Source organism: Macrotis lagotis, chromosome 1 (assembly GCF_037893015.1).
Source record: "Macrotis lagotis isolate mMagLag1 chromosome 1, bilby.v1.9.chrom.fasta, whole genome shotgun sequence".
In the NCBI taxonomy this organism is placed as follows: Eukaryota; Metazoa; Chordata; class Mammalia; order Peramelemorphia; family Peramelidae; genus Macrotis; species Macrotis lagotis.
Window position 1 is genome coordinate 865,933,700 of NC_133658.1, and position 57,279 is coordinate 865,990,978.

General features: G+C 41.2%; 1 long non-coding RNA gene across 1 annotated transcript; it reads left to right on the forward strand.

The window, feature by feature from the left end:
• Positions 1-1,307: 1,307 nt before the first annotated feature.
• Positions 1,308-56,727, forward strand: LOC141508959 (uncharacterized). Its single transcript, XR_012474552.1, has 3 exons — positions 1,308-1,682; positions 49,784-49,880; positions 56,414-56,727. It is a non-coding gene; the product is annotated as an uncharacterized LOC141508959 (long non-coding RNA).
• The last annotated feature ends 552 nt before the right edge of the window (positions 56,728-57,279 follow it).

Here is a 57,279-nt window from a genome sequence, read left to right on the forward strand (position 1 = left end):
TCTTGGAGGCTCTGGAGTACCCTTCATTTTACAGATGAGGAAACTGAGGCTCAGCAGACCAAGCTGCCCAGTTAAGTGTCCCTAACACAGAAGGATCTTTGAACTCTCATCTCCTGTAAGGCTCACACAGCCAGGAAATCCACTCTTCCATAACCCTCTCTCCCTCCTCTCTGCCCTTAACTGAACCCCGCCACCAATCCCTCAGACCCCTACAGAAAATACGAAGCCACCTACATAGCTGGCAAAGACTACCCTAGGCCCCTCCCTCCAGGAACATCAGTAAGCCCCTTTTTTGCACCCCCTATTCCAACACGGTTGTGCCAAGGGGTCATCCCCCCCACACACACACACACCTTGCTCATTCTGGGCTTGTTTCCCCTCCCAGCTCCTCCAACCCTAGCCATTCCAAAGTCCCACCGTCTCTCATTCATACAAAGCCCTTTATGGAGACAGATCGCAGCAGAGGGAGAGACAAATTAAGAGGTGTAATAGGCAAGAGGGAAAGTATCTGCTTTCAGCTTCAATTTAAAATGAAATGCAGTGTTGACGAGACAGATACTGCAGGGAGCTGCTGCTCCAGACTGTCAGAGATGCAGGAAAAGGAGGAAGCCTGTCCAGGTGACAAATCTCCTTCCTCCAGGAAGGCTCCTCTGATGCAGTAAAGGACAAGGAGGTCTTCCCTCCCCCCCACTCCCCTAAAATCAGAAGTTAGCAGACTGACCCTGCCCCGGCACAGCTGAGCTTGGCACAAGGATTCCATGAATATACCTGTCTCATCTTCCCGGTGGCACATGCTGGAGAGAGGTCTGTGGCTTTCTCCCATTCCTGGCCTTGACAGTCAGTGTCCTAGCAACATATTTTATGCAGACTAGGAAGCCTGTGTTGAGATTGTCACAAGGTCTGGTGAAGGGGCAGGGACCAGGGACCGGGAAAGGATGCTCTGAGGAAGATCAGTCTAAGAAACTGAAGAGTTTAAATAGGTTGGGGGGGGAGGGGGGTTTTAAAAGAAGGAAATGCTATTTGAAGCTGGGTCTTTTATCTGTTTCTCAGAGCAAGGCAAAAATTACAGGTCTACTCAGTGGTGTGTTGGATAAAAAGGTCATATCCACAGCTTTAGCCCCAGATTTGCAGTCTCGTCCTTGGTCCATCCACCCAACACTGGATCCTTCCAGGCCTCTGTAGGAGCTCGATATCCTGCATTAGCCATCCTCTGCCAAGAAGCAACACGGACTGCAAAGCCTGCCTCTCCAGCCCGGCAGGCACAATGTGTGATCAAGGGGTACCAGAATCCAAGTCTTCAGGCCATATCAGAGATAAGGAGCAACGAGGAGTCTCTATAATTGGCCCAAAGTTGAAAGTTCTCCCTGTGTCAGCTGACCCTTCTATAATTAACTGCTAGAACAGCCCTCAGCCGGGAAGTGCTAAGTATTCAGCCCCTTGGATCCGGGAACCTGAGCCACCAAGAGCTCTCTTAGGGGACATGAAATGTCTCCTGACAGTGGCCTGGAACTGTGGAGTAAATAAACAGAAGGGGAGAGAAACAGCCAGACAAACCTATAGAAACTGGTCTGATCCTGGATCATCATAACAACTCCCAGAGCAACTGAACACTTGAGCTTGCTAATACAAAAAGCAAGGTTTTTAGAGAGGTTAGAAATCTCGAGGTTTGGACTCAGAATCAGGTAAGACCTGGGTTTAAGTCTCTCACAAAGAGAGCAGAGTCTGGTGGGAGGGAGGATGACACGACCAGGTCTGTCTTATCTCCCAGTGCTATATGACCAGGCAAGGCCTGCGTCTGTCTCCCATGCCTTTTTCTCAACAGTCAGTGTCCTAGTGACATATTAGATATGAACAAGGAAGAAGTGGGCTGAGGAAGGGGGAAGGGGACCAGGGACCAGGAAAGATTGCCCCTAGGCAAGGTTGGGCTTAAGGTCAGAGTATCACAAGTTTAAAGCTAGAAGGGATCTTTGAGGCTAACCCCTCACTTTATGGATGAGGAAACTGAGGCATAGAGGTGAGTGAGTCACAAATAAGTGACTTACCCAGGACCACACCATTAGCAAGTGTCTGGATCAAGATTCAAACCCTGGGTCTTGGGGGGGGGGGGGGGGGGGAACGAGGTTGCAAGACAATGGGATTAAGTGATTTTCCCAGGGTCACACAGGTAATTACTAAATGTAGGGTCCTCCTGACCCCAAGGCTGTTGCTCTATCTACTGCACCACCTAGCTGCCCCTAAACCCTGGTCTTTCTGACTCTTAACTCCATCCTTCTCCCCATGATACCACCTCAATTTCTCATCTTTAAAATAAAAATAATAATACCAAGAACACCTCTACCTCCTAGGAATTCAGTGAGGCTCCAAGGAAATTGTATGCATGCCTGCATACAGAGATTATTTCATAGGAAGGGTGATGAACTTGGATACGTGAACCTACATAGGCAAGTCTCTTAACCTCTGTTTGTCTCAGTTTCCTCACTTAGATAATTTACCAAAAGAGAATCCCATATCAGAGAAATCCCATATCATAGGTTTGAACTCAATCCATCTCCTTTGATCTTGAGATGATATAGGCTAAGAAAAAGAAGAAATTTTAGAGGTCATCTGGTCCTGCCTCCTGCAACCCTCTCTTTCTGAGGATGAGGAAGCTTGGATTCATGTAGGTTTAAGTGATTTCTGCAAAGTCACAATTCCTTATTTAACTGATAAATAGTAGAGCATATTTTCCAACCTAGAACTCTTGGCTCCAAATACAATGTTTTCTCCAATCAACTAAGTTACCTCAGGTGGAGCTGAGAATGGAGGCTAGGAAGGGGCTCCTGTTTTTCCCCTGTCACAATTGTAGGCCATGCTATAATCTTATCACTGTTATTAGCCCCATTTAAACATATAATGCACTCAGTGGTCTAACAGAGAGCCAAGAAACAATAATGCAGTTTCCTAATAGCAGCAAGACAGATGTGACCCTGAGACTGGGGAAGACACTGATTGCTGTGTGGGCCAGCTCCCAGTTTGGGCAAATTAGATTAGTCCCATGATAAAAGGCTGTGGGACTTTCCAAAACTCATCTCTGTGGATTGTTTGGTCAAAGTCAATATCGTCAATGATCGGCAATGGCTGATTAAAGGGTCAAAGAGTTCTGAATTCCTTCCCCATCTCTTTCAAAAGGAAATTACCGATATTGAGCTCCAATCCTTTAATGCCAATGAATTCTGACATGAACCCAAACTCAAGGATGACTGACTCCAATGGTGCTTGATATATGGTCAAAGAAGATAAGTCCTGCTTCCTTCCTGCTAAAGGGAGATGCACAACTCTCCTAGACTTGGAAGAAAGATTTGTGGAGAAGGAGAAATCTCAGACATGACCACATTTGATTAGGGGTTCCTAACCTCTGGAAAGATAACCACCATGCACTATATCTGACATTATGCTAAGCAGTGGAATTACAAAGACTAAAATGGAATATTTCTATCCTCCAAGAGGAAGGCAGGGGGATACCATAGATAGATAGATAGATAGATAGATAGATAGATAGATAGATAGATAGATAGATAGAGATAGAGATAGATAGAGATTGATAGAAAACATATACAAGGGGATAGCTAGGTGGCACAATGGATAGCATATTGACCCTAGAAGCAAGAGGACCTGAGTGCAAATCCTACCCTAGATACTTACTGTGTGACCCTGAGCAAGTGACTTAACCCCATTTGCCTCCAAAAAATATATATACAAGGCAATTAAAAGGCAATTTTAGCGAGTCAATAGCAACTAGTAAGATCAGGAAAGCCCTCATGTAGAAGGGAGCAGCTAAGCTGAGCCTTGAAGAAATCAAGGGATTTAGGGGCGGCTAGGTGGCGTAGTGGATAAAGCACCGGCCTTGGAGTCAGGAGTACCTGGGTTCAAATCCTGCCTCAGACACTTAATAATTACCTAGCTGTGTGGCCTTGGGCAAGCCACTTAACCCCATTTGCCTTGGAAAAAAAAAACCTAAAAAAAAATCAAGGGATTCTGAGAAATAGTTAGGAAGAAGGAGTAGACCCTAGACATGGGGAATATACAACCTGGGCAAAGGTGTGAACATGGGTCTTTTATGCACCAGAATCTATATAATCAACAGCAATTATAATAACTAGAAGGACGTTCATATACATACATATATATACATATATATATATATATATATATATGTGCTATTTCCCCCATTTTTCAGATGAGGAGACTGAGGTATAGAGAAGTTAAGTGATTTGCACAAGGTTATGCAACTATTAAATATCTGAGGCAGGATTCAAACTCAGGTCCTTCTGTGTCAAATCCAATGGCTCTAACCATTGTGCAATACTACCTCTTATTGTAGTAAGTCTCAGTCTCCAAATTCATTAACTGGGCAAAACAAGAAATAGGAGTGGGCAGAATAAACAGCTTTCTAGGACACAACGCACAAGACAGCAAAATAAGGGACCTATTTAAATCTTTTAATGTGCTGGTTTTTAGTCCTAGAAAATCTGGCTGTCGTTGGTCCTCGGTATTAATGAAAACTCAAGTCACACAGCATTATAGAAGTTTAAATTATAAGCTGCAAATGTCTGGTGAATAACAAGGCACATGACGGTAGAATCTTCAAACACAGAGGTGGGGTCAAAAGCATATAAATACTTAATCTCCACTCTGCCCTTGGATTCTTAAAAATCACAAAATCATCTCTCTCAAAGCTAAATGGGTATGGAGTGCTAAAGCAAAGAACATGACTGAGATGCCAATATACTGGTTGAGAATTAACCACCAAACATCAGAGTGGGAGGGAACATAGAATATAATGTTGGGAGAGGTTGGCTAGAACAGAGAATATCAGCTGGGGGAACTCTTAGAACCCAGAATGTCAGAGCTGAGAGGACCCTTACAACAGAGAATGTCAGAGCCAGGAGGGCCCTTAGAACATGGGGCCCTTAGAACACAGGATGTCAGAGCTGGGAGGGCCCTTAGAACAAAAAATATTAGAGCTAGGACTTCTGTACCAGAATATTAGAGCATGGAATGGTCTATAAGGAAACTATATAGAACATGAAAATGCAAAGAGCTAATAGGAATCTTGGAAATCTCGTTTTTCACATTTTTTCACATAAACTGAGGCCCCAACAAGAACCAGAGTTGACTCAGCTGGTTCACATGGTTACCTTCACTCTAGCCAACCCAAGCTTCAGCCTTGGGCTGCCTTAAGTTGTAATCATGAACACCCAAAAAGTAGGAGATGTAAAACCCTGCAGAGAGAATCTTCCTTTTAAATCACTCATTCACATCAAAATACTTAATATTCTGGAGTAGAATGGAATAAATAAATGATGTCAGGGTAATGTTTTAAAGATGTCATTTGCTTCTAGCCCTTTGGAGTTTCATGTGGTCTTTTGAGTACATATTTTTATGAGGCTTTAAGCTTTTTATTTCATGTATTTGGTTGGGTTTTTTTTTATTATGGTACATAAACTGGTTGAATTTTCACATGCTTAGAAAGACTACCATATTATTATTTATGAAGAGAGGTCTCTGGAGTTTGGTCTAAGAGTGGAGTTCCTCCCAGCTTCTGGAATTCAATGCATCTTTGTGTGTAATATATGTGCATTTGTTTGTGTGTGTGATTTTAAAAAAGTTATTCTTAACAAATACTAAATAAAGTGAGTTTTTCAATATCCATGCCAAAACAGAAAAAGAAAATTGTACATGAAATTGCAGATCTCCATAATGGACAGTTGGCTTTTCTTTTAAAGTAAATAAGTTAAACCTGTAGCTTTCAAAGCTGTCTTTTTTGTCTGTGCTGCTTTCTGGCTTTCTTTTCTGTGCTTTAATATATATACATATATATATACATATTTATATACATACATATAGATCTACAAATATACATATATATGCCTCAATTATTTTCTCTCTTCCTTCTTTCTTCCTCCCTTCATCCCTCTTTCCCTTCCTTCCTTTCTCTCTCCCTTCTTTCCTTTCTTCCTCCTTCCTTCTACCTTTTCTTTCTTTTTTCTTTCTTCCTCCCTTCATCCCTCTTTCCCTTCCTTCCTTTCTCTCTCCCTTCTTTCCTTTCTTCCTTTTTCTCATTCATTCATCCATTCTTTTCTTTCCTTCCTTTCTCCTTTCATTCTTTTCTTCCTTCATTTCTTTCTTTCTTTTTTCTCTCTCTCATTCTTCCTTTCTTTTTCTTTCTTTCTTTCTCTCCCTTATCCCAATTCCTACAAATCACTTAACCTCTGTTTGCCTCATTATTCTTTACTATGAAATGGGGATACCTCTTTCCCAGGACTGTTATGGGGAGTCAATGAGATCATATTTGTAAAAAGTGCTTTGCACAGTGACTGTATAGTACATGTTCTAAAAATACTTATTTCCCTATTCACCTCTCAAAACTCAACTACACAACCAAACAAAATAAATTCAGTTATTAGCTATATACAAAAATGTATGAATTATTCTGTGTTTTGAGTTCACATCTTTCTCTATGTTTCCTCACTGGTCCTCTGGAATCATGGTTGGTCATCATGCTTCTCAGACTTCCTACATTTTCAGAGTTGTTTGGTAGGGTCTAGATTCTTCCCCTAATTCTGCTGATTTCACTTAGCATCAATCTATACAACTCTTTTCGGGTTTCTCTGAAATTGTTCCTATTGTCACTTCCAGCACAGTGGTATTCTGTGACATTTCTATATCATCATAGCTTGGACATTATGTCACCAGTTGAGGGGAGCCCTCTTAGTCTTCAATTCTTTGCTACTATAAAACAAACTGTTTGAAATCATTTTCTATAAGGTTCTGCTCCATTTTCATCACTTCCATGAAACCTTCTCTGAATTTCTTCTTTCTCTAGAACTTTGAGCTGGTTTATTCATTTGGCATAATTTTCTTTTCCCCTGTTTTTGCCTTATGTCTGGAGGTGGTCTGGTATAGTGACAAGAGACCTGCAAGGAAGCCCTGTCTTGGACACAAACCAGAACTGACTCTCAGCAAGTTGTTTCATCTCTTGGCACCCCACACAACTAAACATGTCAATAGCAGGAAAGGTCTTCATTTGTATTGATAGAGATAATAACCTCACTGGAAATTTTCTATGCCAATGAAATTATAGATTTGGTTCCTCATTAACCCCCAAATCTTAAGAATTTTATAAATTATTAAAGGATAGGTACCATAATTATTTTAAGCAATATATAATGAAAGGAGAGAGATGGGAGAGAGAGAGAGAGAGAGAGAGAGAGAGAGAGAGAGAGAGAGAGAGAGAGAGAAACAATACAGCAGCCTAGGGGAGCCTGAGTTGGTCTCGGGTCATGCCTTGGACACTTCCTAGCTATGACAATGAATAAGTCATTCAAGTTTTCAGTGCCACAACATCAGGGAGGTGATTCCATGACAAGCACATGAATTGGATTTGTGTGAGTGGGAGCTGTGCCAAGTCACCAGTCTTACTTTCTCCTCCACAGTCATCTGGATCCAGGGAGAACTGAATTAGGATGACCAGAAATGGCCCTGAATGTGAGGCAATCAGGTTTAAGTGATTTGCCTAAGGTCACACAGCTACTTAGTGTCTATATTTGAGGCTGGATTTGAACTCCAGTCCTTCTGACTACAAGGACAGTGCTCAATCCATCACACCACCTAAGAGGATTGTAATGAAGCTGCAAATCACATGTGTGTATAAATATCTATACATGTAAACATGCATGTGCACATATATGTGTGCATGTGCACATACATTTATGCATGTGCATATACAGTATGTGTATGTTTTGTGTGAAATTTCTGTACATTTGTGTATTTATCAAAGAAGGGCATTTATTTTTCAGGCCGACAAATAAGAACAGAAAGAACCACAGTATCACTGTTCATCCCCTATGTTCTCTCTCCTCTTTCCATCCCCTTCACTCTCTCTTTCTGTCTGTATATATATTTTTATGTCTTTATCTTACCTCCTATTCCTAACTTCCTTATTATTATCAAGGATGTTACCATCGTCCTGGACACAACTGCAATGTCATCTTGGCCTCCTCACTCTCCCCTCTCTCCCATAGATAATTGGTGGCCAGATTCTGTCCAAGGCTGCAAATTTCCATTTCAGTATCACTGTTCAGTCAACTATGTTCAGAGGAATAATAGCATCACAAGTTTAGATCTGAAAAGAATTTTCTAGATCATCACATCCACCTCCCTCCATCCTCACTTTAGTGATAAGGAAATTCAGGCTAATGGAGGGGAGATGAGTTGTCTAGGGTTATATAGCTAGTAAGTGTCTAAGGAAGTATTCTCTCAAACAGTCCCAGCTCTCTATTCACCGAAACAAAGAGCAAGAATGGCAACCGGGGAGGCTAAGTGGCACAGTAGATAGATCACTGGCCCTGGAGTCAGGAGTACCTGAGTTCAAATCTGACCTCAGACACTTCACAATTACCTAGTTGTGTGGACTTGCAAAAACCTTAAAAAAAAAAAAGTGGCAACCAATCCTGAAGTCATCTTACAAAGGGAGCCTATGTATTTAATCCAAGAACAGGAGGGAAAAGGTATGAACTTGGCTACTCCCTCTTAGGAAAACCCAGAGAGAACCTTTGCCTACGCCCCATAGGCTGAACAGATGGGAAGAGACAGAGAAAGGCCTTTTTAAGCTTTTAAGCTCCACAGAGTGGGTGACTTATTGGCTCAGGGGCCAGTTCTCTTTTCATGCACACACACAGAATTTTTACTGCACCAACAAAATAGTAGTAGTTTAATTTATAAGTTTTATAGCTATGCTCTTACTTGAACTTCCCAATTCTATTAGATAGGTAAGCTGGTAAGGTAAATGTTTTATATTATATCTTATCAAGTCATGTCATACCATAACTAGGTTATATTATGCCATGCTATATCATATTATATCATGTTATGTTATATGTGCTATATTATTATACTTGAATATAATTATATTTGTTATTATATTTGACAAATGAGGTAAGAAAACTTACCTGAGATCACGCAGTAAATTACCAAGTCATCCTTGAACCCAGATCACCTAATGCCCTTTCCAAGGTGCCCCACAAAAAAAACAAAACTAGTTCTCTGGTTGTATTTCTTGAATGATTTATTCAAGTTGTTTTAGATTCAGAGGCCTCAAAAAAACCCATTTAGCTTTTTAATGGAACAAAATATGCAAGCAAGAAGAAGCAGTTTCATTCTGGCTGTTGATAAATGAGATAGAAAGTCTTGCAGAATCTTGCAGTTAGAAGAACTCTCTATAATAGATCATCGAGTTTATCCTCATTTCTCAAGGCAAGATGGTATCCAAAGCATGAGAGAGAACTGTGTAGCCATGAATTTCTTAAAGCTTTTTTCCAAAAGGGAAATTTCAGGACCTTTTCTAATGTCTTTAAATACCAGGAAATTCCTGTCTGGGTACATTTAATCACTGCCATTAAATATCTGAAGAATTATCAGGGGAAAAATCAGGAGCTGTGTCTTTCTTGACCCCAGAGGGCAGAGCTGGAGTACGTGGAAGTGCCAGGGAGACCTAGGCATGTGGGGACACCATAATGTACAGACCACTGGACCTGAACTCAGGAAGATGTGACTTTAAATTCAGCTTCAGACACTATGTGACCCTAGTCATGTCACTTCTCCTCTATCTGCCTCAATTTCCCTAACTACAAAATAGAGATAATAATACTCATTCCAGGATTGTTGGGATACCATTTGCCAGCAAATTGCCTGGCAAAATAGTCTTGGTGGTAGTGTAGTGGTTCTTAGTTTTCAAAGAGGACCAATGACATCATGAGGTGATGTCTTGACTGCAGCCTCAGTCTCTCTTCCAGGATCATCCAAGTCCAATGGCAAGACAAAAGTCAAAATGATTGGTGATGACCTGGGACAGCCCCAGGGAGGGATGTCTGACCAAGATCTAAGCACTCCACAGTGCCTTGCTTCAGCCACCTTCATGACCATTGTAACAAATTGTTCCCATCCACCCATTCCACTGGGGGAAGTCTTCACACGCTTGGGGTAGACACCCCTCTAACTCAGTGACAGATCTGAGGCCTGTCCCAGTTATCTGCAGCCTGGTTTAGCATGTCTACTGAGATGGTTTTACCGGGATGTGGCCGCAGTGCATGCTACAACTTCTTGGGGTCACAGGTGAGAGTTGGGTGACACAAAGATGGATGAGTAGCCCGTTTCATTTCATTCCTTCCCTCATAAGGAAGAACCACTCTACCATCAGAACTATCCAACAATGGAATAGACTGCCACAGTAGATGAAGAGCTCTTTATCACTAAAGGTGTCTGAGCAGAGACTAGATAATCACTGGTATAAGACTTTATGGAGACAATTCACAAAGGGAATATGGATTGAAAGATCTCAAAGGGCTGTTCCCACTCTGAAATGTAATTATGTTGTGATACATAATTGGGCCAGAAGGGACCTCAGAGCTCATCTAGGTCAGCTCTTCATTTTATAATGAGGAACTAAGATCTAGAGGGGTTAAGGGACTGGCCATAAATCACATAATGTGTGATCTAGGATTTGAACCCAAATCTAACATGCTTTCCCTGCCTCCATCCTTGGCCACATCCACAGTGATAGTGTCTAACTAAAATCTCTCTCGTTACCTACTTGGAAATCTTCAGTGGTGCTGAATAAAATACAGGATAAAATACAAATTCTAAAGCCTGTTTCCAACCTACCTTTCCCAACTTGGTTTCTTACTGTTCCCCTTCATGCACAATCCAATATAACACAACCAACTTTTATTAAGAGCCTAGAGGGTATAAAAATAAGTCAAAGAAAAACAGTCTTTGTCCTTGAGGAATTTACAATTTAAACCCCCCCCCCAAAAAAAAGGAGGAGGCAAAGGGTACTTCCTCTTCAAAGAAGCATGATGATAGTGGAATTAAAACTAAGGAATGAAATTAATTGGTGAGAAATAACCGGCTGACCTTCTGGGTCCTCTTTAGAGGAAGACTGGGAAAAGTTGGAAGGAAAAGGATAAATGATGATACTGATGAGGTGTGAGTACCAGTACTAAAGTAGTCTCCATGGTGATGAGTTTCCTGGGGATGAAGCTAACCTCAGGTGGGAAGTGGAAGGTGGGTCAGGAGGGTGATGATAGGGGAATTAGAACCAAACAGTGCATCTGGAGGTGCTCATTCTAGCCAGCTGGACCACCAGCTATTCCCCAATTCAGACCTCTGAATCAAGGTCATTTTCTATTCAATCAAGTAGTCATTCAACAGGAAGTCTTAAGTATCTTCTATGAGATGAACACGGCTAATAGTTGCTAAAGAATGAAAGAATGAAACAATCTCTTCTCTCAAAGAGCTTGCAGTCTAATGGGAGACAATAAATATATTTTCTGATCTATTTTTATCTGACTAATCATCTATTTTTATCTAACTAATTATCTACCTACTTAACTGTTTTATCTATCTAGCAAACTTTCTATATGTATCTTGGCATGATCCTGGCTATCTTCTGAATAATCCCTAGGTGGCACCGAGAATAAAGCACTGACCCTAGAGTCAGAAGGAGCTGAGTTCAAATTGGACCCAGTCATTAGCTGTGGGACCCTGTGGAAGTCACTTTACCCTATTTGCCTCAGCTTTCTCATCTGTAAAATGAGATGAAAGAAAGGGAAAAACCACTCCAGTGTCTCTGCCAAAAGAAGCCCAAATGGAGTTACAAAGAGTAGGGCACAACTGAACAGCATTAAAAGTGTTTATCTGTCTCCCTTGGCACTGTCCTGGTTATCTTCTGAATGCTCTCCAGATTACCTAGCTATCATCCGCCACCTATGTGCAAATAGAATAAAACTAAAGCTAACAAGGAAATGTGTAAAAATTGTTGTTGCTGTTTTATCCTTTGTTCTCGAATACCATGACCACTGCATGGATTGGATTTGAGTGGGGGGACTGGGCTAAGGTGCCGGCCTCACTTTCTCCTCCAGAGCCATCTGGGTCCAGTGGCAGATAGGAATCAGGTTGACTGGTAGTTGAGGAGATCAGGAAAAACTTCACACAGAAGATCGTCCTTGAGCTATGTCTTAAAGGGAGAGTTGGACTCTAGGAAGCACAGCTAAGTAGGGCAGGCATTCCAGGCATGAAGGATCAACAATGCAAAAGCCCAGAGATGGGAGATTGGGTTGGGGGGAATACTGTGTATGGGGGAAAATAAGACCAATTTATTTGAATCTCAGAGTAGGGGAGGAAGGACATTTAAGTCTGAAAAGATAGGTTAAAGACCAGGTTTAAAGTTTAAACAGAGGGACAGCTAGATGGCACAGTGGATAGAGTACCAGCCCTGGAGTCAGGACGATTTGAATTCAAATCTAGCCTCAGGCACTTGATACTAACTGTGTGACCTTGAATAAGTCACTTGACTCTGATTGCCTCCCATCCTGGGCCATCTCTAGTCATCCTGATTCATATCTGGTCACTCAACCCAAATGTCTCTGGAGGAGAAAGTGAGGCTGGTGCCTTAGCACAGCCCCCCTCACACAAACCCAATATATACATATCATCTCCCTGATGTCATGGTCTTTGAGAATGATGGACAAACATCAGACAGGACCTACTATGTCCCAGGCACTGTGCAATGCAAGCTATCATTTTCATTATTAGTTATGATCTATCCTAGTCACCCTCCTCCAGACATTCTCTAGCTTAGAAGCATCCTTCTTAACATGTGAGGTCCAAAAGTGGACACAAGTGTCCTGGTGTGGTTAGTGAACTATCACCTACTTAATTGTGGGTCCTACACTGTTTTGAATTACTTCGAGGCAACAATGAAGAAGGAAAAAACAGTCATCCTCTAGTTCTTTAAGATGGGAGGTAATCCCAGTTCTTGGGAGTGATGCCACCCAAACCAGGTACTGTCTGTGAAATGTCATTGGATTACAAACACATGGAATGTATAATCTATAATCAGATTGTTTGCCCTCTTGAGAAATGCCTTGCAAAACAACAGCAAAAAGCTAAATAGAGGAATTTCTAGTTTATATTAAAGGTAACAGTGGAGTTAATTGAGTAGGAGAGTCACATTTTTAAAAAAAAAGAAAAATCACCATAACTCTTATGAAGGGGCAAGGCTGAAGTGGAAACTTAAGGAAAGGAGTCCACTTAAAAGTAATTAAACTGAATTATTCAGAAATGAAAGTGAGAGGTCACAAGGGTCTGAACCATGACTGTGTGAGTAGAGAGAAGGGGATAATGGTGAGAAATGTCACAGAGGTAGAAGTGAGGAAAATTGGCAGGAGATAGGAGAGGGAGAGAGCCCAGGATGATGCTGAGATCATGAACCTGAGAACTTGAAAAATGGTGGTGCCTTTGTCAGAAATAGTGAATTTTGGCAGAAAGCTTGGTTTTTGGAAAAGATAATAAATTCTATTTTGGACATATTAAGATTGATATGTCTCTGGGTCATCTAGTTAATTGCAGAACAGCAATAAACTCTAGTGATTTCCCAATATTGCTTGGCATTTCAAACTTTTCATAGCATTACTTTCTAGATCTTTGTAGTGGAGGAGGACTATGGGTATGTAATGCTGTATATATTGTTAAATTTCTTTTAACAATAAATGTTAAATGTTGCTAAGTTTTGCTGAGCTAATTTATTTTTTTGTTCTAAGAAACTGCACTCTGGGAGGAAGAGAAGAGAGTGAATCATATATTGGGAAATGTAAGTGATATAAAAATTAAAGATAGCAATAAAAAATTATTCTTAATAAAATTCTTCCCAGACTGGTTCCTTCCTATCCTTGCAGTCCTCTGAAAACATTGCTTCTCTCTATATACATTCATTACGGTGGCCCCACTGCTCACTCTCCATCTCCTGTCTTGCCCAGGCTGTCCCCCATGCCTGGAATGTTCTTCCTACTTATGTTCATTTTTCAGAATCCCTGGCTTCCTTCACTACTCTTCTCAAATGCCACTTTCTATATTAAGGGTTATTCATCTTTTCTTTTGCATCATGGCACCCCCTTTTTGGCAGTTTGGTGGAACCTATGGACCTCTTCTCAGAAAACTGTTTTTAAATGCATATAGTATAGGGGCTATGACAGAAACAAATTATATAAAAATACAGTTATCAAATTTAAAAAATAATTTCATGGACCCAGGTTAACAACTTCTGCATATAATAATAAAATCATCATCATCATCATCATCATCATCATCATCTAACTTTCCTACCAGATACTGTACTGAACTCTTTACAATTAGTATCTCATTTGATCTTCACAACAAACTTTTCAGGAAGGTTATTATATATTATATCCTTATTTTACATGAAGAAACTGAGGTAGAGATGAAATTGACTTGCCTAAGGTTGTGCAGCAAATAAATGTCTGAGACTGAATTTGAACTCAGATCTTCCTGACTCCAGGCCCTATTCTAACTTCTGTACCATTTTCCTCACATGTTAAAAAAGAACTTAGACTAGATGTCTTCACTGGTCCCTTCTAGTCTAAACTCTAGTCCTATAACCTTTCTAGGTCTCAGCTGCTTCATCTCTAAAATGGTCAGTTAGCAGGGCCTTCTCCTTCTCTGAAGAGAAGACACCTTCTTCCAATCTACTCTGCATGTAGCTTCTATATAGCAAGTTATTTATATACATAAGAATGTAAGCTCCTTGCAGCAGGTACTACTTTTGCTAAGTCTTTGAATTCATAGTGCCCAGCACATGCTAAGCTCTTAATAAATACTTGGGGAGTGATTGATCTTAAAGTGAGTTGCTATCATTTAAATTCAGTGGAAAATATAGGGGTATGGAAGTGAGGAGAATATTTCTTGCATTTCTTTCCAGCTAACCATACCAGTGAAAATAAATAAATGAGAATATTTCAAGTGGTCTGTGATGGAAGAAAAGGAAATATTCTTGCTGGGTAATATTCTCATTTCCCCACTAAAGTCCTCCTCTGATGTCTCATCATAGTTCATCAAATGACCCTGAGTTCCCAAAGGTAGGCTGGTGGACGATATACTCTGGCAGGTCCAATTCAGCTGGAAAGATTCCCAGGCACAGCCAAAGACAGCCTGTGTGGCCATCCTCAGAGATCTGGCCTCACCGATTGCCAGGATGCTTGTCAGCAGAAGACTGGTTCCTAGAGAATAGATGATTTTTTTGGATAATGCAACTTAGGAAACAGTATTCCAAAGTGGGGAGGGGAGTGCAACCTATATCAGTGGGTGTTGTATATACCCCTAAAACCCACAATCCTGAAGCACTAGCATCATTCTATCACTATGTCTAATTGTTCCTTATTCTATTACTCTTTTTATCATTTCCATTCCTCTAAAACTTGCCTGCAGTAAGAAGTATCTAAATTAAAAGAGAAGAGATTATAATTATAAATTGTTAGCTCTTAAAAGGGAGGTCCCATTTTCCAGACTTGTCTTTGTATCTTCAGCACTTAGGACAGAATTGGCAGCAGTTATTAAATGTATTTGTGTCGCCATCTTAAGCAGCAACGTTCCTAGAGACCCTGATGAATTTTTTTTTTTTAGTTAGGTTAAGATGCTTAAAACTAGGCTAGGTTTCATGGTCTGATATTTCCTGGGGCAAACTGAATTCCCAGATTTCAGTCAAATTCAATCCATTAAATGTTTATTAAACACCTATTACAATACATGCCACTGTGCTAGGTCCCAGGTACATAAAGTCAGAGAATTCCCCTACATTTATGTAGCTTGGGTTTTCTTGGCCCCTATAACAAATCACTCACTTTTCTGGGTCTTATATGTAAATGTTGGCATCCATTATTTATCCATTAATCCAAACATATCCATTAGGCAGGCATCATGATATGGCCTCAACTTCCACTGAAGACTCAGTTCCATTTTGGCTGGGGAATGGCTTCTATGCAGCAAAGGGAACAAAAAATTCTTACTCCTGGTTTCTATAAACTTGAGGTCATTCTATTTCTGAATTCCTCCTTTTGGTAAAATGAATGCAAAATGTTTCCTGAGAATTATTTCACAATAGCCATAAGAGAAATGGAATTTAATATATACAGGACGGACAGGAGAGCCAAGGCCAGAGGCAGGTTGGTGGAAAACATTAATTAACTTTGCTTCGCCAGCCTCCAGTCTCTTATTCTCTTTACCAGCCAGCTCTCAAATGGAAGCCAGGTTTTATAAAAGGCCACATTTCACATTGGAGAGGCAGCTCAGTGTGGTGGGAAATCACTGGGCTTGGAGGCTGATTTATATCTTACCTCTGCTACTCATCTATTTCCTTATCTTCATGTCTGTTGTTTCCCACTCCTCCCAGGAGAAGTAAACTCCTGGAAGGCAGGGATCTTGTTTTTAATTTTTTTTTTTAGGTTTTTGCTAGGCAATGGGGTTAAGTGGCTTGCCCAAGGCCACACAGTTAGGTAATTATTAAATGTCTGAGACTGGATTTGAACCCAGGTCCTCCTGACTCCAGAGCTGGTGCTTTATCCACTGCGCCACCTAGCCACCCCGAGGGCAGGGATCTTTACTTGTCCTTGTTTTCCCTTTGCCTAATGTAGTGTCTGACACATAGAAGAGGCTTAACAAATACTTGCACTTACCATCAGGCTAATTGATGTGTTTAGTTTTACTAAAATGTTTTCCCTCATCATTCTTTTTTTTTTTAAATTCTTTTTTACAAGGGTCAATGGGAAGGGGAGGAGTATTATTCAGAAATGATGGTGATACAAGAAAGATAATGTAATTTTTAAAAAATTCTTATTGAGTTTAAATTCTTTCCCTTTTGGAGTAAAGTTTCCTTATGGGTAAAATGAACTAGAAGACCTCTTTTCCAAGTCCAAATCATATCATCCTATGACCTCTCAAGATGAATATACCTTCAAAAAACTTTTATGAGGGAGTAATATATATACAGGGAAAGAGTGAACCCCGGAGATACTGTATGCATTCTCTATATACTTATCTACCTACATGAATGAAGTATGTCATGGCATGGCATGATCTTCTTTGAGAATGAAGGACAAACATCATCATCTACCTACATATTGTCTACCCCAGTAGAATGTAAGTTCCTTGAGAGCAGGGACTACTTTAACTTTGTGTGCTAATGTCTGGAACATTTTTTTGGTTGTTGTTTAGTCAAGCCCAACTCTCTGTCTCTGTCTCTGTCTCTGTCCGTCTCTGTCTCTGTCTCTCTCTCTCTCTCTCTCTCTCTCTCTCTCTCTCTCTCTCTCTTTGGTTTAAGTGACTTGCTCAAGGTCACACAGCTAAGTAATTATCAAGTGTCTGAGGCTGGATTTGAAATCAGGTCCTCCAGACTCCAGGTGATCTATCCACTGCATCACTGAGCAGCCCCTGTCTGACTCTCTCTTGACTCCGCTGGGGCTTTCTTGGTAAAGATACAGGAGAGGTTTGCCATCTCCTTCTCCAGCTCATTTTACAGATGGGGGAAATTGAGGCAAACAAGTTTAAGTGACATTCCCAAGCACAGCTTGTAAATGTCCAAAGATGAATTTGAACTCATGAAGATGAATCTTTCTGGTTCCAAGCCCAGTGCTCTCTATTTCCTGCACCCCTTAGCTGTTCTTGTATCTAGAACATAATAAGTTTAATAAATGCTTGTTGATGATTGATTGTTTGACTAAGCCAAAAGCTTGCCCAGAGTCACATCAAACACTAGGGAAAAAAGAGAACCCAGATTATCCTTGGCACAGGACTACATGGGAGAAGGACAAACTCCCAAAGGAGATGGAAGGGTATGGGGTGAAGGACATAAAGAGAGACACAGAGGAACTCTCTTCTGGGATTAGAGGAGAGAGAATGAGGATGATGCTGAGGTGATTTGAATACAGGAGAAGAGGGAGCCCTCATGGGTGGCCTCCATATTCTCCCATGATTTCAAGAGCTCATCATCCTGGTTCCCTTTCTCTGGACATGGGCCAACTTGGCAGGTCCTTGATGTGGTAGCCATCCATAATCAAGTACTTCCATATGGTAATCCTGGTTGCCTTCTTTCCTGATTTTGGGTGTTGTCATGGGGAAGAGAAAGCTTTTATCATATGGGGATCAGATATGCTTATCTGGTGTCCCTTCCAACCATCTGAAGGAAGACAAAGGAAATATCCAGAGGATGGACAATAGATACATTGATAAAGCAACTGAAACAGTGGTTTCAGGCTGACAATAGAAAGAATATTTGTTCTTTGAACTTGGGTTCAAATCATATTTCTGAGTGCAAGTTACTCAGTCTCTGAGTCTTGGTTTTCTGTTGTATAAAATGAGAGAATTAGTCTAGATTCCCTTTGTAGCCCCTTCCAGCTATCTGTTTATGATCCTGGGAGGAAAGGATCCAAAGGAGGCTTATCATAGGGTCAGAGAGTTAGAGCTAGAAGAGACAGATCCCTTGTAGATCTTTGCCTAAAGGGAAGCTTGAGTCATTTGACAAACTCTGTGCACTAGTAAGTGGGGCAGGTAGATGCCATAGTGCTTAGAACCAGAAAGATCATCATCATGAATTCAAATTTGACCTCAAACACTTACTAGCTGTGTGTCCCTGGGCAAGTCACTTGATCCTGTTTGCCTTAGTTTCCCCATCTGTAAAATGAGCTGGAGAAGGAAGTAACAAACCACTCTATCTGCCAAAAAAAAAAAAACCCAAATGAAGGGTCAGCTACGATTCAATAACAAATGCACTGAGTCATTAGAAAGGAAAACTGAGGTCCAAGACCTGTCCAAGATGACATGACTAAAGGCAACAGTGCCAGAATTCAAACCTCAGTCCTTTGATTCCAAATCCATTGCTATTTCCACCATACCATCCTGTGGATCCCTAATAATAAAAATACTTCAAGTATCTGTCACTGTTTTTCATTCTTCCTCCCCTCCCCCACAGCTCCTTCCATTGAGGTCTAGTCACTGCTTCTGACAGCCCCAAGAAAAAGATGTCACTCTTCCGTAGGCAGAGGAGAGCTCCCTGACAATCCCCATCGGCATCAGCCCATATCTACGACTCATCTTTCCCTGGGTCGGCACTGGGGCGTCTTTCATATACTCCCCACACAGCCCAAGGCTCAGCCTTCACTCCCGTGGAAGAGTGTAAAACACTGCCTGAATGAGCAAGGTATTTATTCTAATAAAAGGGGGGGCTTCGTTGCCATGTCAACAGGTGATGGTTTTGTCAGTGTTCAATGGGTCCTTTGTACTTCTATGTGAGCTCAGCAGCTATAGTAAAGCTTGTGGCGGTGAGACTCATTACTATAGGAGGCTGATGGAAGAATGCTTGGACCTGGGAAGGACTTTAGAGGTCATTCAATCCAGTCCATTGCCCAAGACTTCAGTTATCTCTGGAATATTCCCAACTATTAAATCATAATAAGGGCAGAGAGGGCATATGGGTCAACCTACTAGTTAACCTGTAAGGTCCCTTCTAGCTCCAAATTTGGAATCCTATGATCCACCTATTGAGTATCTCTGGTGATGAGAAACTCAATACCTAGCAAACTCATTTCTTTTTTTTTCATTTAGGTTTTTACAAGGCAAATGGGGTTAAGTGGCTTGCCCAGGGCCACACAGCTAGGTAATTATTAAGTGTCTGAGACCAAATTTGAACCCAGGTACTCCTGACTCCAGGGCCGGTGCTTTATCCACTACACCACCTAGTTGCTCCTAACAAACACATTTCACAGGTGGATGGGACATTCCATAGTTGGACACCATAGTTGGAAAATCCTTTCTTATAATAATGGACTGAAATCCACATCTTTGAAATTTCCACCCATGGCTTCTAGTTCTGCCCTCTGAGGTCATACAGAATCATTCTCTTATCTGTTCATCCCCATCCCCAATCATGTTGTCAGTCAATGAATAGCAGCAATTTAACTACTACTGTATATTCATTCTTAAAAATTTTATATTAAAAAAAGGGTGCCTCAAACTCAAAGCTATTCATAGTTCAAAAAAATGAAAATAGTCAATATTGGGAGAACTACAGGAAAAAAAGGCACAATAACATTGTTGGTGCAACTTTGCACTGGTCCAACCATTCTGGAAAACGATTTGGGATTATGCTAAAGAAACTGATTAAAATGTTCATACCCTTTCTAGACATCTATTCTGAGAAGTCAAAGATAGAAAGGTGGCACAGCAGATAGAACACTGGCCTTGGAGTTTGAATATGGCCTCAGACACTTGACTCTTACTAGTTGTGTGACCCTGGATAAGTCACTTCATTCTGTTTGCCTCAGTTTCCCCACCTGTAAAATGAGCCAGAAAAGGAAATGGCAAACCACTCTAGTGTTTTTACCAAGAAAAATCCCAAATCAGGTCATGAAGAAACAGCATCTTATTTGTACACAATTGTTTACAGGTTTTCCCCCATTAGACTCTGAGTTCCTTGAAGGTAGGGACTTTTCTTCATATCTCCTGTGCTTAGCATCTGATATATGGTAGGTGCTTAATAAATAATAACATAAAAATTATTTATATAATAATAAATAATAATAAAATACTGACTGGCTGGTCTACTTACTGCTAGTTAGTGTGCAATTCAGGATTTGAACTCAGATCTTGAAGTAAATCCTAAATTATAGGGAAGAAAGCACTCATACCAGTCCACCCTCTGGTAGATTCCCACTCTTCCTATTCTTTCTTACAGAGTACAAAATGTATTTGTTTCTACACTGCTGGAAGACTTCAGGTGCAGTCAACATCACTTAAATTTAGCACCCCAGGGCAAAGCTCTGATTGCCCTACCCTGGGTGTGTCTCAGATTGGGGATGAAATACAATTTCCTTCTACTTCCTGAAGCAAAGAAATAAGTTCTTTCCCTTTTCTTCCCACCCCAGTCTCCATCCCTACCTACTTGGTTTGGAAGTTCAGCTGCAAGTCCTTAAGGGAAAAAAGCAGGAGATGTGGGCACACAGAAGATGAGCTAAAATATGTTTTAGAGGGACAGATAACATCAAGAGGCTTAATTTAAAATACAACTGTGCAGCTTGGAGCCCTACAAAGAATTTAAATTGCTGTCCTCAACTCACAGTGCAGATAGCAATTCACACAATATATTAAAAAAAAAATTTTTCCCAGGTGAGATTATCAATTTTACCAGCAAAATCTACAGTCACGGTGGAGAGAAGCCTGTTTGGTTCTCATAAATTTTAACATTTAGAATTTTGTACAGCAGAGATGCAAATATTAATGTAAGAGACCCATTGCTGAGATTGGGTTTTTGGCAAAAGAGTTTTTGCCATCCCCCCCAGCCCACCCCAATAAGATTATAAAGTAAAAACCTTTGTTGGGGTGGGGGGGCGGAGGAATTATACTAAATTAATTTTTCCTGTGCAATTTTTCCTCCATCAGAGTCATTAATAAATATGAGGTACCATGATTCATAGAGAAAAGCAACCAAGAGACAGAAAGCCTTCAAGATTGGGCCACAGGAGGACTGGCTGAAGGAACTGTAGATTTTTAACTTGAAGAACAGAAGCCTTAAGAGGAAAAGGATGATGTTAGCTATATGACACAGTGACCTGACCTGGAATCAGGAAGAACTGAGTTCAACTATTTAATAGCTGTTTGACCCTAAATCAATCCATTTAACCACTGTCTGCCTCAGTTTACTCATCTGTAAAATGGGGATAATAATAATAGGACCTGCCCTGCAGAGTTGTTGTGAAGTAATATTTGTAAAGCATTTTATAAATCTTAATGCAAAACTAGATATTATTAGCATCATCATGATAATTATAATCTTTGAAGGAAAAAAGACTAGACATTCCTCTAATTGGCTCTATGGGACAGAATGAGGTGAACAGGAAGTCACAGAGATAATTCCCTTCATTTGCCTCTGATGAAGATGGAAGAAAATCATGTAAGTATTCTGATGGGTCCACTTTAAATTTATTACACAAACTCACCTGGGTCCTCACTGCTTCTAGGTAATTCTATTATAATACCTCTCCATCAACTCACTATCCCTCTTTCCACAGAAGTTCTTCAAAACCTTTTCATTCTTCCTCAGACTTCTTGTGGTTTCCTCCTTCCTCCTCCTCACGAAGAAGAAACCATTCAAGCCATTTGCTGGAAACCCTCTCTCTTCTCTCTTCTTCATTTCCAATCACCTAGATGCCTTCTGCCAGTCTCACCTTATTCTTCATCAAAGCTCCACAGTCTCATTCCAATGCATCTTCAATAGATTGCCCCCTCTATCATCCCCAATCTATCACTTATTTTCAATCTGTCCTTGTCCACTTGCTTATTCTCTACTGCCCACAAGTATGCTCAAATCTTTCTTCAACCTCTCTTGGTCCACCCTCACTATTATCCTATATCTCTTTAGTAGCTAAATTCACAAAGTATGTCAACACCAGGTGCTTCCTCTTCTCTCCTTTCACTTTTTTTTGTTGTTTAGTCATTTCAGTCATATTCCTGTTTGTGATCCCTGTGACCCCATTTGGGGTCTTCTTGGCAAAAATACAGGAGTGGTATCTTGACCTTTCTAAAGTCAAATCACTTGACCTTTCTAAACCTCAGTTTTGTCACCTATAAAAGGGAAATAATAATACTTACTCAACTAGTTTGTTATAAAAACCAAATAAGATCATGGCTGGTCAGACTCTAGAGAAGCATGGAAAGAATCACTAGAACTGATGCTGAGCAAAGGGAGCAGAACCAAGAGAACATTGTACACATTAACATTGTGAGTTGATCAACTATGATGGAAGCAGGTCTTCTCAGCAGCTCAGGAAAGCTAGGACAATCCTGGGAGACCTGTTATAGACAACACCATCCACATCCTGACCAAAAAAAAAAAAACCAAACCCCTAAAAATACAGAATCTGAATGAACACTATGTTCACTTTTTTAAAATTTCTCTTATGTTTTTCCTTTTCCCTTAGTCCTAATTCCTAATACACAAAATGACTAATATGTAAACATATTAACCACAAATGTACTTGTGCAACATACACTAGATTGTTTGATGCTGAAGGGAGGAGGGATGGGAAGGGAGAGTGGAATAAAATTGTGTAACTTATAAACATGCAAGTGGATGAATGTTGCAAAATTTTCATACCATGTAATGGGAAAAAATGAAAAAATCAACTGAAAAATTAAGATCATGGGTGAGGAAATACTTTGGGGAAAAAAGTAGGAAATGCTAATCATAAATACAAATTAAGATTATAAATTTTGACCTGAAAGGAAACTTAGAGATCACTGGTCTTGAGGATCAGAACCTAGAGTCCCAAAACTTTTTTGTTTTGTTTTGATTTTTAATATTTTGATTAACTCTACTTCAATATAATTTACTTTGTAATTCTATGCATTTTATTGTAAGAATTTAAACACTGGAAAAAATTGTTCTCATCTGCCCATTCTACAAGAAGTCTTCACATGCTTGGAATAGATATCCAGTGGATTTTAGGCCTGTTTGCCAAGAGCAGAATTGGGTGGAAGGTAAGCACTAAAGGTGGATGAGCAGACCTCAAGCCAGGAATGTTAATCTTCCCCAATCGTACTGTGCAAACTGTGTCTGAGGGTGGATTTGAACTCATGAAGATGAGTCTTCCTATCTTCAATCTGACATTCTATTCGCTAAACCACCTGGATTCAAATTGCATATCAAAGATTTATGTAATCCTAGGCAACCTCCAAAGGCTTCAGTTTCTTCATCAATAAAAAGAAAGGACTTTGCTAGTGAGGGGAAAGGAGTGGGAAGGGAGGGTTGGAAGAAAATTGTATAAATATGCATGTGGATGATTATTGAAAAACTTGCATAACATACAATTGGAAAAATAAAATAGAAAGGGGCTGGATTAGATGATTTTTGAAGTTCTTTCCAGGTTTGTGATCCCATAAAATGATTTCATAACCCTATAGAGTCTCTTGGGGACAATGAGAGTTTAGTTCAATGATCTGCCCAGGGACACACAATCAGGATGTATCAGAAGTGAGATGGGAACCCGGGTCTCTCTCTGACTTCAAGGTCTTAACTCTCTGGATCTTCTCTGTTCTGTGTCTATCTTTGTCTCTATCTCTGGCTCTGGCTCTTTCTCCTCTTTCTGTCTCTGTTTGTCTCTCCTCTATCTCCTTTGTCCTCTGTGTGTGTGTGTGTGTGTGTGTGTGTGTGTGTGTGTGTGTGTGTGTGTGTGTGTGTGTGTGTGTCTATCTGTCTCTCTGGTTCCTCTCAGTTTCTCTCTCTCTCTCTCTCTCTCTCTCTCTCTCTCTCTCTCTGTGTGTGTGTGTGTGTGTGTGTGTGTGTGTCTGGGGGGTCTCTTTCCCTTTTTCTCTGTCTCCTGTCTCCTCTCTCTCTTCTCTCTTTTTCTCTGTCTCCTGTCTCCTCTCTCTGTTTCTTCTGCCTGATTCTCTTTCCCCTTCTCTCTCCCCCCGACAATAATTCCTATGAAATTCACCTTAGTGAATGCAGCTTAGTGCTCCGGCTTGTCAAGATGCAGCTCTGTGCCTCGGGTCTGGCCTCTGAGAGCCTGCCCTTCGGAATCCATCTCTAATTAACCTCAGTCACAAAGTAATGACTTTTGTCCGGACTAGCCTAGTCCTAACAAGACCTCCAATTCGCCACTTCATTCCAATCACCCAGGAACAGAGGGACCATATCTCTGATGGATCCAAGAGCTTTCCAGAACCAGTTAGCTCCTTTTCAAGCAGTTGCTATAAGGCTATGGGCCTTCTTCATGGCAAATCTATTTGTTAGACGAAGAACTTGAGACCCCCAAGGAAATGGCTTGTTTAAGGCCACATAGGTAGCAAAAGCAGGGGAGCATTAGCAAATATTATAAAATGGAAACAATTTTGAAAGGAATGTGGGATGGTGGGCACATTGATTCATTTTGGGAGATGCTATGAATGGATCTGAGCATTCTGAAAAACAGTCTACAATCAACTAAGAAAAGTCATTAAACTGCCCATAGATCCTGAGGAAGTAAATAATAAAAAGAAAAGTCCTGTCCTATAAAAACCAGATTATTCATAGCAACATTATTTGTGGAAGCAAAACACCTGGCCAACAATTGGATGTCACTGATTGAGGAAAGACTGAATAAACTAATACTGTAGTGGAATATTAGTATGCCATAAGAAATAGCTAGTACCAGGAATTCAAATTAACATGAGAAAACTTGTATGAACTAATGCATGGGGAAGAGAGTGGAATGATATATACACAATAACCCCAGTAATGCAAATGAAAGCAACACTAGAAGGCAGCCACACTAAGATCAAAACTTGGTTCCAAAATTAAGCAATTATCCTTTCCTCATCTTGGGATCTCTCATTTTTTTTTTCAAACCTGAGCTTCTGAAGTTCAGTTTTCCTGTCGTTTCTCACATTGTTCTGATTCTGGAGCCTTTTTCTGCCCAAATATCCTATCACCATATCTATATATCTATATAGATATATATGGATATACAAATATTTATAGATACATATTTATACATATATGGGGATGTTTGTGTGGATCTTTATCACTTATTTTTATAGACAACACATGTGCATGTGTTTTGTGTATGTGTATATCACATATTTTTAAAGATGACACATGTGAGAATATATTTGTGTGAATATTTATGTGTATATAAACACACATATATTCATAAAAACACTCACATTCTGCATATATGTATAGAGGGACTTGTCTTCTCTCTTAAAAACTAAGTGACTATTTAAGGAATAAGCTAGAATTTCATTCTTTTATCCTTAGTGTTAGCACAGTGTTTGGTACATGATAGGCATTTAGTCATTATTTACTGATTGGTTGATGGATGAAGAAGGGCATGTATATTGTCAGATGATTTGAGCTGAATTTTTTGTTATGAGAGAAGATTCCCAGAGAGTGATCATAGACAAAAAGAAGATATGACTTAAAATATTTTCATGGATAGCTAGGGGGTGCCATAGTGACTGGGCTTAGAGTCAAGAAGACTCACCTTCCTGAGTTCAAATCCAGCCTGAGTTTCACTAGTTGGGTGATCCTGGGCAAGTCATTTCACCCTGTTTGCTCCAGTTTCCTCATCTGTCAAATGCTCTGGAGAAGACAATGGCAAATCACTCCATTTGTCAAGAAAATGTTCAATGGGTCATGAAGAGTTGGAAATGACTGAAAAACACAACAAATTTTTTTTTAATCTAGAAGACCCAGACTGTCTGATGACTGAAGGCAATGTTTTTACCACCATGCCAATGGCTGCTCCTAAGCAGAATAAAGGTGCCCCCTAATGCAGAGCTGAAAAGTGACCACTGAGGCCAGAAGTCCCAAAGCCATCCCTCCAGCACAATCTGTTCATGTTCCCTAAAGGTTTGCAGAAAGGTTTGCTTTTGAGAGAGGTGCCAAATGAGAGAATTGCCCTTTTCCTCTAATGACAGTAACTACTCTCATGGCAGACAGCAGGATTCTGGAGCTCCAGTCTCTGGGTCCCATCATCAGTATTTAGATTGGAGGCATTACTTAGGTGATGCCACACTTTAATTGACCAGTGTGGCTCATGGGGGTTGAAGATGAGGAGGACAAAGGGCGCTGATGTCTCCTTCCCACTCTCCTCTGGGCAATATTCAACTATCTCTTCTATAACCTTCCTCAGAGGTGTCAACGATTAACATTTACTGCTGCTAATGTTTATTAATGACCTCTATGAATAGATTCCTTTCTCAGCAGCTTTTTCACAGTTGCTGTGGAAGAACTTCACAAGATCTGGAGATATCAGAGGATTTCCAGTTGAGAGGGTCCAAAATCATGACTCCCAGAACCTCCTAGAAGTGTTCAGAGTGCACCCGGTCCTGTCCCAGTCTGAAGAATACCCCCACTATAGCATACCCAAGGATGGCTATCCATCCTGTCTTCATTTAAAGGCCTTTAGTTGGGGTGAATGAAAATATCACAGGTTCTAGAATCAGGGGGTCTGGGCTTCAATGTTCCTTCTGCCCTGGAGGTCACTTGTCCTCTTTGAACTTCAGCTTCCTCATATGTAAAGTGAGGGAATTGCACTGGATGCCCAATGATCTCCCCAGATCAATCGAGTCTATTTTTAGATAGTTCTAACCCTTGGGGGCTTAGGGGACACACAGTAGTGCATAGAACATGGGGCCTGGGGTCAGGAAGATAAGTTAACTTGATTAAGTTCAATTTGGCCTCAGACACTTACTAGAAGTGTGACCGTGGACAAGTCACTCCACTCTGCCTCAGTTTCCACATTCATAATATGCTGTGGAGAAGACAATAGCAAACACTCCAGTATCTTTGCCAAGAAAAACCTCAGATATGGTCACAAGGAGTTGGACTCAGTGAAACAACAAATCACTGGAAAGTCTAAATGTGCTTCTTGGCCATTTAAATTCTGTTTAACTCTTGATTTACAGCTGAGAAAAATGAGATAGGTTAAGAGGTAATGTGGTGGAAAGACTGGATTTAGGAAGCTCTGGATTTTAATTGTTCTAGATACTTAACAAATGTGACCATGGCCAGCTCTCTTCACCTCTCTGAGCCTGTTTCCTTAGCTATAAAATGGGAATAGCACCTGAGCTAATTAACTAACTAGCTAAGATTGTCAAGATATACTATGGTAGGGAAGGAATCCTTTAAGGTATGTATCGAACTTGTCAACCACTAGGTGGTGCAGTAGATAGAGAACCAGACTTGAAGTCAGGAAGAACTGAGTTCAAGTTTCAGATACTGACTGACTGTGTGACCCTGGGCAAGTCAATTAACCCTATTTGCTTCAGTTTCCCCATATAGAAAAGGAAACATCAAAGAGTCTGAAAAAGCCAACCACTAAGATCAATAAATAAGGAATTTATAAAGTGCCCATTGACTGCCAGTCATTGGGTTAGAGGCTGGAGATACAAAGACAAAAATAACCTTGCCCTCAAGGAGCTATTGATAAAAGCAATGTACACACACACACACACACACACACACACAGATAGCAATAATGAAGATCACCATCATAACATTTATGCAACCCTTTAAAGTTTGCAAAATCTTTGCAAATGTTATCCTATTTGATCTTTACAACAACAACAACCCTACAAAGCAGGTACTAGGATTATCCCCATTTTACAGATCAGGAACCTGAGGCAGAGAGGGACCCAGAGCCACACAGAACGTGTTTGAGGTCTTCCTGACTCCTTCAGATATACTGACTTGGGCAGAGGAAAGAAGGACGACCAACCTCTCAAAATTATGAACTCTTTGATTTTCCAGTCTTCCTTTTTGAGTCTCCTGAGGCAGCTAAATGATGCTAAGGACCTGCACCTGGGCTCTGAGTTCAAATTTTGCCCCAGGCACTTTCTAGCTGTGTGATTCTGAGCACATTACCTCACCTCAGGCTGCCTCAGGTTCCTCCTCTGTAAAATGAGGATAATTGATAATAGCACCTATTTTCAGGTTTATTATAAGAATCACATAATATCTGTAAAGTATCTGGCACACAGTAGGTTCTTTAAAATGCTTATTTCTTTCACTTTTTCACCTCCCTAAGCCCAATTAGGAACTTTTAATCATCTGGCTACTCCTCTTTAAAGGAAATTGGGTAAACTCCTTTCTTTGAAGGTCTTAGAGACTTATTCTGTTGTTCCCGTTCATGTCCTTTCCTTTTTATTGTTATTTTAAATTTTCATTGAGACTATTTTAATATCACCTTCATTTTAAATATATCCTTCCCCCTGCCCTCCTTGGATGCTTTTAGAACAAAAAGTTGTTAAAGATTATGGTTGAAACTCTCTCCTATATATATGACTGGAATGTCACTGTGTGACTAAAAGAGAGACAGAGGAGAAATAATGTCTCCAAAGAGTCAAAAGCAGAAACTAGAGGGGAATGAAGGGTAGTTGACCTAGACTTCTCCCCAAAATGGAAGCCATGCCAAGAACTCATCAAGGGGAGAATAGAGCTACATGATGGGGTGGGAGGACCAGAGTGAGGACACCTCAGGGGTGGAGGGAAGTTCTAGGATGAGACAGTAGCAATGGGACATAGAGGTCAGAAGGACGAATGAAAGTTCCAAGCTGAAAAGACCCCAAGGACTGTGGAAAGCAAATCTTATCGATCAAATCTGACAGTATATGAACATTCCCCACCCATAGTCCCCGCCTCTCTTCAAAGAAGGAAAATAACTACATCTTCTTAACTCTTCTCTGTGGCCAAGTTTGATCACTATAAATATATATCATTCTATTTCATCATTTTTAGGTTCTATTTATGCTGTTTCAATCATTGTGTACAATGTTTTCCTGATTCTGCTCATTTCAGTCTGTATCAATTCATATAGATCTTCCCATACTTCTCTATAGTCATCATATTTAACACTCCTTACAGCTCAGTAATATTCCATTATAAGCATGTACCACAACTTACTTGGTCATTCCCCAGTTGACTTTGTTTCCAGGTCTTGGCTTTCTATGCACAGAACTATCTACAAGCAGCATGGACAGTTCTGGAAATAGAATTCTATATCATTGGAAGTCTTCAAGTGGAAGAAGGAATATGATATTTCCTATGCTAAGCATTTTATAAATATTATCTTGTTTGGCTCTCATGACAACTTTGGGAGGTAGATGCTTTTTAATTCCCATTTTACGGATAAGGAAACTGAGGCAGACAAAGGTTAAAGTGGATTGTCCAGGACCATACAGGTAGTAAATGAGGTCAGAATTGAATTCAGTTCTTTCTGATTCCAAGTCCGGCAATCTATCTATTTTGCCACCTAGCTATCTCAGCGAAAATTGACTGACCGCTTGTCAGAAATGTTGTAGAGGGAAATTATTATTCAAGTTTGACCTAGATGACCTTTGTGCATCTTTTCCAGTTCTGACATTTTGTGTTTCAAGGGAATTTATATTTCAGTCTGCAAAAGCAAAAGAAAACAAGGTGATATCCTAGAAAAATCATTGTCTCTAGAGACAGAGGACCTAAGTTCAAATTTTACCTTTGATATTTCCCTGTATGATTTTAGGTAAGTTATTTTTACCTCCACAAACATTTCCTCATCTGGAAAATGAGGAGGGTGGATTCTAAGGTCCCTTCCAGCTCTAGATCCAAGATCCTATGGATTTCTTTGGACATCTGATTCAACACTCCAAGATTGTGAGGCCCTTGAGGGAGCTGTCCAAGCTTTCTCTTCCTTTTGTTTCTGCTAGCCTCTGTCTCTGCCCAGGCCAGCTGATGAATCAGCTCACCTTCACCTCGTCCATATTAAGACCTGAGGGATGAGATAATTAATTGCTTAGAGAAGCAGGGGATTGGTTGATGGATGGATTATCTATACTTCACCTTGCTCCCCAAAAGGATTGAAAACAATTTTACAAAATTAAATCACAAATATGAAACAGCCCCCAGAAATGAGAAGAAGAAAAAAGATTAAAAAGAGCACAGAAGTGATTACCAGACTCATGCACTTGCACTTGTGTCTTTGTTATTAGAGGTGAGCAATGAATTTGGCCCTGGGCTGCCTTCCTGTGGGACTGCCCCTCATATGTAAATACACCCAAAATGGACATGGTCTAAGCATCCAACACCCAGGGAATAGCTCAACAAATTGTGGTTCCTTCATACATAGAAATACTGCAGTGGAGTTGAGAGCCGCAAGTAGGAGGGATACAGAGAACTCTGCAAAGAACTTAATGAAATCATGCAAAGTGGAAAAAAGCAGGATCAAATGAATGATGTCAGATGAACGACAACCGCACAATGAAATTAAGAGAACAACAAAGAGGACAGATGGAGTTGTGAAGAGAGTGACTGAAAAATCGTTAGGAGACTGTATTTATCAAGCAACTATAGTTGGTTGCATTGATGTTCAATATTAAGCTTTTAATAAAACCTTTACTCAAGAGGATTGCTACTTTGGGGGAGAAATCTGTTCACAGAGCTATGATATAGGGAGAATCCTTGCTTCTGGGAAGAATGACATGAAGCCTTGCAAAGGGAAGGGAGAGAGCAGAAAAGCAATAAATTCAATGACTACAGCCATATAGATGGGAAGAAAGAGAAAATAGAATTTGAAATCAGTAAAATGACGGTGGCTCAAGAGAGGAGGTGAACACATGCATCTCCTTCCTTTCTTTGCAGAAATAGGGGTCTATGGGGAGGATGCTGCAAATGTACTCACTCTTAGTTTGTAAATTGATTAGTTTTGCTAAGATATATTTTTTCCTTTTCTTTATTATAGGGGGTGGCACTGTGGCCAAGAAAGAAGGGAGGGTATATTCAGGAAGATGATGATATCAAAGGAAAATAAATTGATAATTGCTTTTTTTTTGTTAATCCCAGCCCATAATTTGAGGAGGGCACCTACATTTGTAAGGAGTGCCCCCACCCCCACCCATGGCTAGAAGGTTGGCTTATGGCAAAAAAAAAGAAAACTCTAACTTCTTTTTCTTTCAGCCTACATCTCCCAGGGAGATTTTTATTCCTGCCAGGAGGGAAAGCACCATCACTCTGCTCTCCTCAGAGAGAGGTTAGAAGTATATTTATCTACTCCCCCAAATAGTAGAAGTTATAATCCAGTACCATTTAACTTCTGATTGTGTTGTAATTTCTGGGGGTCAAGAGGAACCCCAAGCACTATATTCAAGGTTTGATCCTTTCCCCAACTAATACCAGTTCCATATGAACCTATTAAACAAATAGCAAAGCCAATTTATCCAAACTGTATCAAAACAGAATCAAAGAAGGCATATACACCAGACAATGCAGAGTAAAGAAGGTCTCCCATAGGGATCCAGATAATTCAGTTCAGCTAAGAAAAAGTCTTGGATCTCAACCAAAGGAAAATTCCCCAGTCACTAGAGTGACAAACTGGGAGCAGGGAGACTGACAGCACTTAAAATGACGGCTTCTTCCCAGAGCCTTTTCTTTCAGCATCCTGAAGTGAAGTTGGCCTTCTCCATTTTCTCTCTCAAAGCTGGAAGTCAGAAACCCTTGAAGCAGACTGATGTTCCAAGAGTCCCAAATGGGAACTGGGTCAAAACTGGAGCTCTCACATCTCTCACCAGCTCAAACTGTCAATCACACAGGGCAGGGCACTCATCTCCACCAATAAGGAGGGAGCCTCATATCATTGAGCTTTGAGACTTCTGTTCCATAAGGGATGCAAAGTGCCAATACCTCTAAGAGGAAAGGAATGCAAGATCAAATGAGACTCAAAAAAAAGGAAGCAACTCACTCTTAGTATCTGGAGCATTTAATAAATACTTACTGATTGCCTGATGATTATACAGCTAGTAAGTGTGCAAGTGTTAGATCAGGGGCTTGAACCCAGGTCTTTTCTGATTCCCAGTCCCAAACTCTTTCTGCACTACCACATGTAGGATAAGAACCTTGAGAATATACTCATCATTGCCTTCATCATCATATCATCATCACAGCTAACATTTCTTTAGCACTTAATATTTGCAAGGTGCTTTATAATTATTATCTCATTTGATTCTCACAATAACCTTGGGTGGTTGTTACTTTTAATTTCCTTATTTTATAGTTGAGGAAACGGAGGCAGACATGAGTGACTTTGCCAGGGAACATATAGTAAGTAAATATCTGAGGCTAGATTTGAACTCAGGTCTTCTTGACTTCAGGATCAGCATCCTATCCACTTCACCACCTAGCTCCCTCCTTTAGGCATCAGTCTGATGAATTGAATGTTGAGATTGGACACTGAAAGGGAGACACATAGAATAGATCCCTTGTCATCAATCAATCAACTAGCATTAATTACCTACTAGATGACATGAACTATAATAGGGAGTGGGCATGCAAATACAAAGAATAAAATAATCTCTAATTTCAAAAATTTTTATTTGTATGGAGGAGATAATAAAATTTATTTAGAATAAGTAGAAAGTTCAGTCTAAGGTTGTTTGGGAAGGAGGAAAGGAGGGCATTGATAGTTGGATATTGATAGTTTTTTGTAGAAAGTGATGTCAGATCTTCAAGGAGGAAGAGAGGGGGTTCTATGAGGTCGAGATGAGAAGGGAGAGCATTCTAGGCCTACGGGGACAGTTGGTTCAAACACAAGAAGATGGGAGGTAGAGGTAAGAAACAAAGAGAAAGTTAGTGTGGACAGAATGAAGAGGGTGGGGACAAGTCCTATTTAAATGAGATTGGAAGGACTGGGAGAGAACAGTTTGCTTCTTCTAGGAAACAACAATCCAAGTCACTCACACAGCCCAGCAAGTAGGGGACCACTGAGGACCAACCCGCTCTTTTATCCCCAGTCCCTTCTTAAACCCACATAAATCCTCAGCATTTCTATATATTACCAACAAGATACAGCAACAAGAGTTAGAAAGAGAAATCCCATTTAAATTAACATCAGACAACATAAAATACTTGGGAATCTACCTGCCAAGGCAGACTCAGAAACTCTATGAAACAAACTATAAAATATTTTTCACACAAATAAATTCAGACCTAAATAATTGGGTAAAATATCAATTGCTCATGGATAGGCCAAGCTAATATAATAAAAATGGCAATTCTACCTAAATTAAGCTACTTATTTATGCCTTACCAATCAAGCTTCTAAAAAATTATTTTAGTGAGCTAGAAAAAAATTGTAACTAAATTCATATGGAGAAACAAAAAGTCAAGAATATCAAGGGATTTAATGGAAAAAAAGCAAAAGAAGGTGGCTTAGCCTTACCAAATTTAAAATTATAAAGCATCAGTCATCAAAATTGTCTGGTAATGAGAATGATGGATCAGTGGGATAGATTAGGTACAAAAGAGATAGCAGGAAATGAATATGGCAATCTTCTGTTTGATAAACAGCTTCTGGGATAAGAACTCACCCTTTGATTAAAAGCTGCTAGTAAAATGGGAAGATAGTATGGCAGAAACTAAGATTAGTTCAACATCTCACACCCTATGCCAAGATAAGATCAAAATGGGTGCAGGATTTAGACATAAAAGGCAATATTATCCCCAATCCCTTCCTTTATCTCCAAGTTTACCAATTGGAGCCCCCAAGAGGACAAATTCTCAGGGAGACAGGACAGTGGAACTGTATGGGAGGAATGGCAGCAGCTCCTATCAATTATCCCAACAAATCACCAACTTCTCTTCCCCTCTGAGGAATAAGAAGTCTATAAAACAGGAAGATACAAAGTTTATGAGATGCTCATTCAAAAACTAGCCATGAAACTGAGCCTACAGACAGAAGAAAGAACAAGAATCAGGTGGGACCTCATGGTGGCTCAGGGCAGTCTGGTTACCTGGCTGGCTTTGCTTGTGTGTCTGTGTTTATGTTCCTCTGTAATGTCTGGTGCTTGGGTTGAACTTCAAGCCACCTGTGTACTTAGGCTCAAAGAATACTCAAATGACAATCCATGTTTCTGGGTCATGAGATCAGGGAGAAAATATTTCCTAAGCCCTTTACTATTCTTTCATGTGTCCCTATATCCAGGGGTCCCAAAATATATCCAATTTCCTAGGCAGAGAAGATGGACAGTCTCATGGATCCCAAAGCTCAGAGACTCAGAATCAAGTCAACTTGACTGCTGGTCTTGTTCTTACTAGAACCTTGTGGATTATAACTGTGGCCTGGCCTTAAGGGTCCAAGGTGGCCAAGCCTTTCACTGAACCCTGTCCCAGTCCTAAGTTTCTTTCTTATTTCTCATGGAGAAAAATCTCTGTGTCTCCTGTTCCGCCATATTCTTACCAGTCCTCTCAAACACTGGGACCTTGCCCCACATACCTATGGATGGGTCCCTAGTGCTTACTGTCAGGCCTTTCTGAAACATATCACTGGCCTTTCTAGACCCTCCACAACCAGCCTGTAAAACAGGGTGTACTGTTTCCAGACTATACCCATCTGACAGAACCTACCCCTTCAACCATAAAACATTGGAGTTATCTAGTTCAAACCCCTCCCACCTCTTCTCTCCCCCATATATATAGTAAAACATTGTGTGTATATATATATATATATATATATATATATATATATATATATATATAATATCAACCTATCCAAAGATGATATATATATATAATATATAATATCAACCTATCCAAAGATGATATATATATATATATGGAGGTGATTTTATCAAGAGAGAAAAAGAGAGAGGGAAATATAGGGAGGGAAAGAAGAGGGGTGAGAGAAAAAAAGAAGAGGAGGGGAGAGGGCAAACATAGAGAGAAAGGGGGGAAACAGACCAGGAGAGAAAGGGAGGAGAGAGAGAGAGAGAGAGAGAGAGAGAGAGAGAGAGAGAGAGAGAGAGAGAGAGAGAGAGAATCTTAAAGTATTTTATCAAAGGTACCTAGGATCATAATTTAGAGCTCAATTGTCTAATGCCAAATATTAGATGCCTGTTGAACCCAAGCCCCACCCTCCCTTTACTGTCTTCTCCCCAGACCATTGGTCTGCCCACTGGGGTCTCTAGGCCCAGCCTGCATTGCCAGACCTCCCATTCCTTCCAGGTTTGCTCAGCATCATGGCTGGATTGCTCACTCCACCCTGGCAGATCAGCTTTGTTGTCTCATCCTTCCTTGTCTCCTGTTCTGGTTGGATCCACCACACTGCCTGTTGAGTCCTGAACAATGACAAAATAAAAACCCTGAACACATATGAGCACAGGACAAGTTTACATTAGGGTCAAGAGGGAAGGCATTGATAGGGGCAGACAGCAAGCTGGCAGCAGAGCTAGCCCTTGGCACTAAGCTATGGGGTAACCATGGATAGAATATTAATAACGCATTGTTGTTTGCATAGGGAAATGATGCCATTAACCTACCATCACAGAAACATAGACTATTCGATTTGCAAGGGACTTGAAAATGCAGAAAGTCAGAGCTGGGAAGGGCCTGTCATTTCATCACTGTAGAGGTATACCATAGGTGAAAACACCTCCAGATGTAGGTCTAAAACTTTTCTACAGCTCAGGATTAGCAAGGAACCTGGGGCACTAAGAGGTTAAATGATTTGTCCAGGGCCAGAGCCAGATTATATCAGGGATAAAATTCAAACCTAGGTCTTCCACACTTCTGATTGGTGATGTGGCCTTCCGTTACTGGCCAGTCCCAGATGGGTGTCCCTTTATCACAGCACACCCTCTACCCTCTAAGCAAAATATCCTTCCCTGACCACAATTCCTTTATATGTGTTATTTACTTTTTTTGAAATGGTAGATCTGAGGGCAAAAACCATCTCTACTTTGGTATTTGTATTCCTAAAATGGCAAAGAGTGAACACTTAATAACTTCCTTTTCAATTATTCATCAATCCTTCATCCATTCATTCATCTGTCCAAACACTGATTTATCCCAAACATTAAATGTTTAAACACCAAATTCCACTCCTCATTTTTACAAAGAAGAAAACTGATATCCAGGAGTGACTTGACCAGGATCACACAAAGAACAAGTGGCATAATTGGAGAAAGACCTCAAAGGCCCTGACCTTCTCTATGGATCCTTGCAATCTCTGCTCTAAAAACTTGTACAGCCCAGAAGGAGAAGGATGCCATATTGGGTAATATCATCCCCAAACACTGACTGCTTCCACCTGCCCATCAATAGGACAAATTCTGTCAATGGCAAGATCATCCACCTTGCAATATTTTATAGCATTGCTTTAGGGGAGTACCAAAGGGAATATCAAACAGATGTGCCCAGATACAGGAATGACTAAACAAATTGGCACATGTAAATGAAATGGGATATTCATTGCTGTGTGGTAAGAAACAAGGAACATGGTGGCCACATGGTTACCACAGAAGATTTAGATAAGTTCTGGAAGAGGAAGAAAAACTAGAACAATACAAACCTGGTCCTTCCCCATTAGTCCAAATAATGAATCCCTGAAGTGATCACATTATTCAAATTTGAACTATCTTTTGGGTTGGAACCCAAATGGGTTGGAACCAATGACCATATTTTACATCATTATAATTTCAAAGCGTGCAAATTTGAATACATTTGACCACTTCAGGGGACTTTTATTGAAATTACTTGAGAGGGACATAGCTGTATGCATGATGACTAAAACAATGAAAATAAAAATAATGGCATTAAAACTGTTGAGTGTTGCAAAAGCTAATGGCCAAGCTTCATCCAGGAAGAGATGTGAGAAGTCATTTCCCCCCATCCTGACTTCCACTCCTCCAACCTATTCCCCCTCACCCCCTTAAGCACACATCCTATTTATTTTGCAGATTATGGATGCGGAACATTACAAATAATGTCAGGCTTTTTGAGGTGTTGATTCATTTTGCTTAACTGGTTTCTTTTCCTTTTTTAAAATTCTTTGTTATAAAGGGGAGGGATACACTGGAAAATATGATATAAAAACAGAAGATATGAATAACAGTTTATTTGTTTTTTTTAAAGGGTACATTCTTTGGGTAGTCTCTCTCAGTGGAAATGACTTTACACTGAGCCATCCACACTGTCTTTCTTATTGGTTTCACTATGACCAAGATGGCATACAGATATACTACCATTACTAGTAATAATAATAAAAATAAGCCTTTATTTATTTGATCCTCATAACAATCTGGGGAGATAAGTTCTATTATTTTTTCCTTTTGCAGGTAAGAAAAGTGAGGCAGACAGCAATTATATTACTTACTCAGGGTCACATAGATAGTAAGTGAAGTTACATTTGAACTAGGATCTTCCTAATTCCAGACCTGGTACTCTATCTACTTCATCACCTAGTTCCCCAAATTCAAATCTGGCCTCCAAAACATACTAGCTGTGGACCCTGGGCAAGTCACTTAGCCCTGTTTGCCTCGGTTTTCTCATCTGTCAAATGAGCTGGAGATGGAAATGGCAAATCACTCCAGTACCTTTGCCAAGAAAACCCCAAATGGGGTCATAAAGAATGAAATGATTTAGCAACCACCACCTCCCTACTACAAGTTCTAGTACTCTGTCTAGTACTTTTGTCACCAGCTATCTCAAACATAAATTTATTTAAAGAGAAAGAGAGGTGTAAGTACACTCTTCCCACCTATTTCATGGGAGTTGGGATAAGTTGCCTGTACAGTCTGGAAAAGCTGCTTAAATTTTTTTGACTCTCCCTTTGTGCTAGAGAAGAGAGATACATTTTTTCTTTTTCTTTTATGGGATATTTACAATACCTTATTGAAAAATTGTAAACAAAACAAAACAAAACAGAACACATACTTTAATGCATTTCTGAATTTCTAAACATTTTCTGTGTCATCTGCTGGCCTTCAAGTATCATTTGCAACTTTAGCAACCCCCTCCCCCAAATTTCCATTTAATTTCTTATGTTGACCCACAATTTACTGAAACCAAGACAGGGAAAATCATAATGCAGAAGGCAAAACTGTACAGAGAAAGAGAAAGACAAAAAGAGAGAATTAGATGTATTTATGTATTACATGCATACATATATCTCTATATCTGTACATAGAATTACACATATTTTGCATGAATGTGCATTTATATACATATATATATATATATATATATATAATATAGATTTTCATAAAGCATTCAACAAAGTTTCCAGTCCTTTTTTCCTAGAGGAGATGAAAAAATGTAGCCTCAGGGTTCATAAAGTTAGGTATAGGTGAATGGCCAGACTCAAAGAGTAGATTATTATTATTATTATTATTATTATTTAGTTTTTGCAAGGCGGGGTTGCCCCAGGCCACACAGCTAGGTAATTATTAAGTGTCTAAGGCCACATTTGAACTCAGGTCCTCCTGACTCCAGGGTGGGTGCTCTATCCACTGCACCACCTAGCTGCCCCAAGAGTAGTTAATTATTAATGGTCCACTATCAACTTAGAATGGGGTCTCCAGTGGAATACTCCAGGGATCTTAGAACATCCAAGATATCGCAGCTTAACCCAGTGCTATTTAATATTTTATCCATGACTTAGATGAAGACATCCAAGGCACACTTATCAAATTTCAAATGAAAAAATCCAGGAGCTATCAATAGCTCCATAGTAGGTGGGATAAGAGTCAGGATCCACAAAAGCTCTTGACAGGTTGAAACATTAGGCTGAATCTAATCAAATGAAATTTAATAAGGATGACTGTAAACATTTACACTTGGATTCTAAAAGTAAACTGTATGTGTCTATGGCAGAGAATGTCTGACTAGACAACAGATGGTCTGAAAAATATCTAGGGTTTAACAGATCACAAGTTCAACAAGAGGCAATTGTGAAATGTAAGAGTTGAAGATAAAAGAGATATTAGAGATCATTTAAATCAACTCCCTCATTTTACAGATAAGGAAACTGAGGACCAGAGAGATTGCTATGCCCAAGGTCACATATGCTGAGGCAGGATTTGAACTCAGGACTTTTGACTCCAAAGCTAACACAGTCTTAAAGTGCATTAAGAGCACAATAACCAGGATGAGGAAAATGATAGTCCTGGTGTCCTCTTTCCTGATCAGACAAAAAAAAGGGAATATTATATTCAGTTCTGAGTATCATAGAGTAGTGGGTCAGGTGGCTAACAAAATGGCAGCCTAGACATTTTCTCTATCCCCATGACCCCTCAAACCACTCCAAAATAAAAAATTATGCACCAAAGACCTTGATAAGATAAAGAGAGAAGAGGAAAGCTGTGGGGATGGTGAAGGGTCACAGTGTCATGTCATATGAGAATCAGCTGAAGAAACTGGGAGTGTTTGTCTGGAAAAAAGAGGATTCAGAGGGACCTGAAAGAAGAGTTCCATGTTGTAAGGATTGGTCTTTTTGGCTCCAAAAGACAGAAGCCACAGTACCATCAGGAAGTTGCAGAGGAACCCAGCTGGTCCCCAACTTTCATTGGAATCATCCAAAAGCAGAAGCAGATGGATAGAGTGGATTCCAGAGCCCTAATTAGCCATGTTGGTACCCAGGTGAATTCAGATCAGGGGTTGGAAAGAGGGTATGGTAACTGAAAATGCAGAAAGTCATGACACCTGGGAGGAAGAGCATCCAAGGTTCTACTTTGGGCAACCAAGGATTCCCAAACTCTCCAGACACCTGGAAAGGCAGCTCCTAGGATGAATAGTCCCATCTTTAACAAAATATTACAAGCAGCACCCTTTATAGCATTCAAAAGATTTTTGCCCCAAAGCCAAACTGGAAACTGTTTGGGGAATGGCTGAACCAATTGTGGTTTAAAAATGGAATATCAGTTTTTCATAAGAAATTACTGGAAAGTAATAATGGATAGAGTAGATAGAGGGAGTCAGGATGGCCTCTATTCAAATTCTGCCTCAGACATATGCAGGCTGTATTGATTCTAGACAAGTCACATAACTTCTCTCAGATCCAGCTAAATTGTAGAACAATTACTGATCTGTAGGGAGTTTTCTCATTGGGAGCTCTTGATATTGATGAAATCAAAGTCTGGGGTAAGAGAAAGGAACAATAAGAGAGATATTAGAAATTTAGAGAAAGTGAGGATTTGTATGACTTGACCCAGAGAAAAGATGACAGTATTAGAATAAATAAATATTTATTATTTATATAAATATATAAAAATAAATAAGATCAGTAAATAAAACTGAATAAAGAGAACAATTAAAGGTAGTCACAATCAGATTGGCTGCATTGACCACACCTGGTCCTGAAAAACAGATGATGAAGCATGTTTCCCTCTTCATTAGAGAGAGACAGGGTCCTATGGGTGTAAAATGTAGCAATATCATCAATATGGTTGCTTTTCCAGAGTCATTTTGATCCATTATTTTTCCTTGTTATGAGATAGTGTTCAGTGTTTGGGGGGGGGGGGGTAAGGTGGGGGGGATGTGTGAGAAGTCTAGAAATGGCTTAGTAATGGGAAGAAATGAGAAGTGTGAAAACTAGGGTTCTAGTCAAAACTGTCACTCATTCACGTGACAGAAAATTTTGAGTTTTGGTTTCTTCCTCTGTAAAATGAGGGGTTGAGACTAGATGGTCTCTAAGGTTCTTTTCATTTCTAGCACTGTATGTTCTAAGGACCCTCCCAGCTTTGATATTCTGGGTTCTAAGGACCCTCCTAGCTCTGACATCCTGGGTTCTAAGGGCCCTCTCAGTTCCAATATTTTTCCTACTATCACTGCCAGTACTCTGTGATCCTATGACTAAGGAAATGAACCCTATCTTCCAAAGGCCATAGATCTCATGGGCCATACTTTTTTGCTGCATTGGGTCTCCTCAGACCCTTAATGTGAGCTCAGAAGCCCTTGCGCTTCCTTGCCCCCATCTCTATTCTCACATTTGCTGATAGACTGTGATGCTGGCAACCACCCAAGAACCAGGTCAAAACAATGGAGCAGGTCATCTTCACAGCAGGTTTGTGGCTTCCCTCAGAGAACCCTGGGAAGCTCCTAAGGAGTCTAGCTCCTGGAACCTTGGGTAGCAGTGTGGGAATCCTGTTTTCCAATCTCCACATTCCCCAAAGTGATCTGGGGCAAAGATTAGTTATTTCTACTAGGCTGTGGAATTCAGTAGGAGAGGAAGGAGAGAGAAGAAAGAAGAGGAAAGGAATGGGGAAGAGAAGAAAATGAGAAGGAAGTGGAGGAGAAAGGAGAAGGAAAAGGAGTAGAAGGAGAAAGGGAGAAAGAGGAGAGAGAAAAAGAAGGAAGAACAGAAAGAGAAGAAAGGAAAGGGGAATGAAAGAAGGAGTAGTGGGAGGAGGAAAGAAGGATGGGAGAAAGAGAAGGGGAAAAGGAAAAAATCAGGAAGAAGAGAAAATAGAAAAAATATTGGAATTATACCTGCCCCTTCAGATTGGAAGCTTTCAGTGGACAAGGAGGGGAATGGAGACAGTTGCATGGGACATATAATCCACCAGCAGATAAAGGCTTTAGAATTCTAATTGACCATGCTACCCTTGGCCACTGGGCATATGAGTGGCTGGCTCATTCTCCTTCCTTAGTAACTTTGAGCTGGGAGGAGGGAGGAGGGGACTGAGACTCCTCCCCCTTTCTGGGCCTCAGTTTCCTCATCTGTAAAATTAGGGGGTTAGATTCCATGAACAGCTCTAAGATGCCCCTATGCCTACTCTACCAGTGGCTCCTTTACTCTGTGGCTTCCCCTTCAAGGATCTTCTCTTTTCATCTTATGGATGCCAATGGACATGAGGATTCCCATGCCCATCTATGGCACAGCTTGGCTACCCTTGTCACTCCTGCCTACTTCTTTAAGAAAAAAAACAACTCCCTCACCATTAACAATTCCCTTGTCTCTGCTTTTTCACGTCTTTCTTGCCTTGCTCTTTTATTAAGATTTTAATTGAATAATTTTAATTAAATTTAATGAGCTGGATCAACTTACTTATAGAGATAAAGCTGTATTCAAGGCACTCTCCAAATCGAAACCAAATGGCTATTGACCAGTTTCCATTTCTTCCCTTTCTCTCCCAGGATATAAAATGCAGACTCATAATGATGGCTGGCATATCAGGGTGATATGTGTGTGCACATGTATGTACATATGTTGTATGTGCTAACAGGTCTAGAGCAGAGCTCTGTCCAGGAATTTATGTAAATGGAGCAAACCTTAGAAAACCATTCATTGAGAGGCATTAAGGTACAATGGAAAAGAATCCTAGACCTGAATTCTGTCACCCATTACCTGTTTGAGCTTGGCTCTTATCCAATGAAGGGATTGGCCTAGACTATCCCTCAGGTATCTTCAAACTCTGAATCTATGAACCTCTCTGATTCTCAGTTTCTTCATTTGTAAAACAGGGAGATGGACCTGGATGATCCCTCAGGTAACTTCAACATACCCTGTGAATCTCTTTGAGCCTCAATCTCTTCATCTGTAAAACAAAGAGATTGGCCTAGACTATCCCACAGGTATCTTCAACACTGAATCTATGAACCTCTTTGAGACTCAGTTTTTGCAGCTATAAACAAGAAGATTGACCTAGATGACCCCTCGGGCTCACTCCAGTCCTAAACCTGGGATCAGAGTAGTTCATGTTATCTCCAGTGATGAAGAGGAGGCTGACTCCAGCAGGCAGACCTTGGGGGATCAGAAAACCACCTCGGAAAGCCAAGCTCAATAGAGTTGGGGGGTTGAATTTTCCTAGTATTTCACCTGGAAGAGCAAGTATGTTCGAATATTCCCCTCCCCCAACCTCTGAAAAACCATAAGATCTCAAGTTTAGTCTGAGGGGGACCTTAAGAGAGCCTTTGGTCCTACTTTCTTTTATATAATAAAAAGTAAAGGTGAGATTTGAACCCTGGGCCAGTACTCTATTTCAAAGTGTCAGGAACTTATGAGCCTGCTAATTAGGGAATCACAATATTTCTAACATAATAAAAGCTAGCATCTTCTGTTGGTGGTGGTGGTGAATGATTATTTAGTCATGTCAGATTCTCTGTGTCCCCATGGACCATACTTGTCCATGTAGTTTTCTTAGCAGAGGCTATTGGAATGGTTTGGTATTGCCTTCTCCAGTGGATGAAGGCAAACAGACTTGCCCAGGGTCACACAACTCATAAGTGACTGAGGTTGGATTTGAACTCATGTTCCTAGCACTCTAATCACCTACCCGTCTCCTAGTTAGCAAGTTTAAGGCTTGGAAAGCACTTTTACATATGTTATTTCCTTTGATCCTCATAATAACTTACTCCCATTCTACAGATTAGGAAACGGAGGCCAAGAGAGAGTGAGTTGTCCAAGCTCACACAGGTAGTATGTATTTGAAGCAGGATCTGAACTCATGCCTTCCTAACTCAAAGTCCAGCCAAATAATAAAAAGTTAGCATTTATCTAATAAAATACCAACTCATTTTATCTTAACAGCCCTAAGAGATAAGGTACAATTATTATTCCCATTTTGCAGATAGGGAAAAAAAGACTAAAGAGAAGAAATTAAATGACTCGGGAGGTTTACACAGCTAGTGGATGTCTGAGGCTGGGTCTTCCTGATACCAAGTCCAGAGCATTGCCCACTGCACCAGCTAGTAGCCTCCAGGTGTTCCTTCCTCACTGAGGCTAGAGCTGAGGACCTGCAAACCAGCCTTCAATCTCTAAGAGACTGTGGTTGCTATAGATACCTCAGAGCAGAGTGTTTCATTGTCACTTGATTCTGTCTACCCCTAAGAAAGCCCAGGAGAGACAGGGGCACCTAGTGAGTGAGGAAGTAGGGAGGGAGGATGCTGGGGAGCTTTGATTTAGATAAAAGTGAACAGATAGATGATTCCAAGCCATTGTGAATCAAATATTTATAAATCACATCCCATTTTAAGAAAACTGATTGAGGGGTGGCTAGGTGGTGCAGTGGATAGAGCACTGGCCCTGGAGTCAGGAGTAACTGAGTTCAAATCCGACCTCAGACACTTAATAATTACCTAGCTGTGTGGCCTTGGGCAAGCCACTTAACCCTGTTTGCCTTGCAAAAACCTTAAAAAAAAATCTAAAAAAAAAAGAATAAAAGAAAAACCCATTTACCATGCTAGAAAGCTAGATCAACCCATCTCTTTTCCTTGGTGTGTCCTCTCTTCCTTGGGACTAGAGCCAGACAGGTCTGTACTGGTCCTCTGGGAAACCTATAGATTTTCTAAGACTTTAGCAGTCAGATTGGAAATCACCAAGGGACATAGAATCCTAGAGCTAAAAGACATCTTAGTTGACCCCTACCCTTTGTGGTTATGGTTGTTCATCCTTTGTTTTCAAAGAAGTTCGATGGAGTGGTGACAAGACTTGCCCATGAATTTGATTTAACTAAGGCAGAGTGCCCAAAGTCATTGCCTTCATTCTCTCTCCCAGAGTCAATATCCAGTGGCAAGACAAAAGTCAGAATTATTGGCTATAGCCTGAGATGCAATGGACGACCTTGGTTTTTAGTCCTCCCTGAACACCCTAAATTGAGGGTAACCAATTTATCTCCAACCTATTGATGAGTTAAGATGTCTACCTCAACCATGTGAAGACTCCCCACCAAGGGATGAGAACATTATAAAAAGGGAAGCTATTAGTTCTCCTTACTATAGCAACAATGCCTGGTATCCCCCTTTACATCTTGGGCAAGTGGTCATGAAACCTCTGCCTGAATACATCCAGTTGTGGAAGTTATGACTTCACTAGGTACCCTATCCATCATTAACCACCCTAACTGTAAGAAAGTTATTCTTTATATTAGAGCAAAAACTGCTTTCTTCACTTCCTCTCCCTTCATTGTTTTTAGTTCTTATCTTCTGGGGTCAAATGGCACAAATCTAATTTCCTTCTCATTATAGCCGTTTGAATGGCTGAAGATAATAACCCCATTCCTCTCTCTACCCCTTCTCTGCTCCTCCAGTCCTTTCCGCTGAGTCTAGTCTAGTCTACTTTCTAGGGTCTTCATCTTAGTTGCCACTTCTAGACATGCCAGTTTGAAGAGTCTGTCAGACTCTTCATAAACCCATTTAGGGTTTTCTTGGCAATGACACTGGAGTGATTGGTTCTTTCCTTCCCGAATATGAATAAGTCCTTCCCAGAGCTGAACACAGCTCCATCAGTCAGACTTTTGATTAAACCCTGTGTGGCCATGAGAACGTGTTACACTGGGAGAAATTTTAGGAGTTCCATCTCTTTTCCTAGCTCTGATATATCCAGACACCAACCCTAGGCCAGTACCTTTTTCTGGTCAAAGAGAGTCAGCTGTCAAGAAAGTCTTGGGGGAATTCTTCCTTGAATTAAGCTCTTGGCCTTGAGACCCTGGAGAGGTGACAAGGACATTGAGGGATCAGATAGTTTCATTCAATTACAGAAAGTTAAAATAGAAAGGCAAGGCAGTTTAGAGGTACAGGGGATAGAGTAGGGTCAGCAAGCCCTAAATTGAAATTCTCTCTCACTCCCTCAAATAGCTTTAAGACCTGGAGGAAGCCAATTAATCTTTCTCTGCCTTAGTTTCCCTATCTATTAAATGGGCATAATAATAATAATGATACCTATACTCTCCTGGCTATCAAATGAGGTCAAATGACACAACATATATAAAATGCTTTGCAGATTTTAAGCATTATAAAAAGGGAAGCTATTAGGAAAGTTGGGAGGATCTCAGAGCATAGAATGTCAGACCTGGCAGTAACTTAGAACATAGGAGGAACCTTAGAATATAGAAAGTTGATGACTAACATGGAAATGTTTTACATGACTGCACATTGATATCCTCTTTGAAATCGCTTGCTTTCTCAGTGATGGGGTGGATGGGGAGGGAGAGAGGAAGAGAATTTGAAACTCAAAGTTTTTAAAATGAACATTAAAATTGTTTTTATATGTAACTGGGGGGAAATAAAATGCCAAATTAAAAAAAGAATATAGAATGCTGAGCTGGAAAGGACCTGAGGGAGAAAGTAGAGAGAAGAGAGGGAAAGGAACAAACATTTAGCCCCCATTATGTAATAAGCACTGTGCTAAATGCTTCTCATTTGATCATCAAAACAGCACTGGGAAGGCTATTATTTTACCCATTTTACATTTGAGGAAACTGAGTCAGACAGTGGTGATGTGACTTGCCTCCAGGGTCACACATCTGTATTTGACCTCAGCTCTCCCCAATTCCAAACTATTCACTGCCCCTTAGAACATAGAGAGAATTGTTCCATGTGGGAAAGGACTTTAGGACATAGATTATTAGAACTGGAAGAACTGAGATGATAGAACATCAGACCTGGAAGGGACATTAGAACAGGGAATGTCAAGACCAGGAGGACCTTAGAATGTGGATGGACCTTGAAATCCGAAGCTCTGTAAAGGGACATTGTTTGCCCAAGACCTCAGAGGCCTGTTGGGGCAGATCCAAGAATTCCTTCACTAAGTTGCGGTTTCACAACACCCTAAAAAACTGGGATACCAGAGAGTGGAGGCTGGTTCTCCATATTCATCCAAGGGTGAAATCTCAGTGGGACAGCTGGCAACACCCCCATTTGCCTATGGTCTCTTTCCCAAGGGAGTCCAAGCATTCTAACAGTCCCCCTTTCTTCCCCAACCTCGAGGCAAAAGCTGAGGTGAAGCCCATAAGAGGGCTACCACATGTGATGCCAACATCTAGGGAGGCACCTTCCCAGCCCAGTCTCCAGACTGCTTTTGCTGGTCAGACAGTTACCTGAGGCAATGAGGGTTAACCAACTTGTTGGAGGACACTCAGCCAGTGTATCTCAGAGGCTAAGCCTAGCTCTTCCAGATCCCCAGGAGTAGAGACTAACATTTCCAAGGCATTTCTAAGGTTTGCAAAGTACTCTACATGGATACATTTGATCCTGGGAAATAGGTGCCATTATTATTATTCCCATTTTACAGATGAGGAAACTGAGGCAGGCAATGGTTAAGTGACTTCCATATCTACTGCTCCACACTCAGATCATTTGCTGCCTCTCATTTGTGACTTATTATCTTCACAAGTTGGTTTACTCCTCCTAGCTTCACCTCGATCCTCTCTCAAATGCAGAAGTCCAACAAGGGAGCTATCTTAGGTCTCTTGCAGCTCTTGAGCACTAGGGTGGCCTGATATCATAACTTCCCAGGGCCCTGGATGACAGATGGGCAGGCAGATGCACACATACATATACCCAAGCTCCCCAATGGACATCTAGGGTACGGATGCTGATGACATGTGTAGATGAGAAACGTTAATGGAGGGAGACCCAGGAAATAACCCATTCTTGTTAGAGCTCCCAGATGGGCAAGAAGGAAGGAAAGGACTGAAGGCAAACATCCGTTTGAGTGGCTAGCAGATTGGGTCTAAAAGCACCCCTGGGTGACTGTGAGCAGGTCACATCCCAGTGCTGGGCCCTAGTGTCCTCCTTTGTATACTGAGAGGGAATGGTTGGAGGTACTGGTCAACCTCTTAGATTCCCCCCCCCCTCCTCAGTTTTAAATTCTATGACCCCTTGATTTGGGTAGCAATTCTTTCTTCTGTCCATTATCTCCCTGGGTGGAGGAAACATCATGGGAAGGATCACAGAGTTGAAGAGGGGCTAGGCAGCTTGAATAATGTGATGAACTCAGAGGCAAAAAGATCCAAGTTCAAGTCCTATCTCTATCTCTATAGGTTGGGCAAATTATTGAGCAAATGACTTCACCATTCTTTGTTTCTCCTATGTACAATGGGGATATGAGACAGCCTTGGAATGGGCAGCCTTGGAATCAAGAAGGCTTGAGTTCAAGTCCTGCGCCTGATACAAATGACCAATGCAATGATGGAGACATCACCCTCCCTCTCCATATAACTCCCATATCCCCCACCCCATTCCTAGATAGCTCTCGAAGACTGAGACAATTGCCCAGATGCTCTTTGGAGGGAAATTCGACACCCTGGAGCAACCTACTCTGACAAAACCTGACCCAGAGCTCTGGAGTCAAAGGACCAGCATTCAAATTCTACCACTTGACACTTCCTGTCATTCATTCACATCTGTGAAAATTGGAGGGAAGGAAAGGGGAGGGGAAGAATGAGACACTATACTAAATCTCTAATTTCCTACAAATAGATCTAATGTAGGGACATATCATCCACACCAATCTGATTTAAAAGCCAGCATTTAATAATTATTATCCTTCCTTCTTGAAGAAGACCATGACAACAGGGAGGTGATGTCATGACAAGCACGTGAATTGGATTTGATTATGGGGGAGGAGGGGTTCTGTGCTGTCACCAGTCTCACTTTCTCCTCCAAAACCATCTGGGTCCAGTGACCAGATATGAATCAGGACTGGAGATGGCCCTGGATGGGAGGTAGTCATAGCTAAGGAACTTGCCCAAGGTCACACAGCTAGTAAATATCTGAGGTTGGATTCAAATGCCTGTCCTTCTGACCCCAGGGCCAGTGCTCTATCCACTAGGCCATCCAGCTGCCCATGCCAGCATTTATTAAGCACCTACTGTATACCAGACACTGCTCAGAATTTTACAATTGTCTCATTTGATGCCCACAACCAACCTGAGAGGTAGGTGCTATGGTGGATAGGTGATTTGCCCAGAGTCATATTGCAAATGCATGTCTAAGGTCAAATTTAAACTTAGATCTTCCTGATTCTAGGTCCAGATCAGCTGCCTTGCAGGGTTATTTTGAAGTTCAAATTAGAGTGTGTATATAAAGGTCTCTGAAAATTGTAAAGAACTTTGCAAAGCTCAGTTATTATTTATATAAAGTCCAACACCCACCCCCATTTCACTGAAGAGGAAATTGGGGTTCAAAGTGTTATAGTTTTGAGTCAGGACTAGACAGATCCCTGGAACTTTGGGCTCCCAGTACTAAACTTTCAGATATAGTATGGAGCACTTGGTCACTGTTATAGGGAGGAAAAAAAAACCTCAGTCAGAAGACACTTCCAAAGTCCTCTTAATCATCCCCTAGCTGAGCATGAATTCCTTCCACAACATCCTTGGAAAGTGGTGATTCAGGCTCCGGTTGAAGGCCTCCACAGATGAGAAGCTCACTCCCTGAAACACTGCTCTAGGAGTTGGGAAATCTGGACTTGCCTCATGGCCCTGCCACTAATTCAGTGTGTGACCACGGGCAAGTCCTTTCCCCTCTCCAGTCTTTAGTTTTATCATCTATGAAATGAGAAAAAATGGATCAGATGGATGGTCTTCAAAGGTAACATCCATCCCCACACATTTGGACATTCCAGATTGGGGGACCCCTTCCAGCTTTGACATCCTCTGTCTGTTTAGAGTACAGGGTCCTTGAGGTCAGGGACTGACTACTTTTGTCACTTTTTTGTATTCTTGGGACTTAACACAGTGTAATATAGTTGAATTTGTTCCTACTTCTGACATCCTGTGTTCTAAGGACCCTCCCAGCTCTGACATCCTGTGTTCTAAGGACCCTCCCAAGTCTGATGTCCTGTGTTCTAAAGACTCTTCCAGCTCTGACTTTCTATGCATTCTCTTCTTTTCATGACAGATGCCAAGGAAGGGAAGAAATGACCATGAATATGGTGGTGGGGAGCAGCTAGCTTCCTGCTTAGTCACAGCCAGCAGATCCTTCCTTGGAAGCACAAGTGAGTCTTTTCTATTCCCCATCCTGCCCTGGAGTGGAGAACAAGTATCATCCCCAGCAGCAGCAACAACATTGGTTAGGTCTCTGTGGTGCTTGAGAGCCATGGATGATCATCCGGGACCCTCAAGAAAGGATATGAAGAGTTGATTAGTTAATGTTCAGTAAATGCTTGGAGAACAGAGGATCTGCTAGTTTTTTCCTCTCCTTCAGTGCATAATAATCTCCATTTTTATCTATCCTCTTTCATCTGATGATTCCTAATCCCTATTTGGGTCTCCCATCAAGGACAAGGTTGGCATCAGCCCCTGCTTTGGAGGAAGTAACATCAAAGAGGAGCTGGGGGTGGGAGGGTCCTGGATGCCAGAACATTTTGAAAAAGAATTCAGGGGCAGCTAGGTGGCACAGTGGATAGAGCACCTGCCCTGGAGTCAGGAGGACCCGAGTTCAAATCTGACCTCAGACACTTAATAATTACCTAGCTGTGTGGCCTTGGGCAAGTCACTTAACCCCATTTGCCTTGCAAAAACCTAAAATAAAAAAGAATTCAACACAATGTCCTCCATTATCAAGGGCTCCCCAGGTAATCTGGGCTCACACAGGATCAGTCCTAGAGGCCTGACCTAAAAGGATCAGCTTTTCTCTTTGGCTCTTACCCCATTGGGAAATGTTGGGGAAATCTGAATAAATGCTAAATGTGGCTCATACCTAAGTATCCCCAAATATGGGTATCAGAGTCCTTTCCTGCAAAAGGTATTCAATGTTATTAAATGCAAGGATCAGACATGGGCATCTTTTTTGTTTCCCCATCACAGAGAAGGCTGAAGCTGCAAAGAGGCCGGATGGTCACATATCAGATATGTGACTGGTTATTATTTGTGCTGTGGGTTAGACTGGATGGTACTGAGGTCCCTGCCAACTGTAAATGTTTCTATGACTCACAAGCCTGAATGAAGAAATGCGGGAAATAGAAAATGTTCTCATAGTCCACTAGGATCACTAACCTCTCCCAGAAGGCATTTTGCAAGACCAATGAACAAACATTTCCCATTCACCTCTGGCTCGGTCCAGCCCAGCAACTCACAATGAGACAACATGGAGGGATGGTGAGGGTCAGTTCTCTTGGTCCCTATTGCCTGGTTTTAGTCCTTCACTTGCAGTTGTAGTATTTCTTTTCTCTGAACTTTGTGATAAGGAAATCTCCTTTTGGGGGCCAGTACCCCATTCTTAAACTCAAAAAACTCAAATTAGATTTCTCGGGGGTTCTTGAATTTGGAATCATCCCTAATGAAAGCTACAAGGTTGGAAATGTTTACTGACAGGATACTAAGGGAAGAGAAAGGTAGGAGACAGGTCCAGTTATTTCTAGTTCCGACATTCTCTGTTCTAAGGTTTCTTTTCAGCTATTATATTTCCCATCTCAATTCCCCAGCTCTAATATTCTTGTTCTCAAGTCCCTCTTAACTCTGACATCCTGTATTCTAAGACCCCTCCCAGCTCTGACATTCTCTGTTCTAAGGACCCTCCCAACTCTGACATCCTGTGTTCTAAGACCCCTCCTAGCTCTGACATTCTGTGTTCCTAAGACCCACTCCAGTGTTGATCAGTGTTGATATTCTAGGTTCTCAAGACCCTACCAGATATGAAATTCTGTGGGTTTTGTTTCTTTTGTCAATAGGTGTCAAGGAAGGAAGTAAATGGCCATGAATGTAGAGGCCAGGGACACTTCCCCACTTTGTCAAAGCCAGCTGATTCTTCCCTAGAAGCACAAGTAGAAGACCTCTCAACTCCCCATCCTCCTGGGGAATGAAGAATACAATCAGAACAAGCACCAAAGCTTGTAGAACATTTGATACTTGTTTCCCCTGAAAATCACCATTTTTTTCTAGGAAAAAAGAGAAATACCCTTTCCCCCCACCCCCCAATCCCCTTTGCTGTGGATCAGACTAAGGGAGAGAAAATGAGAAAAGAGAAAAAGAAGTGACTGGGTCATTTTCCAATTTGAGCATACAGAGAACATAGGGGATACCTCTTCTAAGCAGAATCCCTCTCCACCTTCCACCATCCACCTTCTGTCACCAATGAGCTTGGAGGAAGCCCCAGCCCCTGGGGAACAATCAGAGGAGTCCCCTGTGTGTTCTCTCGGCAAGGGCTGATCCCCATGTGGCTAGGGATTTCCCCACCAACAAAAAATAATTATTAAGCACCTATCATGTTCAAGTCCAGGGGATCATATGAGGTAATAGCCTTTTAGGAGTTTACAATCTAGTTGGGGATAGGGAAGGGAGAAAAATGACCATGAATGACTATAATACATGTTAGAATAAGAAAAGTACATAGCACAGATCAAATGAAAATTTCAAGGAAAGAGACTCTTCTAGCTGGGGGAAATATTGGAAGACTTCATGTAGGAGATGATATCTAATTGGGGCCCTTGAAGGAAGAGAATATCAGAGCTGGGAGGGGCTTTTAAACATAAAAGCTAAGCCACAGAACACTGGAACAAATAATATTAGGCCTAAAATTCACCTTGTTCCAAACAAATCTGATCAATAGGGCACCACCATTGATCTGGGGCTGATTAATTGATTCTCAAGGCTATAATCTCCTTAGCCTTCTCCTTTGTGGCCTCTTAAGGGGATGCTTTGAAGGAGCCAGTCCTCACTTGATGTGACCTGTGGTCTATTCATTTTAAGGTGTGATTCCAAAGTGGCCTGTCTGCACTGACATTTATCAATTAGGGACCTTAGAGATCATCTACTCCAACCCTCTCCTTTTATGGAGGTGGAAACTGAAGCAAAGAGGCTCAATGAGCCCAAGGTCACACAGCTAGTAAGAGACTAGAGATTTGAGCCCTGGCATATGACTCCAAATCTTCCCATTGTACCATGTCGGATCTTTATTTGCTTCCCACACAGTCAAATATAAAATTGTGATGTAAGGGAAGACCGGGACGAATTGATAAGAGATGGGACCAGACCAGTGATTTCATGGATTTAGAAAATACCTTATGAGAAAACTACTATTGCATAACAAGAGATCCAGCCTCTATCTTGAAATCTCCAAAAAATGGTGAAGCTCACTGATTCCTCAGGGGGTGGGTTTGCCAGTTCATTTCCCCATCTGACCATGCTTCACCCCATCCACCCACCCAGTAAGTTATCAGAGACTGGCCAAGGAAGACATCTTGCCACTTACCCTGTTGCCATACATTCCTCCCTCCTATCCCCACCCTCACCTCTTCCTCCTTTTTTTATCCTTTGTACTTATCACAGTACCAGTGGGTAGTAGGAGGCACTTAATAGGACTGATTTCATGATTGAGGCTGAGAGATTGAGCTCATGTTCTTTTCTGGGAAGATTCTTCCTGATCTTTTAAGGAAATAGCCATCCTGAAGTATATATCTGGGCAGCTGGGCTGGAGCTTGCCAGGGGCAGGCTGGGCTGCCAGCACAGTTGGCCTTCTAACTCATCCTGGCAGGCCCACCCAGCCACAGGGAGCATCACCATTTATAAGAAATTACAAGTCCCTGGAGAGACTTAATTGGGGAAGATTACTTCCTTAAAGGAAACAGTAACCCCCAAGATCTTCACTATCAAAAGGAAAAGGTCATATCAAAGCAAAAAGATGGCTTTGTTCTTTCCCCACCATTATCAGTTATGCATGAACAGCCAGATGGCAACTACACTTAGCATCCATAATTTGAGACATCAGGAGAGTGGAAGGACCGGCCCAATTTAACAAGAAAGTTGAACTTGTTGGGTGTCTTTTCAGATTAGGGGAAGAAAGAGAAAGGAGCCAATTTCCTTGCCATCTCCCAACCACTCAGAATTCTGAGCATATCTGTCCACTGCCCAACATCAAACCCCGGTGTCTCTCAGTCTCTTGTTCTGGGAGCCACTTGCAAGCACCAAATATTTTATATATATGCAACACTTGAAAGAGACTGAAAGATAAAGAGGAAAGGAAGCCTTCACAAGACACAGACTAGCTGGCAGGACTAGGGGAGAAGTACCTTCTGGGCCAGGATGTCAGTTCTGACTGTGGAGGGAACTTAAAAGGGTCTTGCTTCATACATTAAGCCTTTCTATTAAGGGTCAACTCAGGGAGTCAAAGACAAAATGGAAGCAGGTGGGGCTCATTGAGGAATTTCAGTTCCTGCCGCCAAGAACAAGATGATGTGGTAGACTTCTGGCCAAAGACCCACCTTTGTATTTACATTAGTTCAGGTTGCTTTTGGGTCTAGAGACTTGTTAAGGAATGGAATCATCTCATCCAAATCTCTCTCCACAGAGAAAAAAGAGCTGAACCTCAGAAGGGAAAGTTTTCCAAACCTCTACGAAGCATCAGGTCAAAAATTTGAACTTAAGACTTCTGACTTTAAAGCTTCCCCTATTCTAGGCAAGAAATGGTCTCGTTGGTCCCCAAGGACCTGAATAAAATCCCAAAGTCTTAACCTGGCTGCAAATCCACTTGGACATTCCTCCATCACCCATCTCCAGTTTCTTGGGATTCTTGAGGTTTGCTCTTCATTCTAAGAAACTTTTGAGGGGTTCATCTTTGTCTATGGCTTCACTGCCACCAGGTGGTGCCACAGAGTAGAGTCCTGGGCTTGTTCAAATCCAGACTCAGACACTACCTGGGTGACCCTGGGTGACTTATTTAACCTGTCTACCTCAGTTTCCTCACCCATTAAATGGGAATAATAGCACCTCCCTCCCCAGGTTGTTGCGAAATTTGTAAAGCCTGGGACACAGTATTTAATTATTGCTTATTTCCTTCTAATTTTTCTTCCTGAGTTCCATTCAAGGTCTTCGATAATCTAGTCCAGTTTTACTTCTAACTTCTTTGGGGGAGGGGGGAGATTTGCAAGGCAGTGGGGTTAAGTGGCTTGCCCAAGGCCACACAGCTAGGCAATTATTAAGTATCTGAGGTCAGATTTGAACCCAGGTACTCCCAACTCCAGGGCCAATGCTCTATCCACTGCACCACCTGGCCACCCCTCCTTCAAAGTTTTAGTATCTCTGTGCTTGTCCTGCCCGGTCCTATTTCTTCTTTTACTTCATCTTTATTTGCTGATGCCCCTTTCATCCTTCCCTCAAGGTCCAACTGTGCAGCCTTTCCTACCCATCCCCAAGTAAAAGCACTTTCTTCCATGTCAAATGGAAGTTTGTTGCCAGACCTCTCCTTCAACTTCACCTTTCACCTCCTGTCATTCTCATATGCATGTTTTATCTTACATTGGTTTGTCCCTGGTTTGGAAGTGCCTTGAAGGGAGAAAGGACCATTTTTCATCAAGCCCTACCTGAATGGTCAATACTCTCACACAGCAGATTCTTAATCAATGGGGTTTAGCCCCACACCATCACCTTCTCCCAATAGTTTTCTGTTGTCCAGTTGTTTCTCTGTCATGTTGACCTCACTTAGAGTTTTCTTGGCAGTCGCTGGAGTGATTTTTTTTCCAGTTCATTTAACAGATGAGGAAACTGAGGCAAACAGGGTTAAGTAACTTGCCCAGGGTCACTCACCTAGAGACTGTGTGAACTCAGAAAGATAAGTCTTCCTGAGTTTAGGTCCAATGCTCTATCCACTTCACCCCCTCACTGTCCCCAATAGCTTCCTTGCCCTGAAGTTAAGTAGTGTAGTAAATAGAAGACCAGCCTTGGAGTTAGGAGGATCTGGATTCAAATCTCGATTCAGACTTATTAGCTGTATGACCTTGGGCAAGTCACTTAATCCTGACTGCCTCACATCCAGGGTCATCTCTGGTTATCCTGATTCACATCTGGTCAATGGACCCAGATGGCTCTGGAGGAGAAAATGAGGTTGGTGACTTAGCACAGCCCCCCTCGCTCAAATTCATGTGCTTGTCATGGCATCACCTCCCTGATATCATGGTCTTCTTGGGAAATGAAAGACAAACATCATCATCATCACCCCTTGCCCTGCAAACCCATCAAGGTCTTAATCCTCAGATCCTAGAGGTGATCAAATCCACCCAAGATAGCGATCAAGTCCAATACCTTGTCTAACCAACGAACATCCCACTACAACATTCTCAACAATGGGTCATCTGGCCTCTGTACACTTTCAGGGATGGGGACCTCACTCCCTTTTGAAGCAGCCCATTGTACTTTTGGATGTTGTTCATTGTAAAGTAGGTGATAAAAGGGGTGGATCAATTTCTGATCATTTTGGGAGCTTTTCTACAACCAACAACCAAGAACAAAGAAGCTTCTCAATCAACCTGGAGGAGTTACAAGGTCTTTGGATGAAGTGAATCCAGTTGTGTTTGCCCATCCATTTTTGCCTTTCACTTCTTGAACATACATCAAGGTGATTGCCTTCTCCTCCCTCTGACATAATACTGATATCTTATGGTGGAAACATTCAGTAATGCCAATTGAGTCAGCTCTAACTAAGGGTCATTGGTCTGGAAAAAAGCACTAGAGGCTGGATTCTGTTGCTTAGGAGATGACAAGCTCCTGAGACAATCTTCTTGCTGATCTTTCACTGTGGGCTTCACTTTCCTTAAAGGTGCCCAGCAATGCACCCTGGTCAGACCACCTGGCAAGCTCAAAAATGGAGGTGGTGGTGACTAGGCAATGAATAAAACAGCATCCAACAAGATTCCAGGATCCTTCAGTCCTGCAGTATTCTGGAGTGTCTTTCTGCACACACCTTGGCCAAGGCACCCTGCTCAACCTATTATGCAGAGGCACCTGCTGTTCTTGGGTTGGACAGTCCTGTTTCTAACCTTGACTGACTTGACTCTTTTGATAATTATATTTAAACATAATTGGTTTCCTTTGTAATCCTGTTTTATTTGATGCATTTAAAAATGTGCTTCTGAGAGGAAACCACAGGCCTTCTCAGATGGCCAAAGGCCATAACATATCCCCAAAAGTATCTCTATCTTTCCAGAGCTGCTTAGAGGATTAAGGGATTTGTCCAAGGTCACACAGACCAAGGGAGGTGGAATTTGAGTTCAGGCAGCTTTCTATCTACTGTTCCTAATTTATTATATGAGTGAATACACATACAGTCTCCACTCATGGAGGGCAGGACATTGGTATCCTCAACACTTCAACCAGATGATACACTGCTGACTCTAGACTGTTTTGCAAACCTCCAAGTACTAAATCAACTTCTATTCCCCTCTCCCCAAAGGGAGAGAACTTTTAATCCTTTTCCTCAACAAAATGCTCTTTACAACATTAAAAAAACAAAATCCCATTGACAGCCAGCCAGCAGGAGGGTCAGCAGCATGGACACATAGGTTCCAGAGGAAAGGAGCTGCCCAAGTCCAGCACAGACATGTGGCCTGAGCTTTCCCCTCTTGTGGAGGCTTCCCCCAGACCAGACCCAGAGGCCCTGGGCACACCTAGCCCTGGGGAGCTTCC